The 63,745-nt window shown below is 37.6% G+C and overlaps 1 protein-coding gene across 3 annotated transcripts; it reads left to right on the top strand.

Annotated features, from left to right (window-relative positions):
* The first annotated feature begins 16,708 nt into the window (after window positions 1-16,708).
* LOC149068069 (lysosome-associated membrane glycoprotein 1-like) lies at window positions 16,709-51,481 on the top strand. 3 transcript variants are annotated; one of them, XM_089251660.1, is made up of 6 exons: window positions 16,709-16,815; window positions 16,934-17,012; window positions 24,950-25,272; window positions 35,283-35,457; window positions 39,037-39,201; window positions 48,839-51,481. In XM_089251660.1, exons 2-6 carry the CDS (start codon window positions 16,958-16,960, stop codon window positions 48,976-48,978), a joined length of 858 nt encoding a protein of 285 aa, XP_089107786.1. In that variant the 5' UTR covers window positions 16,709-16,815; window positions 16,934-16,957; the 3' UTR covers window positions 48,979-51,481. The 3 variants fall into 3 exon arrangements, with proteins under 3 accessions (XP_089107786.1, XP_089107785.1, XP_089107784.1); XM_089251659.1 differs by lacking the exon at window positions 48,839-51,481 and adding an exon at window positions 45,116-45,959; XM_089251658.1 differs by lacking the exon at window positions 48,839-51,481 and adding an exon at window positions 45,116-45,959 and having other exon boundaries at window positions 16,709-17,012.
* Window positions 51,482-63,745: the final 12,264 nt, after the last annotated feature.

The following is a 63,745-nucleotide window of genomic DNA, read 5'->3' as shown; positions in this document are numbered from 1 at the left end:
CTCCGACGATTTTTGGCCCTCCTCAATTTTTATCGTCGCTTCGTTCCAAAAGCAGCAGAGACGCAGGCACTCCTGCATAAATTTCTAGCGGGTTCCAAGCGAAACGATAAGAGGAAGATCGTTTGGACCAAAGAAGCCGATGAAGCATTCCTGAAGTCTAAGCGGGATCTGGCAGATGCAACAGCTTTGGCATTTCCAGTGGCAGCAGCATCTTTGGCTATTGTGGTAGATGCTTCCGATATTGCCATGGGCGCAACTTTGCAACAACGTGTGTCAGGATCTTGGCAGCCACTTGGGTTCTACTCCAAGAAGTTATCTCCTGCACAAAAGAATTACAGTGCCTATGATCGAGAGTTGTTGGCAGCTTACTCTGCTATCAAATATTTCAGGCACATGGTTGAAGGCCATTCATTCGTCCTGTACACGGATCAGAAGCCTCTCACATATGCCTTCAGACAGACTACTGACAAATGCTCACCTCGTCAGCTTCGACACTTGGATTTCATTGGCCAGTTTACCACAGACATCCGACACATCAAGGGTGCAGAAAATGTTGTGGCAGATGCATTGTCTCGGGTATCCATATCTTCCATAGACACACCATCTCCCACCGACTTCAAACGAATGGCAGAGGAACAACTCAAAGATGAGGGTATTCAGCAACTACTCACCAATCCTTTATCTACTTCCTTGAAAATCCACTCTCTTCCTGTTGATGAATCAAAGCTTCAGCTGTACTGTGACGTCTCTACAGGACGCATTCGACCACTGGTTCCATCCTCGATGCGTAGGGACATCTTCACTGCCTTGCATGGACTGTCACATCCTGGCGTGAAGGCCTCTGTGAAACTAGTTCAAGGGCGTTTCGTGTGGCCCGCACTGAAGGCTGACGTGACCACTTGGGCACGTACATGCATTAACTGTCAGAAGTCTAAAGTGAGTCGGCATACGAAGAGCCCACATGGGGAATTTTCACCACCTGATGCCAGGTTTGAACATGTCCACATTGATATTGTAGGCCCTTTGCCTCCATCAGAAGGCTACACATATTGCCTCACCTGTGTGGATCGCTTCTCTAAATGGCCTGAAGCCTTCCCTATGCCGGATAGCTCTGCTGACACCGTGGCCAAGGTTTTCTATTCTGGATGGGTTGCTCGGTTCGGTTCACCTAACAAAATCACCTCAGATCAAGGTGTCCAGTTTGAGTCCTTTTTGTTCAAGGCTCTAACCAAGTTCTTGGGAACCAATCGCCAGAGGACCACATCATACCATCCACAAGCAAATGGTCAAGTAGAACGCTTCCATCGAGACCTTAAGTCTGCTATCAAGGCTCACGCAACTAACCGCTGGGTAACAGTACTTCCTACGATTCTGTTTGGTTTTCGAGCCGCCTGGAAGGAGGACTTGCAAGCTACAACTGCGGAAATGGTGTATGGTGCACCTATACGGCTGCCAGGAGAGTTTTTCGTACCTAGTCGTCATCACCCAGATCCATCAAGCTTCGTTGATCAGTTGAAGACCACCATGGAAAATTTAAGCCCAAGACAGACTCTTCGCCACGGAAAACATTCTGTTTTTGTCAGCAAGGACCTGCCGTCTTGCTCATATGTTTTCCTCCGCACGGACAGAGTGAAGAAAGGCCTAGAACCTCCGTACGAGGGACCTTACCAAGTACTGTCAAGATCAGAAAAGGTGTTCCAAATACTAATAAAAGGTCGACCAGTATCTGTAAGCATAGACAGAGTCAAACCGGCTTACATCTGTGGTGATGACCTGCCCTTCAATGCCCACAAGCCTTCCAACGATCAACAAGAAGCAACAACTTCAAAGCATCAGCGGACAACTTCTAACGATCAGCAAGCAACAACAACTTCACAGCAAGCAACAACAACTTCACAGCAAGCAACAACAACTTCACAGCAAGCAACAACTTCACGGCAAGCAACAACAACTTCACAGCAAGCAACCACAAGTTCAAAGCATCAGCAAGCAACAATAACTTCAAAAGATCAACAGACTTCCAGTGACGAGGACCAACCTTTCATGACCACCCGCTCAGGTAGACGGGTCAGATTCAGGTTGCCTTGCAGGTAGTTCTCTCGCTATCGCTGGTGGGGGACTACCTGTGGGGAATCGGTTAAAGCCGTCCGGATATTATATATATTTTTCCTTGTGGTTGGAAGAGAAGTCAAAGCCGTCTTGAGATGACACTCGGTGTTTTGGTTGAGGTGTCACATGTTGTCGCGTATGTGTATGTCCGTTCCATGCGTATGTAGTGATTTTTGTGATTTGTTTTAGTTTAATAAATAAATTGAATAGATTTTATCATCGTTAATCACTACACAACCTTTAATTTCTTCTTAGCAGCCACGTTTAACATCGTTCTCACAGTATCCCAGCGAACAACTGGACTGAACGTTTCAGTGTAATCTACACCAGGTATCTGTCCAAATCCTTTAGCGACCAGACGTGCCTTATATCTTGTCACTGCACCATCTGCATTTTTCTTAGCTTTGAACACCCATCGACTTCCTATGGCTTTTCTATCACTTGGCAAATCCACCAGCTTCCATGTCTTGTTTTCAATTAGAGAATTCATCTCTTCTTGTAAAGCAGCTTGCCAATGACTTGAATCCTTTGATGACATTGCTTCTGTGTAAGTGACTAGTTCATCACATTCTGCCAGCATGACATAATCATCAGACTTGGATAGCTTCTTCAGCTTCGACCTGTCTCGTAAATTATACGTATCTGTGTCTGGCTGTGATTCAACTTGTTTGGAACCATCTGTCTCTTCGGTAACTTTTTCAGTAAACTCTGGATTGTTGATGAAAATCTGCTTGCTCGTGATTTCATTCTTGAACACAACGTCCCTCGAAAGCACTATTTCATCTTTACTGTAGCCATCTTTATCGCCCCAATACCCAACAAAATATCCTTTCTGAGCTTTCTTATCAAACTTTTTCTTTTCTGTTTTGGAACATGCATAAAACATTCAGCACCAAACACACGTAAATGATTGAATGGTGACTCTTTGTTATACCACAGTTCATAAGGAGATTTTTCCTCAGCATTACTCGGTCCAGTTCGGTTGATAACATAGGCTGCGGTATTAACAGCTTCTGCCCATAGCTTTTCTGGCAATTCCTTGGCGTGTAGCATAGTCCTGGCGGCTTCCACAAGAATCCGATTTTCCCTCTCAATTGCTCCATTTTGCTCTGGTGTGTATGGCATTGAGTTTCGGTGAATCAATCCAATTTCTTTTACAGTGGATTCAACTTCGGAATTATTGAACTCTGAACCACCATCAGTTAGTAGCTCTTTAACAATATGACCTCGAGTTCGTACTTCAGCAAGAAAATGCTTCACCTTTGAAGGAACTTCAGACTTTGCTTTCAAGAAGTATACCGATCTGTACCTCGAGAAGTCATCCTTGAATACAACATAATATCTGCTTCCACCCAACGATTTTTCAGGCATTGGCCCACAGACATCTGCATGGATCAGTTCACCAACTGTAGTTGGCCTCGTTGTTCTGGTACCGAAACTGAGTCTATGCATTTTACCATATGCACATGCATCACAAAAATTTCGACTGAACTGAATGTCCATACCTTTACTTTTGAGGAATTTCTGTACATGTTGATTGTTCTGGTGACCTAGTCGCTCATGCCACAGTTGAATATCAGAATTTTTCACAGCAAGACAAGCTTTAGAAATTATGACACGCATCAAAAGCTTGTACACACCACTGAGTTGACGAATTCCAACAGCAACAGTCTGCTTCCCATTTCGGAACTCTCTTGTGCTTTGTGTAGCAACTTCGATGAGACCATGATTCAGAGCAGATCCCGATGAGAACAGATTCTGGGCAGATTTAGGGACATACCATACCATACCATACCATACCATACCATACCATACCATACCATACCATACCATACCATACCAAGGACATACATACTGATAGCCGCTCCTCCCTTCAAGCACTTCTAGATCCAACAAATAGAAACACAATAGTACGTGTATTGAGGCGGCGTCTATTAAATAACCCAAACATTTTCCTAGGTTGGACCAAGGCCCATGTAGGTAATCTTGGAAACGAGAGAGCAGACTCTCTAGCCAAAGCTGCAATCAACTGTGACAATAAACTTGATAACCCTTTCCCACTAACGCTCGTGAAGCGACAACTTAAACAAGCACCCTCCAGAAATGGCAACAAATTTGGGACCAAGGAACAACAGCTAGGAAAGTGCACGAAATTGTCCCTCGAGTCACATACAACACACTAAACTGGAATAGGGAGGTGACTATCTTCATAACAGGACACGGCCCATTCCCTATATATCTACACGAACGGAAACGCCGCCGAACAGACAAATGTGCCTGCGGTATGGTGGGTACTCCTGTTCACTATGCAACAGAGTGCAAATTTACAAAACATCTACACATGTACAAATATTCCGAAAACAATGGTTCACTCAAATAATCAAAAACAAAAACACAGCAGCAAGGATTACAAGCCTTGTCAGATATATACACGCCAACGAAAAACAAGAAATCTGTCCACCAGATTTATAAAATAATGTTTTAAATATTACAAAAATAAGTGGGAGAAAAAACAGAAATGGATAAAAACAACAACAAAAATCATATCCACATGACTACCACTACTAATACATGATATAGCATGTACTAACGGGACCCGAACAAGAATTTTTATGACATTCCCGTTACAATGATGTAAATGTGATAACCACAAGTGTCCTTCATAAGCCATAAGGTTTCATATAATAACCATTACATATGTAGTTTATATTATATATATTCATTTTTTTTTTAATATAAATATAACCAGCCAGATCGAGTCAACCAAAACACCAAGACCGAAGCTGATCCTCAGCTAAGGCTCTCTCCAGACAATCCCCCATTTAAATCAAGCCCACATTGCTCACCAAAATAGGTTTAGGGCGAGACGACTCGACCTGGCAGTTATATATATGTATATAAATGTGTGTATTTCTCTTCCCTCCATTCAAGTTGCCCATGCATTTCATGTCCACAACACACGTGCGTACTCATATTGTCGGATTCATGTTGCTCACCGAATAAGGTGCTAAGCGAGATGCCACGGGTGCTCCCTAATTGTATATATTCCCCCACACAATACTTCTATTTTGTATAATTTTCATTAAATCCACCGGAGCGAGTGAACTCAATAAAACTGGCTTCTAGTCGCTAGTTATCAAACCCATTTGATCACCAATAAGGTGTTAAGCGAGATGACTCGCTCCGATGGATATATATATATATATTATTTCACAATAAGGTTCTCATTTCTTTTTTTATCCTGTGTATATAATATGGCAAGTGTAAGATAACAGATGAGATGGCATGGAGGGGGGGGGGCGCTCAATTGCTTTTAAAACATACCTCCATCCTAATATGTGTACATTCATCTTAGCTAAACCCCGAAACTTCTCCAACACCTAATCCCATCTCGTCTGTAATCACCACAAAATTTGTTAATCGCGACAGTACCCAATTGTCCGGGGAAAATGTGTTGTAAAAAAGTTTGTATGTTTTTTGTTTTTTTTTGACACTAAATAAAGTGTTCCAGACTCTGCCACGAAGCTGGGCTGGAAGAGATCTCGGCAACGGGATAAGTCCAGTGGCAAAGTTCTGGCGTTCATTCATTCATTCAGGGACATACCAAGCATTTTTCAATTGACCTGGTTTCCACTTCCCACATACCAGCATTTCCACATCAATCGTGCCGTATCCTTCAGCATACATGAAAATTCCATCACCGAGACGAAGCGGTTTTGGCTCATCAAAAGGAACATACGTAGAGAAGAAATCCGAACGAGTCGATATGTGATGAGAAGCCCCCGAATTAGTTATCCAACAGTCCTTGTTAACATCTGTGACAGACATGAATGCTTGTCCCTGAGAACTCTGGTCAGACGTTTCATAATCTTTACTTGAACGGCAGTTCTTTTTGATGTGACCGACTTTCCCGCAGGAGTAGAGTAGCACTTCACAATTTTCAACTTCGGCTTTTGAGTTTTCGAAGTTTCGAGCTTTTTCTTAGCCGTCGAACTAGCATTTTTTGCAATAAAAGCTACAGTGCCCGGTTCGGAACTGCTAGATCTCTGTTCTTCAAGTCTCTGTTCGTGAAGCCTGAGACGTTCAGTCAAAGTCGCTACGCTTCTTTCGTTATGCGGAACTGACTCCCAAGCGTTTTGGAACTCCAGGTACTCACTCGGAAGAGTATTGAGTATCCTATTCAGCAACATTGAAACAGGAAGACTTACATTTTCTTCTTTGAGCTCCTCTTGCAAATCTTGCCAAATTCGTCGCAGTTTTGATACATGGGAGGCGATACTGTCAGCTGGATCCTTGGTGTAGTTTACTGCGAATACAGTAAGTCTAAGCGTCTCTCATTTTTCTGTTCGTATACAATGTGCAATGCATTCCACATATCTCTGCCAGATTTGCATGTAAGAATATGCTGCTTTGACTCACCACGAACACTCGACCCGATTATATATCGTGAAATAGCATCAGCCTCCTCAAAAGCTTTGACATCAGCGGCAAACTTCGTGCGTTCAGGCTCGGTTGCGTTTTGATCCAGCGAAGCAAGATACGTGACTTGTCCCGAAGCGACCGGCATCACTTTTTGGATAGTCAGCTGTAGTTCCACATCGAATTTCCAGCTTGTCCAGTTCTGTATACCTTCCAACTTATCGATGAAATGAAGCTTCTCCATTTTCCCACTTGAATATTTCCCACAGATACTAAATTTCGTTTCCCAAGTCAAAATTCCGCAACCGTAGACACACGACCATTAAACAAACTCACTACGAAGTGGAGGGTCACTGGGCCCATAACCTATTCAAATTATTAAAGTACGAGTGAGCAGAGAAACGAATTGAAGTTTAATGGATACACAAAAAAAAAAGCCGTCCGAACTGAACGAACGCAAAACAACGAATGTAAATAAAACATGTGTTGCCACAAATAAACCATTAAAGTATATTACGGTTTACAGGTAATTTTCAAATATTCAATATAAATTCACTGCAATTTGAAGTGGGGCTTTATTTTCCGCGTTTGAAAACTTTTCTGCGATTATGAGTTGGCGACTTTGCTTACTATCAGCATCATTTTTGGCAATAATTGGCAATAGCCCATATTTTCCCATATTTCCGAGCCCAATTTCCCGTATTTTTCTCGAGCAAATATGGTAAGCCCAGCCACACCAAACAATTGCGCCTAATATTATTTTGAATTACGCAAGATTTTTTTTTTTTTCCAATTTACGTTTGTGGCGCTCCCGAAGAAATATTTTGGGGCCGGCTGCTCCGATTCATCAGTTAGTGTTTTGAAAATACTGTGTATTCGCAATTTTTTTTAAATATTAATCAATATAAAAGTTTTGCATTCCTTCCTTCCTTTGCAGTGTCGTTTAGTTCGGAAAAAATATATTTTTTGGGAACCCTCTTTCTCCGCCACCCTGGACTTATTTATGCATTAAATATCTTTTACACAAATATTTTGTGTCTATGATAATTTGATTGAGGCGCTGCTCATCTCCTCCCTGACGTATCAATTAAGCTGGCAGAGTTTGTCTTTGATCTGGGTGGAAGGGGGACCCTGAGCAAAGCAAAAATTGGAAACCCTGCGAATGATGTCAGAGGTGACATAAGAGGAAACCACAGAGCCTTATATCAAAAGTTCTGATAACTATAAACGAGCTCTTTCCCCATGTTATGATATTGGTCCGTTCTGTTCCTTGCAAAAATGATAACAGTACCCGAATAATAACATTATCCATGATTCTAATAAGAGGCGTCGACTAGTAATATCTCTAAGTTACGCGATAGTGGGACCGACGATAACCGCATAAGTTGAATCCACGTATGTCGCGGTACAATTTTGCATACAAAATCCTATTAATATTAGCTAATTGGGACCAAAGTTCAGGTAAAACACCTATCCATTGGTGAAACCTACAATAAAAATGCGGTTATTCCTGCACAACGTACTAAATGGAAAGTAAAGAAGTTGTTTTTTTATATGTTGATGGTTTCGTGAAATCGAAGTTGCCTCGTAGCCGCAAAACCAGGTTCTTGGGATAATTCATATGTCATGAAATCTGTGCAAACGAACGTCGTGAGTAGTCAGGGGCGGCTCGAGCTTACCTGCCGCCCGGGTGCGAAGCCTCATATGCCGCCCCTAATGGCGGCCCTGGCAGGAGGTTGACGGGACTCCAGTGTGAAGAAGACCTTGAGATAAACCAGATTTTCTTCCAGAAGAAAGCCGCACATCATATTGTTTACTGTGAAAAGTGTGTGTCACCATACGTCCCGCTTTTCAAATAGATTTTTCTGCAGTTTTTTTTATTTATTCCAGAGAATTATCTTACCATCCTTAATAATGTCAGATAACTTAACCCTTGAAACAGCACTTCTTTTTGTGAGCCATCATCACTTATCCTGTGAGCATGATATATATATATATATATATAACGAGATTATTTTTACTAAGAAATTTTTTCAAAGGTGTTCCTGGTACTCCAGGGGCCGGCCAAGTGAGAAGCCGAATTTTTCTTTTCTGCATTGGACTATTCTCGAACAAATTCTGAGTGAGGGCATGGCAACCCCTCCCTCCCATCCTAGAGCAAGGCCCCTAGGCTGGGATCTTTTGTGAGCCCCCTCAGTCAAACTTCTCACGGGATGTTCTATAGTTAATTTATAGCGTGAATAAGCAAAAACGTTATGAGAATTGTCCCGGGGCAAAGCCCCGCCCTTGTGGAGGCCATGGGTGAAGGAACCAAAATGCACATTAATCCCTTATGATAGAGTACAGGGGTGGTGCTTGGCCATGCGACTGACTGCGGCCGCATGGGGTGCCGTTCGAAAGGGGTGCTTAATCCGAGGTTAATGGATGAAAAACGTTCCATTGGAAGAAAAAAAATCAAAGAAAATGTTTTCTGTCCCCCGATGGATGGCTTGTGTCAAGCGAAAGATTCCAGCCCAAAGGGCCCTGACTTACGATGTAGGACTATAGGGTGGGGAGCATTAGGCAGGAGGCGAAAAAATGGGTCCCGCATGGGTAAAAATTTTGTCCGATAGCTGACATTCTTGTTTCTGGTATAACAGGCCCTGTCTATTTTCCTCAACGTTCCCGTTGTCGAGATATGACTCAAAAGCGTGATGCCATGTAAAGTTTTACTGTGTTAAATTTTGGATCTTAAATAAAGTATGAGGTGCCGCCGCTTACAACCTGCCGCCCGGGTGTGCCGCATCCTTTGCACCCTCGCTTAAGCCACCCCTGGTCGCAACTGCAGGGGAAGCAGGCGGGTCTGGTGCCCCGGGCGCAGGACAAAAGGGGGAGAAAATATAACCCTTTAACTTCTCCTTCAGCATTACGACGGGGCTCCTAAATGCGTTCTTGCCCCGGCTGCCCAAGTATCTAGTTGCGGCCCTGTGTGTAGTCCGCTTCAAATGTTTTCATTAAACCTTGGTTCTGGTGGCAAGTAAACAAAAAAACAACCTCAGTTGAAATAAGAATTTGAGATCCGGTGAATTATCATTGATTGAGCATCGCATTAAACGATTTTTTTTTCCAAGACTGGCAATAACGTAACAAGTATGAAATCTTGACCGGCATGCGAAAATGGCCCGAGTGGCACCGTGGTAAGATGCCCGTCTTCCACCGTGAACGTTTCCGTTAGACCCTCGTGTTCGATCCTGGTTTAAGAACATGAATAACACATATTCCTTCCCGATGAACCTGAGGCGACCACGGATAGATGGTTCCTTCATTCCCGATCTAGCTCTATCCAATAGCTGTATCGCGATAGAACCAGAGTTGGTATGCGGTAAAGCAGTCTGCAAAAACGGCAGATACAGCACCAATACTGTTCTGATCAACCAAATAATTCTTATTTATACGAAGGTTTTCAACAGCTGACTGATGCGAAGATGGATTTTAGGAAAGACAGAAAGATTCCATTGTGCGGGGAATCGAACCCACGTCCTTTATAATAAAGATATACAGGTCTTTATATATAGGGTCTTCATAATTAAAGTTCCACTTTGAAATGGCCATAAAAGGAAAACTACTGCACAAAATGTTATCAAACTTGTTCACAGGAGGTCGTGGGATTCACTTTTCCGCAAAAAAAGTTCAATTTCTGACCACCAGATGAGTGGTGCTTTTTAATTGCATTATATTTTTCCCACGGTCCAAATCAAATAACGTATATACCAAGTTTCAATAAAATACGACCACCACAACAGGCGCTACATAGGTCGTAGCAACGTAAGTATAACTAAGCTGAGTAGTGTCAGTATAATTCAACTGACACTACTCCGACCTGTGTAGCGCCCGTTGTAGTGGATGCATTTTATTGAAACTTGGTATATATATTACGGTAAAAGTCCGAAGACTGGTAAAACCTGTTTTACCAAGGCGAGTTGGTAAAAGCCCGAAATTCGCTTGTGAACGTTTTAATTTCTGACTTTGACACTGTCAAAGACCGTTTTTAATGAATCAATAAATCATAATCAACTAATTCGTTCCTGCCACTTACTAATTAACTGATAATAATAATTATCCGATAATAACAATTAATTAATAATTAATAAATTAATTAACTAACCAACATTGACTTGTCAGTTCCTGATGCTAACTGTGTAAGTAAATCATAAATTTATGAATTAATTGATTTAAAGTTCATACTGTTCTGAGTAAACTAAAATGCCCGTTTGTAATTAATAATTATTTTTAATTAATATTTGTAGTTCTTTTTTATTATTATTATTAACGTTCAACTAATTTATTATTATGGTCAGTTATTAATTACTTATTTAACTAAATTAGTCAATTAATAGTAATGTGGGGCACGACAAAACAAAAGTTTACTCTTAATTATTTATCACCGATTCGTCAAAGACCATCCGAATTTCTTGCCAATCGCTTGTAAGCGAATCGGCTAATTCGAGGATATACGGGACATCGCCAATTATCACCGAAAATGATGCCAAAGGTCAAAAAAGTTGGCAGTTATTGCTAAAATCACTCAAAAATCGCCAATGGTGGGAAATGAAGCAATATCGCAAATTTCTGTGGATTAAACAGAATTCCACGAAGTAAAACGATTAACACGACAAATATGTGAGATTACTATTCTTATTTATAGTTATGATTACTATAGTATAATTAGAGTTGAAAAATAATTTCAATCCTTAATTTCAATAAAGATTAGAAATTCAATAAAGAAATAGATTGAACCTCTGGATATCATATTGAGGAAATTACTCAGAAAAAAAAGTCGCCTAGTCTCCGCCGGGAAGCGGTGAAAATTTCAAGAGGGCTTTGTTCAAAATACAGAGAAAACCACACCATTTTTCCAAAAACGTTGGAACGGCAAATTAACGGAAAAATACCGGAATATCCCAGAACATACGGGACGTATGGTCATCTTTCCACCTCTCGTCTGCTTCTCTGGAAGGTATTTGTTTTGGACCTCTCCCTGTATAATCATAGAAAAAAACTGAACTTTTAGTTCCATCCAGTTCAGTTTATCTGCTTCGCTCGTAAGGAACCAATCTGAATGAAAACATAATAGAAATTCTTCGCCTGTCGTCTGCTCTTCCAAGGTACTTCGCTTTGCACGCCTCCTTATAAACGAGAAAATAACTGAACTTCTTGTTGGATTCAGTTCAGTTTATGGGCTTTGTTCGTAGGGAACCGAACAGAATGAAACTGTTCGCTTCACCTGTCGTCTGCTTGGTTTTTTTTTTTTTTGTTTGTTTGTTTTAGACGTCCCCTTATGCAGTCAAAAAACACTGAACATCCACTTTCATCTAGTTCATTTTATCGACATTGTTCGTAGGGAACTGTACTGAGTAAGTCGGTCAGAGCTCCCTGGATCACAAGGATAAAAAAAAATACGTCTATTATTTCCCGGGATTTCCCGAATGTTCACACAAATTTGCCCGACAAGACTTTTTTGTTGTAAAAATGACCCGTTTTTTCACGTGTTTTCAGCGAAACCAACTTGAATTTTTATTCTTTATTAAAGTCAAGAATTAGAATTATCTTACAAACTCATAAATTATATTGTGATTACAGTATTTCGATTGTGAATAAGAATATTCATCTCACATATTTTTCATGTTTTTTCAAACGTTTTAAATTGCTATTCGTTGCAAAATATGCGCAGCGGTGGCATAGACGGAGATAGACTTGGAAGTCTGGGGTTCTTATAAAATAAAATATTTGCGTTCCCAAAATAATTTGAAAACGAAATCTTGCATTGCTCTCTAAAAGTTAATTCAGAAGTCTAAAGCACAAGGGGTATAAAGCTCCTATATATACCGTTCCGACAATTACGTAAATGCAGTAAAACCTCTCGGACACCGGTGGGGGAAAAAGGGGGGGGGGTGACCGTTAATCCCAGGTTTGAAAAGCACATACTTTTATTATACACCCGTAAAAGAAAGGTGACCGTATCTGAGGGGGGTGTCCGTTAAGAATGATTTTACTGTAGTCCTAATTTGTAATTTATTATGTCATTTTGTCATTTTTCCCCTGTAAATAGTGTAAATAGTTCTAATCTTATACAAAAACGAGAATAACGCTTTTCCCTGTAAATCACGCCAAGTTACGATGACCTTGGCGAGTTTGGAGATTAGCGCTGATATTCACATGGAAACAGGGCCGGGCTTAGGAATTTCGCGGCCCGGTGCAAAAAAATTTTGTGGCCCCTCTAAAAAATTAGAAGTTGGGGAGCGACTGCATAAATTTTTTTGGACTTCCGAAAATAAAATAAAATTTCCCCTTTTAAATCTTTAAGGGGAAAAAAATTGTTCAGGAAGAACTCATTTTATTACGCTTATTTTTCCACTATTTCAGGAACGCGTTGATAGTTGAGATCGTAATCAAACATTGTAGTATATTGAGAGGAAATTGCGTTTCAATTTGACAAAATTTATAAATGACTTATAATAATTAGCGTGGTCCACCTGCTTACACTTCATCGTGGCTGGAATCATATTGAACAGACATGCATTTCTGACATTTTTAAAGTGTTTCATCATCTTTATCAAAGATATGTTACAATGCGATAACTTTGGTCATTTTTCGAATCTTATTTTTGTTTTTGCGCAACTAATGTAAATAATAGTAGTACAGGAATCGAGTACTGGGATTCACAAAAATAAAGTGTATTCCGTTTAACGTTCCCACTTGGAAAGTTCTCGCTGCGTACGACTTATTTTCGTAATTCTAACTTTTACTAACACTTGAAATTTCCCGTTTAAAGTGTTTAAAGTTCCCCGTTTTCCTACCTACGTTTTTTTAAGACGAGTTTTTGAAGAACGTTTAAGTGGGATTCATTATATATGAGCACTCCGATGTTATTACTTGTTTAAAACCAAGAGTTTTTTCCCACAAATAATATCCAAGATTGTAATCTCAATATTTGAATATTCAAACTTGAAATTCAAAAAGATGCCCTTGTATAAGTTGTCGAATATTAGCAACGCTACTGCAATCAGTTTAAACCTCAAATATAATTCATTTAATAGTTTGCAAACACATTTTCTTGTCAGAGAATGAACTATCGGGCTGCAAGCAACGTCACCTACATCCTAAATTTTTAGACCTTTGTGCTCTTAAATGTTTTATGCATGAACTCGCTGTTCATGAAACAAAATATGTCTAATGTCGGTACTGTACTAAATGAGTTATTAGATTGAGAAGAAAAAAAAAACAACAGAAATTCGTGTGTATCCGTCTTCCGGGATATATGAGAGAATTATTCTCAGATGGTGGCGTTAGGAAATTTCGAAGAAGCTTTCAAGCCTCCCAAGCAGGGCAGTAACTAGGCTGGGGCAACCGGGGCACTGCCCCAGGGGCCCCGAGCCAAATGGGGGACTCCAAAAAATTTACATTTATTTTGATTAATAGAAGCTTTTCAAGAAGGGCTCCAAAGAAAAGTTGCCCCGGAAAGGCACACTACGGCCTTGCTCCCTAGGAAAACATCATGACAGTTCCCAGGAAGGTATGCAATTACACTCCGAAGGACAGTCGAAGTTGCCTCATTCTGAGGCAGTCGTCATCTAGAGATATCCATGTCACAGGCTGCTATAGCTAATGGAAGCACCACCGGATGAAACTACGCATTGTGAGCACTATTAGTACCTTCAGACCAGATGGTAACTCCAATGAGAGGGGAGGTTGTCATTGGGAAAAAATTACTAGATTTCTTTTGTGGTGTCCCTTTCGTTTGATGTCCTAAGCATGTTTTTTTCCTTGGTTGATGCAGCCCTGTTATATCTTTAATAGCAGAAAAAAGAAAGGCCAGACTTTTTTCAGGGGTGAAGAATGTGACCACTTGCATACACTCTTTTCCTGTTTGAAATAACCTAATGCCATACCTAATAACACTAAAAATGATATTATAGGGCTTCTAACTGAAAGCCTCCATCCACAATCAATAATAGTTTGATAGGGGGAAAATTAAATTTTAATCAAAAATTTCCAAAACATCTGCTGAGAAAGAAAAGGGTTTCTTCAGGAAGAATTGACCCCCCTAAGTCCGGCCCTGCATGGACGTTACGAGAGAAACAAACCGGTGATATAACGTCTAAAATGCAGTGTTTCCCAATCGGGGTTGCGGGAGAGCATTTTTGGGGGGTACGAGATGGAAAAAAAAATTACATGTTGATTGATTATTCAAGGAAAATTAAACTGATGATAAAACATTTTCAATTCCTAAAAAAATATGAATCACGCGAATATTTTGACGCCCCATCTTTTGATTTCTGCTGACAAAAATGTGTCGTACGAATTTTGCTTTGTAAAAGTTTCTTTTTCGATTAGCGATCGTACTTGTTTTCCATTTCGGTTGAGAAAAAATGTCATTATTTACTTAAACTATTTCGTGGTTGTTTAAACTCATGTTATTAGCTTAAATTTGGTGCTGTTGTGAGTACACATGATAGAAAGACTCATTCATCATCAAGTCCTATATGTCTCGTATATTTCCTCGGATCCCAATTTGTCGTATTTTTCCTCCATGAAATATGGGAGAGAACCTCGTGACCATTTGACCCGTATTTCTCAGGACATTACCGTATTTTTCCATAATTTTATGCAACCTGACTTAATAAGAAAAGTCCACTTTCTCAACCACACATAGGGGTGGTTGAGAAAGTGAGAGGATGAAAACGAAATTATCTACTTATGTATTGTACAGATTTTTCCTCTTCAATTTCTTTCTTTCCTTTCTTTTTTTGTATTTCTTCCTTTTCCTAACATGTGCCAATAAGGAAACCATTGAAATTATCAACGATACTGCAAATATTGATCGTCTGGATTAGTTGCCGAAAGCTTGTACGTGAAGGAGTTAATTCATTGAGATTTGCAAGGGTGTTCCATTTACCATCATTGGTGGCAGGTCCACCGCTGACTCAACTCATCGACTCAACTGACATGGAGTCGGCCATCGCAGGACCGTCTTAAGAGCATTATGGGTGACATGGGCAAGGGAAAAGTGATTTTTCGGAGTGCCCTATCAGCGAATTTTCAAAATTTGTCAACCATATTAGGTGGACCAATGCCCGACACAGATTGGTGGTTTTTCAGGATTTTCTCCAATTATTAGCATCTTCGCTTATTTTTGGCATTTTTTTGGACTCGGTGATATCTCCTTTATATTCCCGTATTGCCACGGTAATGGTCAAGCAGTCATAGTGATGAACTCGCATCGCTAGGGCCCGTGTTCGAGTCTCACCGTCGCTACAGCGGTGGTCAGCTGAAGTTGGTTTTCTGTGAATCCCAACTTGCAGGTGCGAATGAGAGCCGATCTCCCCATTGAAAAGTCTCGCCACAGAGAGCAACAGGCCCACGATACAGCTATTCAATTATCCCACTACATTCATAGTTAGAAAAATTGACGGCAGATGACAGCTCTACAGATAACGAGCATTACACAGAAACAGGCTTAGAACAGACTTAGAAAACTGACTTTAACAGAGCATTACACACAGCACATACATGCACAGCTTCCAGCAAGACCGGCTCGGGTTTTCTTTGACCAGCTGCATTGAGGCAATGCGACGAGTCATGATCTGGTTTGGCGGAGGTATATTCCCGTATTTGTGATCTGATTTCCCGTACTTCTTCCAATGTAATATGGTCAGCTCCATCAAGAACTTTTCATTTCAAAAGAGCAAAAACAAAAAATTAAATGTATGCAAATTTATTGATTGCAGTTTATTTATTCATTTTTAAACGAAAATTTATTCAGTTTCAACAAATAACTTCAGTTACAATAAATCTGTGATTTTAATAACTCAGCCTTACCTTCTTAACAATCGTAAGTTCGGAGTCATCTGATTTCGTCTCCTTTCCTCGCAATTCCACGTAGAATATCGTACAGTTACAATGTTATAGTAAGTTTGGTCTTTCAGCTGATCTTGTTTATACCTGTCTCGTATGTAACGATGCAGTTGATTGGTTCCTTTGTCTTCTTTCCGAAAATGTCATCCAATCAGATATTTTCGATGATGAAATTCTCTTATCCGGCGGTATCGGAATGGTTATCTGCTTGTTTAGTCACAAGAAACTCGTGACCACGACGTCAGTCTTCTGTGGAGGAAACTGTAAACGTAGTACGTAATAACCCAGTCACTTTTAGCTTTTTCTTGTGTGAGACACCTTGTTTCCGCGACATCATCGAATTTTTAACGCTTCGAACAGTTTCTCCCATATTTAAACAATAATAGTTGAAAGGTAATTATTAAATCTTAATAATTGTTAGAGTGACAGTGTTGCGTCATTATTTAGTTGCGGATTCGCCTTCCCTAGTGTTAACTTCCTCGCCAACTAAGACGACTTTCTTTTTGAACAGAAAAACCAAGTCAATTATTTCACAATGAGGCTGCACGTCGGAATTTCAACAATTGCAATCTTTGCATTTCTATTCGCAGGTGAGTTAATTAATCGCTTTGTTGCTTTTTTTTTTTTTTTTTGTTAATTAACTTTGTTTTCCCTCGATGTGCAAGGAAGGGGGGGGGGGAGAGGAGTGCAATGGCCGTAGGGGTGGCTGTGGAGAAGAAAAACAAGTGCAAAATCACATGATGTCTCTCTCTCCATCATGAGAAAGCCATTTTTTTTATGTGGCATTTGTACTCACTCATTATGAACATTTCCAACAATGATTACCAATCATTATTTCGTGTTATTGATCGAAATACATTTACGTTGCCTAGTCATGGGTTCGGACCCCCCCCCCCCCTGGGGTGAATTGGATAATGGGAGCAATAACCCTTTGGGGGTTAGGGCTATTCGTAATTAGATCAGTAAAATTGACTACCGTTTTTTTTTTTTTAAATCAATAATTATAATCTCAAAGAGAACTTATCAAGGGGTTTTCAGTTTCAAGTTCCTCCTCCATCCGAAAGTAGGACAAAGCTCCCCTTCCACTAGGATAGGACTGAGAAGGGTATTGCCCTGGGGCGATTATTTTCCCCACACTATAAGTTCACTTAAAAGAGGCCTGTCAAAGATATCCGAAGGGCCTAGATGGGATGTCTGCATGGGCACACTAGCTAAATAGACTAATCAAGCCTCCTTGATTGAGCTGTGTGTGTGGGGGGGGGGGGAGAAACCTTGATATCTATTCAAAGTTAGATTCCAGGCCGTCTTAAAGAGCATTGTGGGCCCCCATGCCAAGTGATTTTTCTGATGCCTTACCTGGTAAATTCCCGGAAAATGTAACTACTTCTCGTTTTTCCGAGGCCTATGCCTTAAGACGACACTGACTAGTAACTTTTTATGAATATTAATCACAGAGGGCGTATAAAAAAAACGTTTTCCTGTTTCAAGTTTGGCCTCCATCCGAAAGTAGGACATTTACCCATCTCCCCTCCCCCTTCCCCCCAACACGAGCAGTGCATGGCTCTAGTCTTGGGGGTCCTGGTCAATTTTTTTAAATTTTTTTTTTGCCTTTCCATATTAAAATTCAATTTGGAGAGGTTAAGCTGGGGTGTTTTTTCCCAAATTTTAAATGTATGCTTTGGCAGATTAATTGTATCATAAAATAGACTAATAAAGTGTCCTTGATGGGGGGGGGGGGGGGGTCTTTGATATCTATTAAAAATTACCAGATTTCCCTTACATTGGCCATAAAAATTGAGGGACACCGGCCTTTTGAATGTTAGAGGGTTTGGTCCATTCCCAACATGCCAAGATAAGCAAGGTTTAATGAGGGTCAGTATTAGCCAATTCAATGGATGTTTAAAAAAAAAAGATATTTGGAAATTTTCCAGAATCTGTGATTTGAATTTGTCAGCATGCCGGGAAATGCGTGTATTCCTGCCATGCTGGTTGCCAGCTAATGCAGGGAATACGATAATTAGATTGAATTTATGAATATATTAATCATAGAGAGCTTATGGGGGGGGGGGAAAGTTTTAGTATCAAGTTTCTCCTCTTACATGCATAGCATTTGAAAATAGGGCATTTACAAGTAATTTGTCTTATAATTTTGGGTTCTAAATTTTTACTTCCCCACTATTTAGCACTTGCCCAAGACCTTTTTGGTCGAACACAGGGTACTTTCCGTGCTATGTTATGTGTAGAAAATTCATTGATAAGAATTCACTGCCACACAATTCACAGAAATAAAGATTAACTACTGGGAAAATTTACCACCATGTAATTTTAATGGAAATTTCTAGGAGCTATAGTCTATAATGTACAGTGAACGGACTATCTGCACCTAGGAGCATGGAATGACTGACTCCCATTTCCAACTGCACTAGGCTGTTGCACTGCTGAAAATATAGAGGAGCCCGCATGAAACTATGATCCAACATGATAGATTGAAATCAAACACGTTAATCATGATTCAGTTATGATGCAGGGCCGTCTAAATGAATGGGCCCAACCAGGAAGAAATAATTCAAAGTTTTTTGTCGTCTGGTCGAATAAATGTGGTTTAGTTTAAAAACAAAACCTCTGATGTTTGGTGCTCTGATAAATTTTATCATTGAAAATAACATTTAGTTGATTCAAAAAGTATATTGCTTCCAGCTTTAGCTGGAAGCAATGTACATTTTTTAAATACTTTGGAAAATGAATCATTTTCCCCATTTCTTTGGGGAGCATCTAGAAATCCTTGGTGGAACGTAGTTTGGGAACACCAGCTCTAAAGACCCCTTGATTTCTGTTTTGTCCAGGCCAGTTAAAGTCAGAGCTGGCTTTAAATTATCTGGTTCCATATTTAAATTGAGCTGTTTTTTTTTCTTCTTGAAAACACTTGTTAAATGATAAAAATAGACACAAAATAGTTTTTTAATTGGTAGAAAACTAGTTTATTTTATTTTTTTCGATTTCAATTGTTCAAAATGTATTCTTGAGCAAAGTGAATAAGTGTGGAAATATCTAGGGTCATAACCAAGTCTGGAAGGGGGGGGGGGGCAAACATAACTTTGCCACTCCCTCCACAGTAAAAGTATAATTTTAAAACATTTGTTACCCCCATCAATTTGGTGCCTGGGACAACTGCCTTCCCCCCAGGTGCTGGCCCTGAAATGTCCCTATCCTTCTGAATTGATGTTTTTCAGCTTTTTCTGTTACTGTCTGGCCATGCCATCTACCAAGGTTTGAAGATGTCATGTTTAGAGCTGACCTTGACACACAAAAAAAGAAAGAAAAAAAATTTTGATATGGTATTGCTTCACATGACCTATTTATTATTCATATGAATCTTGAGGCCTTGATTTCCTTGCAAGTCTTTGCTCTGCACTGTCTTGTTAGTCGCATGTGTTTGCTAGATAATGTGAATGGCCTTACATGTAGAGATTCAAATAAGTTTGCTCATTTGAAATTACCTTTATGGTATCTGGTTGGTTTAGATTTTTCAGTCAAGTTTAGGATGTCATTTAAAAGATTATAGGGTGATATAAAAGATATATGGGTGATTCTCACACGAAATTGGCCTAAATTATGTCCCCAGCAGTTTACGTTGAATATATTTGACACGGAACATTTTTTTTTCGTCACTGTATTCCAGTTTCTAAAAAGTTACCGTTCTATTTTTAATTAATTTTTTTTTATCAAGATTTTTTAGTTTGCTGGAATAAATTTACCATTTGTTAAGGAAATGTCCTTCCCCTGGCTGTCCCCAGTACATTTTTAAAATCAATTTTTTTCATCAACAATATGTATTTTAGGAACCAGTATATTTTTATATTTCATCATTTTAAATATTTTTCATGATTTTAAGTATTTTTTATAGCCATATGAAAATTTTCCTCTAGCTTTTTTTTTTCGTGACATTTGGGAAACAGGTTCAAGTCCTACAACAACAGTTGCAACAACCAAAGTCTATTCGTAAACCGAATTGTTCATAAACCTAAATAGTCCCCTCCCTCCATACACACACAGTAATCAATGTAAAATTTTTTCCAAGGAATGTTCGTATAATATTTTTAAGGTGAATTTTCACTTCTGTGTTTTCCTCTCCGGTGCATAATGTAAAACTCATTGAAATCATTAGATCAGCTGTCTTTATCGTCCCATTTGGAGGGCCATTTGATTAAGTTAAAGGTGTTAAAGTTATACTAATGCCTCTACTTTTGCATCTCGTGCCACGACACGTGAAATGCGGATGACAGCGTTGTCTCCAGCAGTCTGTATGATAGCATATTTTAAAAGAAAAGAATAAAATTGCATCCAACGTGGCTTAGCTAAGTTTCCTCTTGTGCTTGAAGAACTTGTGTTTCCAATCATTTCTGCATCCTAATCATTATATCTTTTAATGACTGTAACACAGGCTTGCAGCTCCAAGGTGAAGAAAAGGGTAGAAACAGAGTTCACAAATTTGTTTTTTAAATTTAGGGGGGAAAATTTCTCTTTGCATTTCAATATAACACAATTTAAAATGAAATCTGGGTCTAGATCATTGTCCTCAATCCCGAATTTTATTATTTGAAATCTAGAACTTGTTTTAATCGCAACTTCTAGTATGGTAATCTTTTCAACACTTTTCGGAGAGTGTTTAGTGAAGCCTGCAAAAACAGAGGGAAATTATGCTAGAATCAACTTGGAAAATAAATATTGGGAATACATTTTGCAGAATGTGTATACATAAATCAAAAAAAAAATCCTGATTTATTTTTATCTCTGCATCAACTGTGGTATATTGTTTTTTAAACTTAAAACAGGTGCACGAAGAGGAAATAAAATTCTTGTTACAGAAATAAAGAATTCAGTAATCAAATTACGGCTGTTGTGTAAAATCACAGGTGCATGCAGCTGTAATATCAGGCATACTTGTCTTCTCTTTGGTCGAAAGCGAAATGTTTCGATCATATAACGAACTCTATAAAAAGATTTTTCGAGTCTTGGAATAGGCAACTACATATTTTGAATGGCAATATTTTCTGTAGAAAGAGTTTAAGGTCTATCTTTTTTAAGCTTTGATTTATTTTTCGAGGATGTTGTGTTCTAATTTTGTCAATTTTCGGAATCTAGGGCTTATTGATGAAGAAATATCCACGAATGTATATAAGATGGTATGATAAATAATATATTTATATGTGTGAATGCTTGATAAACCTATACATGTTCTCGTTTGAAGTAGGTATTATGCCACATATTTTTTTCCCATTCAAGGAAAACTATCGAAATTGTCTTTTAGTGTCAAGGTTTGCGATATCAGAAGAATTTGATGACAAATTATGGTTTGTTTTCCTCTTTCCCCCCCCCCTTGTAAAATTTAGGAAAACTTGGTGTATTTCTGGGAGAAATCGGGAATAGCTACATCCTATATCAATAGTTTTTTCCCTCCTATAAGATTACAATGAGCAAAACATGAAACTATTTGCCGATGCATTTATCAATCTTCCTATAAACAGTTCTGAAATAGCTCGTGATAAGGTAATACGAGCCAAAGGTCGAGGATAAGAGTAGTCTTTATCTCCCTATGTTTTGTGATAAAGCTTCTTAGTGGATGGTCATGTGTGTGTGTGTGTGATATAGATAAGCTAGCTGAATATTTTGATCAATTGGTCAGGATAATTGTGAAGTTCTGTTTATCTCCCCCCCCCCCTTTTTTTCTGTTTCAGTTTTTTTAGTTGATTATATTTCATCCTATCGTAAGTTTGATTAGTGTCAATTAGTGCATAAGCTATGATAAAAGGGGGTATGTATCGGGTAAGGGTTTCAATCAGTTTCAAAGGTTGGCCTAATCAACTGTTCTTAAAAGCTTATGCATTAGGCCACTATGGGCAAAGAGTTATCAAATAATGTATGTGAAATGTTTTATTGTTTAAAATTTCTTCCTTTATCATACACAATGTACTCAGGGACATACGCAGGATCAACCTTTGGAGGGAGCACAAAATGCTCGTGCGAGGACATCAAAATTTCTTGGGAAGAAAATTTTTTAATTACCACCTTTCAAAAAGCATTCATCAAACAAGGGGATTTTCTTTCGATATTTCAATTTTTTTAAAGTTTTGGTAGACTTGAGGAGGGGGGCACGATTCCCTGAGTACCGCAATGTTATTGTTAGGGCTTGACCTATGTGGGGGAAAATTTTTGACGCCAGCCATATTTCTTAGGAGCCAAGCCAGATTTTTTTCTCTACCCCTTTTCTGAAAGTTTGAAGAAACTTGAAGGTAAGGCCTTTTTCTCTTCGCTGGCGGGGCAGGCATGACAAGCTTTTGGATAACTACTGTTACTTTACTGCACACCAGGGTTTAAGCTGGATAAAAAATTCCTTATTGCAAAAAAGCGAAAATGTGGGGGGGGGGGGAAGCTTTAGCAAAATGCTACAATGCTAATGTAATGATTGATGGTTGGATGTCTACTCGTTTCGTACTTCCTGTATGCATTTTTGCGAAAGTGGCTACTATTTTGAGAGGAGAGAGAAAATGTGACCGTAGAGCTTAAACCCTGCTGCACACAAAGTCTGGTCATATATCGCCGTACTGCGATTTCCAACCAGGTGGGAAATGAAGGAGTCATCTATTGGTGGTTGTCCCAGGGTTGGTAGGTAAAGAACCTGTTTCTGATGTTCCCTGGATTCAAACCCGGGGACATTGACAGCAACCTTCATGGTGGAAGACTAGCATCTTACCACTGCATCATTCGGGTGCTTAGCTTTGCATAAATATGGTGTGTGCTAAAACAGTGGTATAGCGTAAAGCTTTAAATTGTCTTCCCATAGTGATTGGAAAACGTTCCTTTGTGTGATTTGTTCCATTGGCTCTGCATCAGATATCACAAATGTTCATGGGTGAAGAATCTCAAGACCTGGCTACATTTTTTTACATGAATTATTTTTTAAAAACCTTTACTTAAAAACAGGGGTCTTCTCAACTTGATGCGTGCGGGCTGGATTTGGCCCTTGGAACCTTTTTTTCAGTGGCCCCTGCAGACCATTTTTAGAAAATAGCCAAAAGACAGAGGATGAAGGGAAAAAAAATAATTTGATTATACCCTCAAGACCACTGAGAGACAGCACAAATCCGAAACTTTTTTTTGGGGGAAAATTTGGCATTTAGAGAAAAGTATATCTACCTGTAGAAATTCTGAAAAATATCTTCGTAAAAAAAAAATTTGTATTTTTTGGGAGAAATAAATTCAGAATTATTTGAAATTATTATTTTGTAATTGATTAAAAAAAAATCATTGAAAGAAATAATTTCAAAATTAATGAAAGTAATATAGTCGATGCATGATATAACGGCCCCATTCGTTTCGTTGAAAATGGACATTGTATTGGGGGAGTTATAAAACATATATGATAGTCGTTCTATGAAAACATTTAGGACTTATTTTACCGGTCGTTGTATTGGAATGGTTTCTATAATGTGGGGGTAGTTATAACGAGCATCGACTGTATTTTTGGAATAACTATTACTTAATTTCGGATAATTGTAAATTTAAGTAATTACAAAATAATCGAAGTAATTAATCAAATTTTTCCAGCCAAAAAATTAAGTATTAATAAAAGGTGTATAATTTCAGAATAAATGACGTCTTTAATTATTTTTTATCCTTGTTGGCTCGTTCTTTTAAGATGAATCACTGTAAATATGGATTCCATCTTTTAAAATTCTAAATACCTCTGGTTGGCATAGTTGCTAAGTTTCTCTCTGACTCCCGAAAAATTCTTTTATCGACCAGAATTGTAAAAAAAATCTTTACTTTTGAGGGGGGGGGGGGAGCTTTTCCCATTAAAGAATTGACTGGTAAAAATAGACTGTTGCTTTCACTTCTTATCCCCAAAATGATGTCACAAGCGTAGTGTAAATTGTAGCCATTGCGTCGAATTACAAAATATTTAATTTTTAGGGGAGGGAAGGCAAAATTTGCCTAACAGCCGGCATCAATTCAGCCTTTCGGCAAAATTGGTAAGATGACGTGTATTTGCTTAGACCACATGTCCCGTTTTTGCACCTGATGGTAATTTTTTTTTCTGTTGGCGAGATTTTATTTGACAGTATTAATGGTGTATAATTTAACCTAGTCATCGGTGACTTGGTGTTAATTGGCATTGATTTACATGATGCCACGTTTTTGAATAAGGGGAAAAAATCCCGGGAATTTTGCCTTTATTAATGAAAAATTCCTACATTGTTTTTTCAAAAATCCCTTTTATATTTATTTTCATGGGGAATTTGGCTCTTCGAAAAATCTCCCTAAATATCATCAAAGTTTGGGTTGGTGGCCCACAGGATTCGTGGGAATATCCTATTTGGCCCAGCAATGTCTGAAAGGTTGAAAGGGTCCTTACTTTTCAAATTTGAAGTTGATGAATTAATATATAGGCTTAATCCAATGTCAAGTGTTGTTATTTGAACTCTTACTGAAACAAAATCTTAATGGTTTTATTCTCAAAATTTTACAGGGTTAATCACAGCAGATGATGCAGGTAATAAGACTGAGCCTACAATACCACCATCTAGTTCAACAACTGAAAAATCTACACTTGTGCCAAAAACAACTCCATCACCAATAACAGAGTCATCAACAAAAACTTCTGGAACAGCTCCAGCATCGACCACGCCTCCAGCTCCTTCGACCACGCCTCCAGCTCCTTCGACCACGCCTCCAGCTCCTTCGACCACGTCTCCAGCTCCTTCGACCACCACTGATAAGCCTAGTAATGTCGGAATGTGGAATGTCTCTTGCATCATTGCGAATATGGAAGTGGAATTTGTTTATCGTAATGTGAGTTCGCTGTTTTTATATCCTTTGAATATAATTAGGGAGGTGAAAACATTCTGTAAAAAATTATATTTTGTATTTGGCTATATGTGTTAAGATGAAAAGCTCAGAGCTGGTCAAATCCCAGGTCGCCATGGCGACTAAAAACATTTGTATTGACACCTAAAATTTTCTTTGTGTAGTTACTGAATTGCAGGCTGAGAGCAGCACAAAATGTTTGGAATTTATAGCATATCTGCCAGCTGCTGTGGTGGTAGAGTGGTCATAATGGCGGACTCGCATCGCAAGGACCCGGGTTCGAACCCCACGGTCACTAGAGTGGGGGTCGGCTGAAGTTGGTTTTTCTATAGTGTTCCCCAACTTTGATGCACGAATGCGAGCTGATCTCCCCTTTAAAAAGTCTCGCCACAGAGAGGAACAGGTCCACAATGGTACAATTATTCAATCATTAAACTTGACTCATAGTTACAAAAATTAATGGCCGCACCACACATAACAAGCATTGCACAGAAACAAACTTCACATTAGGTTCACAATATGTGTATGGACGTTCTGGCATGTACCAATCCATTAGAAATTCCGTAGAGGAATGTGTATGTGGTGTGTGTTCGGTTAAGTAGGAGTAACATATCTGCAAACATGAAAGGGGTTACTATGCCTTTTGAAAAAGTAAAAAGCATTATTTTGTATTTTTTTCTCTGGGTAAGAATGTTTTGACTCCTAAAAAATTGTTCTGCCGCCTTGATTTTTTTTTTTTTGATTCGTCCAGCCTTGTATTACAATATATGTACTAGTGCAGAGCTCGACCAATTGTGAAAAAAATTCGAGGCTCCTACCAAATATTTTTGGAGCCAAGCGTATTTCTTTTCATACTAGTAATCACACACAGAAAGCTTTAGGCACCAATACCTTTTTTTTGTGCTGCCTTGCCCACCTGGGCAAGCCTTGTACTAGTGCAGTGTTTTTTAACATTTTTCTTTGCCTTGGTCTCCCTTCGGGACTATATTATTTTCTTGTGTCCCCTTATCAAGGAGCAAGACTCTTCCTACTTGATTTACGAGGGGTTTTCTGCCACATCAATAATTTTAACAAATTGTATTTAATTCTCGATTTTTGAAATATTGAGTTCACTTGATTTATTTTTCTTTATAAACAAACAAATTTCGTGAATAAGGTTGGTCTTTGGACCTTCATTTAGTGAGATGATGTGGTTCTATGCTGGGTTATTTCATCAACAGCCTCTATACTTAGAAGTGACAGCTTACGTATTTAATGTTACTTTCATTAATCATAGTATCTGATCTCATCTAGGCTTCCTATAGGCTTACACATCAGGGCCATGCCCCAATGGACCCATTACGATGGCCATGGCTCTAAATAGGCATAGAGATTATATTTACAGCAATTGGGAATATTGGGAGAGCTTAGAATTATTTCGAGGTGGGCCTTAAACCTAATATACAGTCGAATACCGTTATAGTAAAAATCTCGTTTTAACGAGTCCTTTTCTAATCCTCCAGATAAGTTTACATAGGGAAAAATGCAAAAAAAGGAATTCCTTTATATAACGGAGTTTTGTTATAATGATTTCTCTGAGTTCATTATAACAGGATTCGACTGTATTTTTATTATGAAAATGGTTTCGAATGTGGGGGGGGGGTGAAGGGTTGGGCCTATATGCCGTATACAAGTTTAGGCCCATTTATACAGGGTCATTTCATCAGCATCAGGGTCTCAGAACTGGCTGGGAGTACCTGCATACAAATTTACATACTTATTCTCAAAAGATAGTATAGTTGACACATTTTTATGAACCTGTATGGACTTGATAATTAGTTCGTAAAATCTGAAGTTTGTAAATGGGAGAGACGATAAAGATGTGCATCATCGTAACATTTCAGTAAATTTTAGATGCTGTGGAATTGATGTAAGATAACATTTCAGCGCGAATCTTGCATCTAAAATATTTATAATCTTGCTGTGAAATATTTTCGGGATACTGGAATGCTGCAGAAACGATCTTTTGCTGATCTTTAATTAGAGTACTCAATATATTATTTGGCAGTTTGTCTTTGTAAGAGTTGCACATAGATCTTTCAAAATCTTTTTTTTAATCTATCAAGCATAATCTTTTCTGTTCTATTGAAATTGCGAAGAGGAAAGTAGCTCTCTTCACGGTCCCCCCCCCCCCCCATATTTTCTCTTTAGACAAGTAGAACGTCCAAATTTAAGTTTATTTTCTTTACAATGAACTCGGGGTGGCTGGAAGAATAACGAGAAAAATAGAAAAACGAGTTCCTAAAATATAGTGTTAACCTTTACAGCTGTGATTCTGAAATATCTGTAAGGAAGCACATCTGATTGGTTTTCATGGTCATGCTGCTGCCCATAAGCCTTTGATCACAAAGTCGAACCGCGTTGCTCGGTTAATGTGGTGCAAAGCACATCGAAATTGGACCGTAGATCAGTGGCGGGTTCTTTGGAGCGACGAATCAAGGTTCACCCTCTACCGTTCGGATGGCAGGGTCTGGGTCTGGCATCTGCCTGGAGAACGTCTCCTGCCAGAATGCATTGTGCCAACAGTCAAGTTCGGCGGAGGTGGAATTATGGTCTGGGGGTGTTTCTCCTGGTATGGACTGGGACCCTTGGTCCCCATTCATGGTAAACTCAACGCGATGCCTACTGCACTATTTTGGATGACAATGTGCTTCCTACGTTGTGGCAGTTTTACGGGGTGGACCCCTGTTACTTACAGGACGACAATGCCAGCTGTCATACTGCGAGGTTAACCAAGGTTTGGTATGGTGCCAATGGGATTCATCGAATGGACTGGCCTGCCCAGAGCCCAGACCTGAACCCTATCGAGAACCTCTGGGACGAGTTGGATCGCCGAATTAAGGGGTGCCCTACCCGTCCAAAATCGGTGAAGGAACTGACATGTCTTCTCCAAGCCGAGTGGAAGAAAATACAACTAGCCGTCACACAAGGACTTGTGGAAAGTATGCCCCGGAGGGTTCACGCTGTAATTGCCTCTCGTGGAGGCTCTACCAACTATTGATTTTGAATAAAGTTAGTTTTTCTTTTCTATCACAGGTGTCCAAATACTTATTGGTAGATAGTGTATATTTTTTTAATTCTTTTTGATCCACATTAAAGATATACATCCACACATGTCGAAAAGTATGAATGAATAATGATAGCATTTCAGTAATTTTTAAATCATTTTAACACAATCATCACATTACCTATTTTCTTGCAATTCTCTGCATTTTAAAGGTAGAATTACTTTGTCTAACTTTTTTTAGTTATTACTGATGTCATTTCTTAGTATTTTGAGTACAATCAAATCTCGTATTCAGAACCAAAAAGTTAAAATAATGATAAAGTTAAAATATGATAATAATTAAGTATTTTTAACAAAATACCACAGTGAAAATATTTCTTTCCCAAGCACTTTGATTCAATGTTTGCATGCATAAATCAAGCTTTTCATTCACAAAAAAATATTTTTTCTCCCTATAGCACAACACCTCAAAGATCTATATATATAAAATTGATTTTCTATCTGTGTGTGTATGTTCTCTATACAAATCTACAATTTTAGATCGATCGTCGTCAAATTTTGCGTATATATCAAATGGGACCTGACTTAAACGATAGGCTACTTTAAAATTTCGCCAGAGCAGGGCAAATGCCCCAAATGGGCAAAAAACCGTAGGGCAACAATGGTTTTTGGGCCTCAACAATCACTTTCGGAACATTTACTTTGGTTACCATGGTTCCCTAGCAATGCGTTTCAGACGTGTATATGCCTTTACAATGGTTTGTCATTTATTCAAAACTGTCAGTAAATGTATAATATTTATGCCTTTATAATGGTTTGCCGCATTTTCAATACTCCCAGTAATGAGGTTTTTTGAATGATGACGTAATCATCATCAGCATTGCTTTGATGGTCAGGAAAAGGGTGATCCTCATAGAAATCAGTGTTAAAATTGCCAATTTTAATGTAGAAATGTGGAAATTTGGTGGGGTTTTCTGTCACATCAATAATTTTAAAAATTGTATAGAATTCTCGATTTTTGAAATATTGAGTTCGCTTAGAGATATACGAAGCCCAGGAGATTAAATATGACGTAATTAGCCTCGGACCTGCTTTCGAGCTGGATATTCAGGCAATAACTGATTTCAAACGTTTATTTATATCTTCTCAAGCATGAAAATTAATGTCTCCGTATTGTCTTTTAATATTCAACTGTATAAATTCACATAGTTTAGGTTGTTTTAAAATTAATTATGGGCCCGTAAAAAGTAAGTCGAAAAAATTCCACAGCTTTAATCAAGAATTTTTTGAATGGGGGGGGGGGGGAATCGAAATACTGAGTGACCCTTAAAAAAGGGGAAAAAAATATATATATTCATTTCTACGTTTCTTTAAATCTAGATTTGTTTATTTCATGAGTTGCCATATTGGTGAACTTAGACACAGTTTGCATGTCCCTCACAGAAAGAGGGAGATATCGCATGATCCAAAAAGCCTCATTGAAGAAAACCTGGGCAACGCCAGGTATTATATAGCTACAGGGTTCCCAGCAACCTGGAAAGTCAGGGAGAATCAGGGAAAGTCAGGGAATCGGAAAACGGTCAGGGAAAGTCAGGGAAAATATGAAATATTTGTCAAAAGTCAGGGAAAATTCTAAATACTTGGGAAAAGTCAGGGAAAATTTGAAGGGGAAAAAATCAGAGGATAAATAATTCAAATGATTTACCTTCACTTTTTTCCATGGAAGATTATTTTTCGGATCCCCAGGGAGAGGAAAAAAAATCCTTATCAGCATTTTCCTCCAGATCCCCTACTGAGAGAAATGTCTTATCAGTTGAAGGGTGGGATTTTACAATGTTGGCCAAGAAAGAATCTGCCCTCTGAGTAAATAGATGAAGGGATGTAAAGTGGAGAGACCCTCCTTTCCATTGTTGAAAGCAAAGCCAATATACCAGCTCTTAACTTCTTTTCTATTTCTTCTGAAAAAACATTTTATTTTCTTGTTTTTTTTTCCTGCCTGTGGGTAGAGAACCTTTAGGCCCGTTTCACACTGAGCGGACCTGGGTCCAGATCCCAGATCCGCATGCCCTTTCACATGAGCACTAAAGTTCTAAAAAATCTTTAGCTTGAAATTTTTGCATAAAAACTTTTTTTCCCCCAATTTTTGTAATTGTTTTTCTCCTTCACCCCTGATTCAGTGCTCATAGGCAGCCTAGAGCTATTCTTTGGTGGTTTAATCTAGAGCCCCATAGAATAATCTTAATAGTTTAATCTTAACATAAAGATGCCTTTTCAGTTTGATCGTCACAATTAGTCAAAGGGAGAATATATCTCAAAATATTTTCAAAAGGTTGTGAAAAAAAATCTAAGATCTGTCTTTTTAGAAAATATGAAAAACAAATTCCAAAAACACATCCAATGATGTTCCAAAAAAAAAAAAAAAAATCAGGAGATATCAAAGACTTTGCAAGTAGAAAAAGGGGGAGGGGTGGAGACTTTCAAAATGTCTGTGCTTAGAAATATTCACATCACAATTCTGTGTTAAGCCTGGATTACACTATAAAAAATTTATAATTCTTTTACAAATGTTACCAATAAACTGATTGGTTGCATTTTCTCGAATGTAACCGATAAATTTATTGGTTGCTTTGTTTCAAGTTTTATAAAATAACTTTTAGAGTGAAATCCCATCCTTAGATTAGTCACATTTTTTTTTAAGTTTATAGACTCAATATCATGTAACGTATATATGTAGGTATTGGGGGTGGGAGACACACACCAAAACTATTCAAGTGCTTAGGGCTTTCAAACGTGTTAATCCAGCCCTGAGTGAATGCCGTCCATGGATAATGTTGTTTAATAAAAGTATTTAGTTTTAAAAATAAAAAAAATATTTAAAACAATTTTAAATATTTATATTTTAAAAATTTAAAAATAAAAAAAATTTGTGATTAAATTTAAAAGTTATTAAAGTATTCAGTCAATTATATTTGTAATGAATTACAGAACGGCTTATAATTTTGGTCCCGTCAGTGTTTGTTGTTGGCAGGTTTTATTATATAAAATTGTAAAGTATGGACAAAAGGCAGTTAAAGTTGCTATATCTCCTTTATCTCAGAAGGAAATGGAGGGATAGACATAGACAAGTACATCCTATTGATGCACAGGGACCTTCATATGGTGTTTTTATATTTATGTCAAATAATTAAAAAATTCCATGGGAAATCATCTTGAAAAAGTAGCCAAAGATGTGGACTAATTCGACCTGCATCCACGTTGTGTGAATAGCTCCAAATAACCTAATGTACGATACTTGTATGTGCGGATGTGGAGCCCGCACGTAGGTTTTGACACATGCGGATGCCATCCGGACCCACACGAACACTTCAAAGGTGCGGGCGCATTCCACATCGTCTGAAATGCTCTGTATATACCAATTGTTAAAACTTCTTCCGGACCTGCTTCCACATCCACTCCATGTGAAAGGGCCCTTAACCTTTATATGTTGAAGAATGATTTGAATTCAGTTATCTCTGTGAAATTTCCAAGGAAACTAGTGTTGTGTACAAGATCATATACACTGTTTGATTTTGTAAGGAGTGGTGGTGGCGGCAAAATATTAGCATCTGTCTGTAATGTGCTTTTCAATGGTGTATTAACGTGAAATGATATACAGTCGCACCTTCCCGTATTTGTGGTTTTTTTCCCTTCATTGGATTTTTTCCTCAGCAATCGTCATTTACATGTTTTGTTTACAAAATTTGAGTTGTGCCTGTTTAGGATGGCTCATTTGTCTAGTGCTACTGATAATGCTCCGAAAATATTAAAAAAAAAAAAAAATTATATATATTGACTATGCTTGGTGAAAGTCAGTCAGTTGCTGCTGTGGCTCACCACCAGATGATTTTCATGATATAGATCCCTCTATATTACGTTCTTCACATTAGAAAAATTGGTAGAGGAAGTCTTGTCAACATACTCCAACATGATGATATGAAGAAGAAACTGCAAACAGAAATTACAATGTTCTTTCAGGAAACATCACCAACAATCAATCGCTGCACCCTCGTTTACATTTCCTTATAATTTTGCGTTACCCTGCTCTTCTCATGATGTTCAATAAACAAGATAAACAAAAAATCTATGGTTTCAGTTATTTGCAATTTCCCATATTTTCCCCACCCCCAGAATGTAACCCCCACAAATACGGGGAGGGGGTCGACTATAATTTAGAGCATAGTTTCCTAATCTTTTTTGGCCCATCACCACCCTTCAGAATTTTTTTTCACCCATCGCCCCCAATGCAATTAACCCATAGGATCCTATTTTATACCTGTAGCTTCTACTGCCCCCTGGAACATTCCATCGCCCCCAAGGGGGCGTTAACGCCCACATTGGGAATCACTGATTTAGTGATATTAGATGGTTTAGAATTATATATGCGTGTGACAGTGTACGTGCATTTGGTCAGGGAAATTTTTGAATTTGGTCAGGGAGAGTCAGGGAAATGATCAAGAGGATTTTGCTGGGAACCCTGAGCTAGTAAACTATGAAATTGCAAAATATATTTTGGATTTGGATTATCGACCAGGTGTTTTGCGTTAAAATGGAATTTCAAACAAAAAATATGAGGAACCACTGATTATTGAAAATTAATAAATATGAGGAACCACTGATTATTGAAAATTAATAAATATATACTCATAGTGTTGCCAACACTTCAAAAATACATTTTTTATTGTTTAAATTAGTTTACTCTTGTGTATAATTTTTTCTACAAATCAAAAATTTCCAGGAATAAAGAAAAATCCACCAGCAATAAGTCTTTGCTTTTGAAATTTATCTGAGCGATGATCTGAGTGAAACTTCCTCGTGCCTTGACTGGATGATGTGGCATTAGCTTGTACTGCATAGCAAAGCTTGTTCGTGCTGGGCTTTTCCAAAATACTTTCCATTTTAGGGTTCATGCTCTTTAAGACTGTGTTGTAAAATTCTCAGAGTTCTGCCTTGTTCTTCATTGGGGTATTTCCATGGTTTATCTTCTTTTTTTTTTTTGCAATCACGAATTCCTTTCGAGGGAACATGAATGCATGATTTTTAATTTTCTAAAAAGTCCACTGATGAAATGTTTCTATATTCAGAAATTTGTTACTTCTAAGTTCAAGAGAATATTTAAATTTTGTGTTTGTAGACATTTTATCAGTTTGGGCTTTCTAAAATCAAGTCCAATCCGCTACATTAGCACTATGTGAGTCATTAAAAGATTTATTATAAGAAAAGGGGTGGCAAAATGAATCGTAAAACTCGTTCACCCGCAACGTGTAAAACATCTGAAAAGAAGTTTCACGGTTGAACAAAGATGGACTTTTTTCGTAAGTCACTTTTTATGATTAAAAAAAAGCAAAGTTTCAAGTACCATTTTCTAAAACAATTTACATTACTATTACTAAAATGGTATAATTGGTACTAATGGTAATTTACATTTACCATTATCTAAAACAAGTACCGAGTTCTACACAGAGCTGAAAAAACAATAAAAAAAAAAAAAAACCTAAAAATGAATGGCAAGAACAATTTTGTTTCACTCAAGCACAACTGAGTAAGTAATAAGTAAAGCTAAGAAAGTTAAGTTTTTCATCACATTTCTGTGAAAATCTTATTTGAGTGATCACCCTATTTTGACCTTCCCCTGCTTCCCAATGTAAACAAATACTGTGAAATAACATCTCAAGATACACCAGACATTTCTCTGCACACTGCCCCCCCCCCCCCCCGATACGAGAACTTCATTTTTAATTATTTTTTTCCCACTTAATTTCGTGATTTGGACCCACTGTGTGCTGGCTGGATATGATTTCTACCATTCACTGGCCAGAAAAATCTTGATGCATGGGCTAACCTGTGGTGTGTGTGTGTGTGTGGTGCTTGAGAAGCCTTAGATGATGTCCCTTAACAATAATTACCATCTGATTGTGTATAATTTTAGGAAATTGTGTGCCCTTACGATGTTGCAAAGATGGCTCTGTTCTCGTGGACAAGGAACCTGGTTTGCTTTGCAGGTCTGAATTGATACAACTCTGCTATGGGAAAGGGAGGGTTGGTAGTAAAACTAGTTGGATTTTTTTCTCAAAAACTATTCCTCTCAATTTGTGATTTTTGTTAATAAAAGACATGTTTAGTATATATATATAAATGACTATAATATATAAATAAGACATGTACATATATATAAAATAAATTTTTATAGATCCTTTTCTGACATTTGGTGTGCTGTATCGCATCAGTGGCTTCATTGATCATTAGGGACAGTTCAACTCTTTTAGACTCCCCACTCAAATAGATTCCAAGTATTGCCTGTTCTTTTTCTCCTCACCCTTCTATGTGACTTAAGCCGGTATTACACTATAAAAGTTTGATAAAAAATCCTTTTATAAAATTTGAAAAATATAACCAATAAGGTTATTGGCTACATTCTGGAAAATGCAACCGGTGACCTTATTGGCTGTATTTTTCAAGTTTTATAAAAGGACTTTTATATCAAACTTTTATAGTGTAATACCGGCCTTAGATTTGTTTTTCAGGTTTCCACCTCTGACAAGACTTTTTCTTCCTCACCCTTCACAAATCCAAAACATACCCATACTCCATATCTATCCGTCTTTGGCAGTTTTAGACAAAAGAGTTGAAAATTATAAGGTGCCATGGTGGGAGGTAATTCTGTACCAGTATCTCCCAATTTACTGTCACAAAGTTTATGTGGATAAGAGGGACCACACACACACACATGGGGGATTTGTGACGTTGATGTTATTACGGGTTAGGAAAAGGTTGATCAACACTGATTTATGCTTTGTTCGTGAAAATTGTAAACATCTAATTTTGTAGTTTAATTTTTTTAGACTACTTTGCTTATTTCTAATATTTGTTCCAAATATTCATTGATGTGCTTTTTTCTTCCATCCAAATGAAGAACTCCTTGAATCACATTCTATCGCCTCATGCAAAGACTGATGGCAGCGATTGTGGAATCAAAGATGAAACCCAGTTGCTCGTTTTGAAAGATGACGTGTACGAATTACACTTGGTGTTTTTCAACGATTCAAACACCATCTATGTTCGCAATATATCTGCTGTGTATCCCAATAGTAAGTAGCCAGTAATTTGTGATTACATCAGAGTATAAAATAGGCTGAACACAATATTCTTAAGCTTGAAAATTATGACGCATTTGAAAAATTATTTGTTATACAACTTCTATTCGTTGTTGATGCTGTACAAGTTAATGCCTTTTTCGTAGGTGCCAATGCTTCCGATTTACCCGGAATCCTTCCGATTTTTCAGCCTTATTAAAATCTTTCGGTCGGAAATATAATTCTTCAGATTTTTTGTATCTTCATCAGAAAATCCTGGAAAGACCTCAAATTGAGCTTTGTTTGAATGGAAAATTCCTAAAGAAAGTACTCTTTCAGTCCTTGCAATTTCAGGCTGACCCCGTTTTCTCAGGCAAAATATGGGTAAATCAGGATTTCAAGCGCAAAAAATTGGTAATTGTCGTCAAATATGATGCCAAAAGCAAGCAAAGTAGCTAATTATTGCCAAAAAATCAGGACAGCGAAAAATGCGTCCTGGAAAAACAGGATTTATATATAGTCACCATTGCAATTTCAAAGAAAGTCCCCAGGTTTTCCCTTTTATTTGTTTGACATGTTTTTTTTGATGAATGTGTCATCACGTGATAAACTATAGATTTTTCAAGTCCGTGAATTGACGCCTATGCTTTTTTTTCTTTGATTGCCTCAAAGTATTGCACAAGCATCTATCAGACTAAAATAGGGTAGTTCTCGAATAAATGACAAGTGGTTTAATCCTTTAATTGGCAAGCATTCAAATGTCCAAAGAAAATGTTTTTTGAGGAGTTAAATTAAAATTAAGTGAATGAGAGGCACTTAGAGTGCTGGCAACATTATTTTATATACAGCATGAATTTTCCTCGCAGCACTCATATTTTTTCCTACTTTCGCAGCAATCGTCCTTTTTTACCCCTATTCTCTCCTACTATTCCTATTTTATCCCTCCCTCCCTTCTATTTGCAGCCAATATCTCGCTACGAAAATTCCAAGAACAAACAACCACAAAATGTCACTGTTTTTCCTCCCTTTTCTGATGTGTTTTATTCACATAACTCGCTACGAAAATTTTTTTTTCAGTTTCACTGGAGTAGGGGACAAAGACAAGAGTCTATCGTGCAATCCTGTTCAGCCCAAAGGAACACAGTGTTCCTAGGAAAGAAAATGTCTATCCTATGTAGTTTAGTGGTAGAACACGTGTCTGGAAAGTACAAGATAGGTGGTTCTATTCCCCACTGAGGAATGCAACTTTTCTTTTCAATTATCTTCGCTTGGTATCCAGTGTCATCTGTACTTTGTGCAATTAGCGGAGAGGTTCATCATTTTGTTTGACTATTGTTTAGTAAAACTTACTCATTGTTATCTAGTGGCTTACTGCAATATTTTTCTTTTTGTCTTTTTAAAAGGAACCCATCCAATAACATTCTTTTCTCCTTTTGAGGATTTCACAGAAATGGAAAGTTGCACTGTCACCGGACAGATTCATTGCTCGCACTGCTGCAGCTTTATTTGTGATTCTTTCGTACAAAATTTTGCACAGTTTCCCATATTTTAACGCATTTCTCTGTAATTTCATTTGAAATAAAGGATTCCTTCTCATTTCTCTCCACTTTCTCAGACAAGATCTTGTCCATAAGTTCTTGCTAGTGCACGCAATGGTTCAGTTTGTCTGTTGACCGCTGTGGGGTCATAGTGAAAGGTTCTCGTCCCACCAACAGCACAATAGTGGTTGGCTGAAGCTGTTTTTCTGTGGTTCTCAACTTCTGGGTATGAATGCGTGCGGATCTCCTCATTGAAAAGTCTTGCTATAGAGAGCAACAGACCTACAGTGGTACAAGTATTTCAACCATTACACTTCACTTATAGTTTGAAAAATAGATGGCAACATTAAATTTCCCGCACAACACTAGATATACTCAAACTGTTAGTTACACATGCACATTTCCGACCAGGGTTTAAGTTAGGTAAGAAATTCCTTTAGCAAAAAAAATGAAAATGGGGGGAAAAGCTTTAGCAAAATGCAGACATGCCAACATTGGCTTTAAGCTTGTCAGTAGTGATTAATGTTCAGCTTTGCCATGGGGAGGAAGAGGGGTACCCCTCTAGGACGACATAATCATAGTGCAATAAAAAATAAAGTCAATTTGTTAAATTTACAATTAAAATTGCAGTTGAAAGTTTATTAAATATAGCACCTCATTGGCGCTAGGAACTAGAAAGCTCAGGTCACGTACCCCCCCCCTCCCCGAAGCAATGTTTGAAGGTCTCCTAGTCCCTTAATAAACTCTTCGGGGATATTCAATACAATCCCAACCTGCATACGCCCTTGTGGGTCATATGCGGATGTCTTGCAACCCCCATATATCTTCTTGTTTTGTTCTAAGCATGATTCTACTTGGTTCTGCTATAATCCTAGACCCCCCCATCCCCCTTTTTCTTTATCAGAGCTCTTACTGCACTTACGATGAAACATTCTTTCCAACACAAGTTCCACGAGCTGGACCATGCACTATGCAAATGAAGCAGAGTCCGGACCCGCTGCAAAAAACATGTCCACTTCGCCATTCTGAACCTCTCAAAAACCTGTTTTTAGCCAACAGCTTGATGCGGTTTTGACAGAAAACAATATTTTTGAGCATTTGGGCATCGAACAGGTTTAGATGCAGCTTTACAGATTGCCTTCCATGCACAGACAAAACAAAAGATTGCGGAAGTATCTAAATATACTTGTAACATACTTTCCTACATCGGTTTTAACCAAATCTTCGGCTAGCAAGTTTAAAATGTGGGCAGTGTACCAATATGTAAGTCCCGAAAAACCAAGCTTTTCATCCAGTCTTTCTTGAAGAAACCATATTTGCAGTAACACAAAACTTGATATTTTACATTTGAAGTTTTCTTCTGTTGACTTCACTGAACTAAAAACCACATTTGCTAAATAATTTCCAGCATGTGATAAGCCGGATGTGTCAATAGTATCAACATGGATGGTTTCACCACACCGTTTGATAACACAGAATTTATTTGTTATGTGTATCTATCCATCGCCATGCAATTTTTGATTTTAAGTCAACTTTACATCCTCTAACTTCATCATTGTAAATCTTGGGTAACCATTTATCAGCTAACTTGGTACGACTATGGTATCTCTAATATTGGATATATATATATATATATATATATATATATATATATATATATATATATATATATATATATATATATATATATATATATATATACTATATAAATAAATATAAATATATGAAAATATAATATTTAAAATTTAAATCGCTTTAGAGCTGCATAAATATTTTTATTCAATTACAACAGATAATTTTTCATATCTGGAAAAAAAACTGATTTAAATCAGTGATTTTTTTTTTTTTTTTTTAAATCAGTTGATTTAAATCACTACAACCCTGCTTGTAATGCAAATCATTGTTCGTTTATAAAGTCAAAATTTGTTTTAAAATTTTTTTAGCTTGTCTTTCAAAACACCCGTAAACCGAAATTGCACTATATTTAATTCCAACATTCAATTGCTCCATAGAAATAAACATTTGTTAAAATGCTTCATATTCATCTATTTGCCAGTTACCACGCCAGAAAAGGAAGCTACATCTGGAAAGTTTTTTGCTGTTTCTACGAAAAAATCGTTCAAGTGTGATTCCCAGGAAGAAGTGAAATTCAAAGATCTTACTCTCAAGTTCACGAAAGTACAGATACAAGGATTTGTTCCTGAAGGAAAATTTGATGAAGGTATGTTTGTTTATTTTTGTTTCATTTAAAAAGAAATATCTCTACTTCCGTTGCATAAATGACACAGGCCTGTAGTATAGAAAAATTTGCCTGGAAGCTTAACTGTTCCTGCTGTATATTTGACATCGATTTCAGGAATTTTCTTTTTTCGTGCGAGGATTTTTTTTATTTTTTGCAAAAATAAATTTTGATAGAACAAGAAAAAAAAAAAATTGGTTTAAGAATGTAGCCATTTATGTTTAAACCATTCCCTCCGAATCCATAATCAACTGCCTAATTTTTTATACATTGTTTGTATCATCATATGCCTTTTCTGTGCAAGTGGAAGATTATTCATTTCTGTTCATGTTCGTATCAGGCTCTTGTGAAATGTCTTCTACAAGTTGCTGGTCAAAAGTATTCATCATAACATAGGAAAAAGTACTAATCTGTTACTACCAGCTCATTACGAAAAAATTAGCCAAGCCTTATGTGGGGTTGTTTTCATAGTTCGAGGTTACGGCTTAGATCAAAAAGTCTTAATAAATAGGAATGCCAGGCTACCATCAAAAGCTCTATAAATTGTGCCAATTTGTAAACTGGTAGGTTATTGTCCCAATAATCAGCATGGAAAAAAAATCTTGCAGTTTCTGAATATTGTAGAGGATTATTTTACATATCCCATTATTTATCATGGGTACTGTCATATTCAAGGGATATAAACCCTTAAAAATGAAGTGGCATTTGAAAGTATCGCCATTGGATGGTTAAACCACCAACTGACAGAACATAAAACCCTCAATACATTTATCTAGAGTGGAAATGCGGAAATCATAGTCATGTGTAATTTTTATTGATTTCCTTGTATATTTTTCATACCTTATCTCTACAAACCAGATTTTTTATCTTCATGTCGTCTCTGAACAATCACTTTGCATCTAATCTCTTTATATCTCCCCCCCCCCCCAAACTCTTTAACACTCAGATATTTCTTCTCAAAGTGAATTCATCCGAATTTTGATTGCTTTCTTTCTAGTTGCCCTCCTGTGAGACTTAGATCCTCTTTCCGATTCCCAACTGTGACGAGAGCTTTCATCTTCCCTACCATTCGCAGAAGCCTTTAAAACATACCCATACTTCCTATTTGGTTGTTTTTGGGCATTAAAGGGTTAAGAATGAAAAGTTTAATAAAAATTAATTTCCCATTAGACCTTCAATAACTCATTAGTTAACTACAGGTACTAGTGAATGAAACTGAATAAATTATGAATTTTTTTTTATCTAGATCAGTGTTTCTTGACCTTTTTGCTTTCAATTTACTCAATTTACATTTTCTGGGACCATGCATTCATCTAGAAGTAACAGCTTATGTATTTATTTGCTTGCTCTCAAAAATCATAGAAGAGATATCTAGATCTCATCTGTTTCCCTGTGAACATTAGCCCTCTGAGCCGTGCTGAGATGCCCCCATGTGTTAAGATAGCCCTGACTCTATGAGCAGTTTTGCTGGATTGTGAAAGTAACCGTGCATCATCATATTTCATTCGGAAGCTTGATTTGTCCTCATCTGAATTTCTTTTCACAGATCTCCCCTTAACCATCTGTTATAGCTTCCCTTTCACTTGATTTTCACTCATGTTCCCCCTTAGAATATCTCTGGATCACAGCCTCAGGTTTGAAAAACACTGGTCTAGTTAATAAGAGCAATAACATTCAAGATTTTTTAAATAATTTTTCCTACACCTGGTTCTTAAAGAAAAAATCCTTCCGAATTATAACTTCTCTGGCCAATTTCCCCCATCACAGGCCTGTGTAATTAGGAAAGGGTATGAACCTTGTTCTAGTATGATTTTCTGTAGTTTTACTGTGTGCTGGTGAGTCAGATTAAAAGAGTCTAGGTTGCTCAAAGTCATGTTGCAGGATTGTACTTGAAGAATTTAAAGTACTCTTTTTTTACGAATATAACACATTTTAGTTATTAACCCTTAAATATTCAATTTTTTTAAAGAATCTTTTTTCGTAGTTACACATATAGAAAGCCATAAAAAACATTAAAAAAATCTCTCAAATTCTACTGCTTTAACTACCCCTCTTGAAGGCCCTGTATTAGTCTCAAAAATCATAAAATGAATGTATTGAAGTAATATTGCATTCCAAATACACTGGTGGCCACCGTAAATGCAACACCCTGAAGGAAGCATGCAAACAATATGAAATTTACAACATGCATTAGCGGAGGTGACATATGCAAATGATTAGAATTTCAGCGCAGACGCACATCACGCGCGCCTGTGGCGTAACTTCAAAGCGCTATTTAAGGCTTGGAGATTTGGACGATTTGAAGTACGGCAATTGTGTTTTTCTTGTGGTTTTTTTCAAAAAAACGATCAATTATGCCTCGTAGAAAACAGCTATCATCTTTTGATCAAGTTTCCGAGTTCGACAGGGGAAGGATAGTGGCCTACCGAGATTGTGGATTATCTTTCAGGAAAATTGGTAGTCGTGTTGGACGAAACCAAACAACTTTAATGCGGATATGTGATCGTTGGATGCAGGAGGGTACGACGGACCGACGTGTTCGATCGCATCCGCCTCAGTGCACCAATTCACGTGATGACAGGCGTATTGTGCGTATGGCAGTGACGGATCGCTCAGCCACATCACAAACCATAGCATAGCACAGCACATTCAGTCAGTACCGCATCATCCAGTGTCTGCGCGTACCATTCGACGCCGTTTACAGCAGAGTGGTCTGTCCGCAAGACGTCCATTGCTTCGTCTACCCTTGACGCAGAACCACAGACGTCTCCGCCGCCAATGGTGCGATGAAAGACGGATGTGGACGGCACAATGGAATGAAATTGTCTTTGCTGACGAGTCACGCTTCTGTCTGCAACACCACGATGGTCTGATTCGAGTCTGGAGACACCGTGGAGAGAGGATGCTGAACAGCTGCGTTATGCACCGCCACACTGGTCCTGCACCGGGTATTATGGTATGGGGCGGTATTGGATATCACTCTCGCACTCCTCTAGTACGCATTGCTGGTACTTTAAAAAGCCAGCGCTACATCTCCGAGGTGTTGGAGCCAGTTGTCCTTCCTTACCTTCAGGGCTTGCCCACAGCCATATTTCAACAGGATAATGCGCGACCACACGTGGCACGCATTGTCCAAAGGTTCTTCGTCAATCGCCAGATTGAATTGCTTCCCTGGCCAGCTCTCTCTCCAAATCTTTCGCCGATAGAAAACATGTGGTCCATGGTTGCTCAACGATTGACCCAGATTACATCCCCAGCTGCCACACCAGATCAACTTTGGCTACGCGTGGAAGCTGCTTGGTCTGCTGTATCCCTAGAACACATCCAAAGTCTCTTTGAATCAAGCCGAGGCGTGTGGCAGCGGTGATCTCCAACAATGGCGGCTACTCTGGCTACTGATTTTGGCAGGAACCACACTTCACAGAAGTCTATAAATTTAATCATTTGATGCTTGGTCAACATGTTATCTACAAAATAAATATTGTTGCGATATCTCTTGTCTTTCTTGGTGTTGCAATTTGGGTTGCCAGCAGTGTATATAACTACAGTAGAACCTCAATTATCCATGAGCAGATTAACTATGCTACAAAAATTTCAATTTCATGTTCAGCTCTTAAGATTTTGTGAAGGTTGCAATGAAAACACACTCCCATTTCATAGAACTGTATTTCTGACATCTACCAGCGAATTCAAATTATAAAATGGAAAGGAAATAAGTTTAGGGGTTGTTCAAGTATTACGTAAGCAAATGTTTGCCATTTTTGACCCCCCCCCCTCCCCCGCCCTGTCAGCGAAATTTCGTCATCAGCTCTGCCCGTCTGAATCCTAACTCATATTTTCATAAAGGGTGGTCGATGACGTAAGCATTATCCAAACCCCCCCCCCCCCCCTTGTCATCAAAAGTCAGCAAATCTGAAACATTCCCCCCCCCCCCCATCGATGATGACGTAATACTTGAATGACCCCTTATGTTCAAAAGGCAGTTCTGAATTTCTATCCTCAAGCTAACTGCACATTATTGAACATTTAATTTGCACTTATTCAAAGCAAATACATTTTAGGGTTGAGATATCTAATGCAGTATATATATTTAACCATAACTAAAAACCTTTTTTTTTTTTCTTTGCACATAAATTTTTTTTTGTCATTTTTATTTGGTAATTTGCATGTTTGCATGAAAAAATTAATCCATATAATAGTGTGTAATTATTCTTATATATGATTATGTTCATGTTTCTAGAACAATATGGGATGTATAAATTGAGTTGCTATTTATGAAAACTAATACCCATCTTGCATTTAGTCTGCCCTGGTTTTTTTTTTTTCACACATCAGGTGTATTATGTTTACTGGGAATTTTTTGTTTTGTTATGAATGGAAGAGAAATTGGTTGATTTACTAATAAATAAAAAAATATTCCAATTCTTTTCACTTGATATTTTAGATGCAAATCGACAAGGTATTGATTGATGTCTCAACTTTTTGGAATGCCCTTTTCTTTCTTTTTCTTGTATGGCTCTATGAGATTATGTTTTGATGATCCAATGAATTTGGATTGTCTTTTTATCATTAGACTTTTTGTTCTACACGTGTGTACCAATTCTTGACTATTTTGGTTAAGCAATATTTTTTGCTCTTGATATACTGGGGCGAGATATTTCATCCCTTAGTAGGTGAAAGAAATACCTAAGCTTTCTCTCCCTTCAATTGAGGCTCTTCATTGGAAACCCTAAACAGGAATTGATTTTTTCCCTTGGCCTTTTCTTTTTTTCCTAGTCTCCCTTGGGTTTGAGGAGTAAAAAAACAAATTAGTTACATATTGTGGCTGGGAGAATGGAGGAAAAAATGGGGAAACCTGCTCCACTAATCTTTTTCTCCTTTATTCATTACATGTTAATATCTGTTTTGGAGATTTATTTCTGTTACTTCAACTGTACATTGTCCAAATTTGTTGCCAGAAGCCTGTGCGTAAAGGGTCCAAACTAGTGGTTCTCAAACTTCTCGCATCCGTAGCTCCCTTGTCCAATTTATGATTCATCCATAGCTACTTAGAATAGTTTAGTTGATATTTCCACAGCTGTGAAAGAACCATTTCAAAGTATAAATAGGCAAACAAACGAATAGATTGCCACGATGCCCCTTACGAACGTTTGCCACATTCCCTAGGAGCTGTGACATGCTCTTTGAGTAACACTAGGTTAAATTAATATTGACATTATATGGATGACCTTGTTTTTGGATGTACAATAAAGGCTAGCGATATTTTCCGATTACTTCGAGATTTCAGTTGACTTTTCAGTATATTCTTTTTTCAATTACAATTATGAAGAGTTTTAAATGTGTGTATCTTAAATGTCTGCATGAGATTGTATGATGAGGATCTTATTCTCAGAAGTATTGACCTGGTTAGATAGTGTTTTGAAGGTAAAGAATTTGCCAATATGTGGGCTATGTTCTGGCGGTTTCACACTTATATTTTTGTAATCACACAAGATTAAAATTTCGATAAAACATCATTTAGATATATATAGGAGTGTGAAATATGGAGAAATCATTGAGGCACCTGAATGTACTGTAACTGAAATATGGGCTGGAAGTCAATTATTTAAATACAGCCAAAAATTTTAATAGATTATAAAGTGGTGTTTCTGGCTCCCAGGGTTATGTCTTGAATTATGGCTGAATCTCCCACAGTTATTGTCCATTCAATTTTGATTACTTAGTTTGGTTCAAATTCATTAATAGGGTTCAACTAACCCAGGAATTGCTGAATGTATGCATGCTGAACATTACGTCAGTTTAGATATGTAGGATGTGTTTTAATTTCGGCAGAGAAAGTTGTATGAAGTTTTTAACTCCTTTTCTTTTCTCTTTCTCAATTCTCTTTTTCATCTAGCCGAAAAATGTGATGCAGATATTACGCTGAACGACTTTGTCCCAATCGCTGTTGCTTGCGTGCTGGCAGCTATGGTGATCATCATTCTAATAAGCTATCTTGTGTTCCGTCGCCAGAGTCGTCAAAGGGGTTACCAATCAGTTTAGGTCGTTAAAATCTTAAATATAGTTTTATCTTTTATTGTTTTTTTTTGTTTTTGGATTCCCCCCCCCCCTTTTGTCCCAGATTCTATGGATCTGCAAGTCGAGACATGACAGTTGAAAAGTTTGCGTGTTTATATATGATATATATATATAAACTGCTCGAAACATTAAATTTTTTTTGTATATGAACAATTTCACAAACGATACTTATGTGTGAGAGAGTGTATGTGTGTTTGCACGCTGTAAATGTGCTCATGCCAGACCATCAAGAGAAAATTTGTAGATATAATTAAAAGGAAAAAAGTTATTTTTTACATTTTCAGTAGGTTCTAATGTTAATACTCGTTTAGGCTTCTATCTGCAGTTTGGCAGGCTCTGTCTCATTTGCTGTAATTGTAATTATAAAATATATTGGTCTTATTCTAAAATATACATATGGTTTATATGTAAAGAATACTATATCAATTCGAAGAATAAACTAGGTTAAGAGAATTTCGTTTTCGCTCATAAATTGGCGCACATATTGTCGATTTGTCTTTTTCTCTCTAAGAACTGTACAGGTGTACTTGTAAATACGTTTCTTTTTCTTAGCTGCCACATCCATTTTGTTTTTGAATAGCTGCATCTGTTTTTAATTACTTTAGTGTTGTTGTAACCCTGTACTTTCACGCAAATAAAGGCTTATTTATACATAAGTGAAATTCTTTTGTTCTGGTCTTTTTTCAATTGTTACCTCTTCTGTTTGAGATGCGGTTTCATGTACTTGTATATAAAATGAAATGAGTGTTTGGTTTCATGAATAGCAACTCGTTACTCTGAATCTGTGGGGCTTTTGTAAGTTCTAATGAACTTATATATATGAGTATAGTAACAAATTTTTCATCGATAAGCATAACTGAAAGATTATACCTGTCTTTGTGGTAATTGTTTTGTATAATTATCAGTTTGAATTAAAGGTATTGCTATGATGATGTAGTTCCAGGCCGAGTACCTGTGGTGCAGTGGAATTTAAACTTCCAGACCTTGTATCCGTTCACATCGTGATAGGGACATCTTCATTTGTGATACACAATAACTGAACGTTGTCTCCAAACAAGCGATTGCAAAAAAAAAAAAAAAACCCATTGGTGAAGAGATCCCCCTGCAGATGTGGATGCATTGTCTGAAAGTTACAATTGCACTGGATTGTGGCTCTTTAGGTGAGAACATTACACACGACAGCATACATTCTCGTGTTGATTGGCCTTTATCTATTGCCGAAGCTCACACTTTACTGAACATATTAGCTGGCTGTGATCTCCTCGAAAGAATTACATGATGAAATTATATCGAAACAAAACTGCTTCCACGTAATTTTTAACATACAGGTAATTTTTAAAACCTGGAGTTGAAATAGGGTTCTAGGCAAGAACTTCTAGCACAACCAGTTCCGAAACTTTGTATCTCCTTTAATTAGTTACGCATGCTGAAAAACTTGTCGCTTGAATCACATACAGCTTTTAGTTAACATATGAATAATAATGATAATGGCTTGTATAATTTTTATTTTCGTGCAATTATTGTGTAGAAGCCGTAGCAGTTTCATCAAAATAGGCTACTCGCAATGTCTTCTTTTGGCTGATATTTTATTCCTGTGACACTAGATTGTGTTCTTTTTATAAGAATAGGGCTTTAGCAATTTACTTTGGTGAGAGGTATAGGGGTTGAAAATTTCATCCTATGGGTGTTTTCAGAAAAGAAATACGGTCTTTATATCTTGGAGCAGTATATATGCAGGGCTTCCACTCGTCCTACTTTTTGGTAAAATGTCTTACTTTCGTTCTACTTTTTTACCAAATCCTATCAACAAAATTTGTGTAATTTTTAATTGAGCAGGGAATCATTGATATATTGCCAAATAATACAAATGTAGTAGATTGCAATTAATGATTCTTCCAAAGCAGAAATTGTATCGTTTTTAAGATTATTTGCGGGGAGGGGAGGGGGGGTTCTTAGCTTAGTTTTAGGGTTCAACAAGTAGAGTAGTCATTAAAAACTTCTGTCTAGATGGGAAAAAATTTTGTATATATACTTCACATGGTCTCTTCTCTTGGACAGTAACTAACATTCATAATTCAAAATTATGGTGCAAATAGTTTGCATTACAAAGCAGTTGGATATATAGGCCTATTCTAGGTTTGGTGATTCTGATGCTACCCAATAGCATTCAGTTGTCTTCTGTATTTTTAAGACATGAACAATATTTGGAATGGTCAGCAAAGAGTTAGAAATGGAAGTGCTTCATTTGTCAAAAATGATTACACTGGCATTGAACAGTAAAATGTAAACAAATCCCTTTAATAAAGATGGACAACGCAGTAAAACTATCTGGTTCGCCCATGGGCGGAGATATGGGGGGGACAGTGTCAAAGGTGCAGTCGACTGATCTAATGTATATATGAATTGACATCATCGTGCTCCCCAGACGTCTAAGTCTATCTCTGCCTATGGTCTCACCTTGCCTTATTTACACATTTTGCACTGTGCTTTTGAAAGTGGTCTCGAAGGAGCATCATTCTTAAAAAAACGTATGTCTTCAAAATTTGCTGTGCATTGTCGAAGAGAGTTGACAAACTCTGCACTTTGGAAGACTCCAAAAAATAATGTAATATACATAGGCATATGCAGAATTTTCTGAAGAAGGGGGGGGGGTTAAGTTTTTTCCTGCAAAATAACACTATAATCCCCCTTGCGTACGCCAATCGTAATTTATATGAGGAGAGACAGAAAAGAATTATCTGTGGTGTTGCTAGTATACTGTTTTGGCTGAAAATTGGTTTTGTAACCAAGTCATTTTGCTTTGGCTTGAGTCAATCCGTACAGGATATTGAAATAGTGAGGGATTTTTTTCATTATGCTACGACTATGTTGTCTAAGGGGGGTTACCCTCCCCGTCCTACTTTTTAGTCCTGCATTTTCCTAATTTTTTTGAGTGGTAGCTCTGGTATATGGAAAAAATTGAAAATTAATAAAATCTTTGAGTTTAATTATCCTTAACATTTGGTGAAAATACTCAAAAAGCACCTTTGTAGATATGATGACAATCATTATGCATGAAAAAAGTCGTAGCAAAAACATTTTTAAAAAATGAAGTGGAATCTTATATAACAATACTTAAAGGACTAGAAAAACAGTTATAAATAGACTATATTAATACTATGAAAAGTGTGCATATATGAACCTTCATTCGCTCTCAACCTACACCTGTCTATAAACTTTCATTGAGCTTGCAATCTACGCCTTTCCTGTATATAAACCCTTATTCTGCTCTCAACCCACACTCATCTCTATTAGCCTTCATTCTGCTTACAATTTACTCCTGCCTTCATGAACCTTCATTCTACTTACAACCCACACCTGTCTGCAGGAACTTTCATTTTGCTCTCAACCCACAACTGTCTGTATAAACTTTCATTCAGCACACAATCTATGCCCGTCTGTATAAACCCTCATTCTGCTCGCAACCCACACCTGCGAATTTCCATTACTTTCCACATCCTTCCTTTATGGGCTTTTCTCATTCTGTGTTCATGTATTCCAGAATATGTATGCGACGGCGACATCAAGAAAGACGATCCGATCCCTATCATCGTTGCTGTCGTGCTCGTAGTATTGGTTATAGCTGTGCTTGTAGCCTACTTCATCGTCAGACGCCGTCAGCGAGGCTATGACAACTTCTAAAAAAAAAAAATTGAGGATTTTTATTTTCTCTCCTCTTATGGTGTAATCGATTTATGCTGAAATAAGTATCGTATTTTTCTCCCATATATATATTTTTTTTTTCAATCGCTCACCCTTGCTGTTATATATATTTTTTTCATTTCACCATTATAAATGGTATTGTTATCTCGTGGACACATAATTGCTGTTGTAAATTGAATCAAATGATTGAAATTGGGAGGGGGGAAACGAAAATCTGATCAGGACATTTTTAAGAATTTTTCAAATTTTAGTAATATGGGGGGTGGAGCAAAAACCCCTAATATCATAAATTCAGTTGCATTTATATGGTATTTCTTGTCAATGAATAGACTAATCTTACCCTTCCCCAAATCTTGGAAATCAATGTGTTTGCAATCGAAACCTCGTGGACAAAAATTTGTTGAAACTTCATGTGTAGCTAAAACGATTCATTCATAGGCTTTCTCACCTAAATTTTGAATTCATTCTAATGGACTGTGAATTGAAAATCAGTGAATATATAATTAGAATTAAAGGTTATCTGCATAAAATATTTTATAAGTAGATTCATGGGATTTTCCTCCTAATTTAAAGAAATTCAGATAAAGCAGTATATTATAATACGTTTTTGATAACGTAGATAAAATAATAGAAAAAATTTTCAGTAGTTTATTCATGTGACAATCGAAAAAAAATACCCAGAAATTTATTCAGTGACGTCAAAACGGGCTGTAATTGAACACCTATAGTATAGAGTCAGAATTAATTTAGACAAAAAAAAATTCCTACATACGTAAAAAGCTTGAACCAAGCAGCTGACATGGCTGAAAATATTCTGTCAGTTTATGTCAAGTTTTTACCATGTGGATGACATTGCATTAGGACCAAACGACAAAATACTTGGTATTTTTGCCAAAAGGAGCTTCTACTGTGTGTGTGTGTGTGTGTGTGTGTGTGCTAAGGTGGTTTCTATTTTGCTTTGACCTGCAAAATTTTTGTCCTTATGCAATTTTTGTTTTACCAACAGAAGTTTTGTTACCACTTGGCGTAAATTTTCTTTTTTGCCATTGCTCTTAGTTTTATTCTTTTTCCATTTATGCCAATGCACAGTGGTTTTTTTTTCTTCTGTTTTTGACAATGCGCAGCTTTTTCTTTTTTTCTTTCTTTTTTCCTTTTGCAATGCATAGTTTTAGCCATGCACACTTTTTTTTTTTTTTGCCAATATTGTTTTGGCCAGGCGCTGTTTTCTTTCTTTTGTGATGCAAAATAGCCGTGCACAGTTTTCCTTTCGCGATATAGCCACGCGCAGTTTCCCCCCCCCCTCCTTTTTTTTTTACCACAATGCGCAGTTTTTTTTCTTTTGCGATGGCAGCTTTCTTTTGCAAAGCATAACCACGCGCAGTTTTCCTTCTTTTGCAGTTCGTGGTTTTAATCATACACAGTTTTTTTTTTTTTTTGCCAATACGCAATTTTTAGCCATGCAAAAGTTTCTTTTTGCCTAGGCGCAGGTTTTTTGCAATGCGAAGTTTTGGCCACGCACGGTGTTTGCCGTGATCAAAAAATGCAGTTTGACTCCTTTTAATGCAGCTTGTCACATTATCAGCTAAATGATGGGCTTTCCGAAATTTTAACTGAAAGCGAAGTGGTTAAGTATGGGAATGAATCATATACACGGAGATCAAATATATATTAACTTTTGTCTGTCACAACGTTTTTTTTTTGTATATACTTTATTTTCTTGTATTATTTATATTCTTTATTTTAATTTCGATAATTCCGATGAACGGTCGGCTGTGATATTGACGATTATCATAATTATAATTTGTACTAATAAAAATGTTGGGAAAAAAACGTCGATACACACACACATTTAAAACGCTTAAGAGCTGTTTTATTACATTCCCGCGCATTTGTTGCGCGCACATCTACTGATTTTTCTCCCTCTTTTATTTATTTCAATAGTGTGTAGCTACATTATATGCAGGGCGAACGAACCGAAAGTCACCAGACTTTATTCAAAAATTCATAAAATTTGAACATTGACGTGATGAATTCGGATTTTATTTCGCTGATAGGTGGCGCTTTTCTATTTCAATATCGTTACTTTTGAAAACGGCTGTCTATCCACAAAAATTCGAAGCCGTTACAGAAATGGTTTTTTTTTTGTGGGGGGTGGGGGGCCTTGAATGAATGTCATCTGTGTAAGGGAAGGTGTCAGAGGGGAAATTTTGATCTGATTTTTATTTTGTTGAATAAAAATCCGAATTCATTGATTTAATTTTAGTGAATATTGCATTTCTCGTGCGATATTTTAATTTTCATGGTCTTGTGACTTTTGGTTCACCCTGTACGTATTTAAAGTGATGTTACATTCGCGGGTAAGTGCCATGTTTATACGGACTATTTCACACGACGACGACCATATCGCTGTTATATTATATACTATCTGACTTTGTAAATTTATGCCTAATTGATGATAATAAATTCTACTGTATAATTAGAATTTTTGTCACTTTTTTTTTTACTTGGGTATATATACGCCTAAATCAGTTTGAAAAATTGGGCGTCACGGAAATAATTCGGACAAAGTGAAAATAACTGCTAGATCAGTGTCACAACTTTTTATTTTACGCTGCGGATGATGAATATTTCGGTATAACGTCATCAGATGGGCAATAATGTCGTAAACATGCTCTAAAATTGCCTTGTTACGCGTCGGAATACATTAGTATAGCTTGGAGCTCTCCGGTATGAAAGGCATTTGAGAAGATTATGATGCAAAGAATTGTGATTGAAAATTTTGATTGATTCTCAAAAAAAGGTGTGGTTAATGAATGGTTTTAAAAACATCGAAAAAGCATTTGGGAGGTCAGGGGCGACTTGTGAGGGTTCCACAAAAGTCTAAAGCGATGATTCCCAACGTGGGGGAAATTCGATTTTTAAGGGGAAAGGGCTTTTTGAGAATGAGTTTTTCCATCAAGGCTTGAATCTTCCGTTTAAATGTAGAAATATTTACGCCATATACAAACTAGGAGGAGAGCATAACTGCGTGTTTCTAGCTCTCTCTCTCTATATACTCTCTCTGCCAGTCTGCTCTTGGCGACCTCCACAAATCTTTGAATCTTTCTCGATGTAAAAAATGGTGGGAGGTCGAATGGGGAGGAGGGTTCTTAACGTATTGTGCAACATGGACAATTTGTGCCGGTAAGATGCAGTCCACTGACCCCAATCCCCGTGCCTTTTTACTATAATATTCTGTACATAACAATTGAGTTTCCTCATTCAAGCTCACAGAACTAGGACTCCGGGTCAAGAACCACTGCTTTTTTGGGTAAGTAAATGACCTTTTTCGCTCCCTCAACATGAATAGGAGTTTATACGAAGTACAGATGAACTGGATACCAAGCGAAGATAATTGGAGAGAAAAGACATTCTCTCTCTCTCCTCTGTGTGAGGGATCGAACCACCAACCTCTCACTTTCCGGGCGCGTGTTCTACCATTAAACTACAGACATGTTCTTTCCTAAGAACACTGTGTTCCTTTGGCTGAACGGGACTGCTTCACATTGAACAGAAAACGTTTTTCTACCCTCGATGAGCCCGCTAGAGATTTTTCGTAGGCGGAGATGGACATGAAGGTCTGGGGGGGGGGTAACGATTTTGTCAATATATACGTACACCATGGCCCCCACAAAGGGGAGGTGCTTGCAGGGCTCTAGCCCTGGGGCCCGGGGCAGTTATCAATCAGTTTTTGCTTCTCGCGCTATAAATTAACTACAGAAAGGGCCCGCTCCAATGTATTGGGTCACCCACTCACGTTTTTGATATTGTAGGGGGGTAATAATGCCTCCTCCTAAGCTGGGATCTTTTGTGGGGGCCGCCGGTCAAACATTTCACGGATCCTTCAATAATTAATTTTTAGCTTGAAAAAAAGCAAAAAATGATGGGAATTGTCCTTGGCCCCAGGGCTAGAGCCCTGTCAGCCCCTCCCAAGTGGGGGCCATGAGCGTCTTAGGCCGGAATTACACTATAAAAGTTTGATGAAAGATCCTTTCCAAAACTTGGAAAAAAAAAAACCCAATAAGCGGTATAATAGTTACGTTCGAATGTAACCGATGCGCCTTTTAAGGGTTTCATTTTTCAAGTTTTATGGAAGGAGTTTTATAAAACTTATAAAGTGGGAGGCCGGCCTAATATCGGCCTTAAGTCGGGAGGTTTTTAAACCAATCAGCGCTTCCACGCTGCACGCGGTGCACCTGCTCCTAGGAAAACCCGGCTTTAGGGCTGAGTCAGCAGTCTTTCCTCAGCTTTGAAAACTTTCAAGCGACGTTAAGGCCGGTTTACACGCACCGTTTTGTCGTCCGTTTTGGGTAAAAGAGGGAGTGTCTGCGATAAGATGGTGTCGTGTAGACGGAAAAAATCGAAGGTCAAGTGGTTCAAGGTCGCGTCAAAAAATCTGGTGGCCGAGCAATAGTTTTCCGTGAAATCCTACGATAAAAGGGTGCGCGTAAACGCGTTTCCGTTTTGTCGTCAGTTTTTTTCCCTCCTCGCACCCTTTTTTATGGAATGAATTTTCGTGTACAGTCGATCCCGGTTATAACGTTCTTATTTATAACGTTTTCCCGCTTGATGCAACTAATTTTGGGGGTCTAGGTAATTCTAATTGAGATTTCCCGTTAAAAGCGTTTTCCCGCTTACAACGTTTCCTCATGGCGGTTTTTTGAAAAACGTTATAAGCGGGATCCACTGTATTTTATTTTAATTTCCTGAATTTATTTTTCCCAGTCAGACTTATTTATAACGATCGCGGTTTTAATGACAATTTTTCTATAACAACAATTCTTGGCGGAATGACTAATTCCCATACAGAAGAATTTTCATGAACGTTGCTTACAACGTCGAAGAAATTCAACGCCCTCGGTTACAACGATTCATTTTTTTTGTCACTCTTTCTTTTGTTTTTATGGCATGTCTTTTTAAGAAAATTCTCCACTTTTCCCAATTTTCGATAATTCTACCTACAATCGGTTATATTTTTAGCAAAAATTGGTGATGCCTCGTATTTATGATCCCAATTCACCGTACTGTTCTAGATCAATTATGGTCAATGAACACTTTATTTACATTATATTTGATTTCATCTGATTACATTTTTGATCCAAAAAATAAGTACGTCAGCCTCGCTTGTAATGACTAGAGCCCGGAAGTTTAGGCACTAAAGATGGTCGAAATAGGCAGGGAAAAAGGCACTAAAAATGAATAAAATAGGCACAAAAAAAGACATAATTTTAATGGGAAAAAAAACTACAAATAACTAAAAACTAAGGTATTGAGGGCCCAAAAAATAGCTGAAAAATCGATTGTACTTAATCCGTCTATTATTTTAATTACAATGTATAATAACTGCATTATTATTTAAGTTAAATGGATTTCAAGTCAAAAATAAAATGTTACTAGACCGTCAGGATTAGGCCAATTCCAGGGCCATGATTACCAGACGCGGGATCGGTAGGGATAATGATCTGTGGAGCTATCTCGAGTTGCGAATGATTCTCGTTTATTTGTCGTATCATTTTGAATAATCATTATCATTTCTATAGTTGAAACATGGCTATCGTGTTCTATTTTTGTAAAAAGAAAAAAATATTTTTATATTACTACGTATACAAGACTACTTCAAGCGTGGGGCCCTGCATGACCGCATCTGTCACACACCCATGAGGGGGAACTCTAGTCAATTTAATCGATTTTAAATGTGCATGTTTAATAAATAACCATGGTTGTTTGCAGTGCATTTACGGTGCAAAAAATAAAGCCAAACAACATGGGCCCCAGAGCCCTGTTTGCTCCTATTCCGCCTTCCATAAGCCATGTTGCCAATTCAAGACCTTTTCGGACAATCATCGGTCCACTATACACATACAACGCAGTCGAATGCCTGAGCGAGACATATTATATGAAGCCTGTGAGGAGAAACAAGTTTCTAACTTTCCTCCGCTTTTCTAACACGGACTGCGTTCATCTGAAACAAAATCATTCACGGCTAATATCATCCGGTCAAAGCAAAATTAATACGTGCCAACACCAATCTCTCAGATCACTTAGTTGCGTCTAAATGGGACTGGGGAAGGCGGCTTTCTGACGATAAGTAATACTGACATTTGTGAAATTTTAAAAAGAGCGATTTTTTTTTAAGTTTTCAATGCCCGTAATATTCAAGTTTTACAGATTATGCCTCTGAAATTCACTAATAAACTTAAAACTGGTAAAATAGGCATTTATGGCACGATAATTTCAAAAAAGGCATTTTTACCGGAAAAGTTTAAAAATGAGTAAAAAAATAGCATTTATGGCATTTTGCCTGAACTTCCGGACTCTACCTACTAAGGACGAATGGTTTGTACCAAAAAAATTTCGCACAATCTTCGATATCATTTTAACCGTGTTTGGCTGCATAAATAAAGTACTTTTTTTAATTATAACTTTGTGATCTGCAATTGCTGAACTGGTCAAAAACATTTTTTGATCAGTATTGGCACCTAAAACTTTTTTTTTTATGTAGATACGGAATTTCGGGCTGAGGGTAGTACGAAATGTTTTGCACGCCATGATCCATTTTGCTTATCGAGAAACTTCTGAAAGTGGTATTTTAACTCAAGTAGAGAGTTACGGCAGTCTCTCGATAATTCGAGGAGGATCGGATCGAGACCGAGGCCACCTCGGATTAAGTAAACAATTACGAAGAAAACGGTCAAACTTTTTGCACATCTCTCGGCGACCCCCGAAAGTTGAAATGGTCTGCGCCCATTCAAAGGAGTCTATAAAATCCACGTATCAGAAGACATAATTCAGGGCACTTTTTGCCTTTTACCGACCTCAGTTGTACGTATTTTTCTTGCCCTGCGCATAGGCGGAGATAGACTTGGAAGTCTGGGGGGAAGGGGCATGATGATAATGTCAATTCATATATACGCATATACATTATATCTGTCGACTTCAATTTTGACGCTGGGGGGGGGGGGGCAGGCGTATCTCCACCCATGGCAGTGCGCCAACATTTTTTTGTTGGGTAACTTTCGTTTTTTGTGAATAGTTCGTTTCTTTTTTTTTTGTATTTTGATTTTATATTATGTTCCCTCCACTTCATCGATTCTTTAATATAGTAAATTATGTCTCTGACCTGCGATTTCTTTTATTTTTCTTCCTGCTCTTCTGCAACTGATATAATTGGTAAAGAGTGTATAGCAAGAGCGCGTCTTCCATTGTGGACATCCATCAACAGTCACAAGCTGGATCGCAAGATAAAACGGTTGAAAAATCGTTGCGTGTAGACACCCCCAAAAAATGACACGATTTTCAGACCGGTTTGGTCCCCACCAGAACGTACGATAAAACGGTGCGTGTAAACCGGCCTTTAGGCAACAAATGTGTCAAGCCACGTCGACTTCAAACGCGGCCCGACGCTAATGGGCCAATTCCAGGCTTTGGCAGTGATAGACATAATTATGTATTAGGATGGATATGAGCAAGGTTTCTAGAATATATAGTTGTTTTATAAGACCCTTTTTATAAGCAACCTAAACATAACTTATCATTTTCGTGGTGTCCCTTTCAGATATTGTAACGCGATAATATAGAAATAAATATTAATATTTTGAACGCCAACAGAGGCCCAGAATGAATTTAAAATCCCGCTATCTCCTCCTAGAACAGTTTCCCAACCTTTGTCCTATCGCCCCCTTGAGGCTGTTTTTATCATGTGATATTTGAGGTGACATACAAACCACCATAATCAGAAAAATGTTTCGAACTGAAGTTGTGGACTTCGATGTAATTTATGGGCTACCGGAAATTTTTAAAAAATGTTAAAACTGCTGTGTGCACTATTTCAATCGGCGTGTAAAAAGGCTCGTTTAATTTTTTCTTTCTTCTTCATTCTGGCTGGTTAAAATATGGCAATTCAGCAAATGTGCCGTGTTGTCATTGAAAAAGGGTTGATGATTTTAAGCTAAGAGCATTCTTATCGTCATTTTAACGCCTTTTGTTGGCTTTTTGGGGTGGAAAGTTCAAGGCGCCTATCAACAAACTATTGGAAACTTTTATCACTTCGGTGCGATTCATCTACGTGTGGTTTGCTTAGGACTGTCTTTTATCTACTATTGTATAAGAGAGGGGAGAGAAATTGGCATTCCACAATGTCTGTCCCATCGCCCCCTCTTCAGTCTTGTGTCGTCGATTGCGGGATATCGTCGAGCGCGTGATCAAATATATCTATTTACTATCGATCGATTGAAAGTTTCGTTTTGACGACGCAACCAACTCGTTGAAAATAATGGTTGTGAAAGCAGAAGCGTTAATAATGTTGGAATTTCGAAGTCTGCATGTGACGACGCATCATCCATCGTAATTGTCGCGTGATCGTTTTTTCCGATCACATTGAAATTCCATTCGCAATCACGCTGTCTGTCTGATTTTATCGGAAATCTACGTGATGCACGTGCGGTGATTTTTTTCCCTTTCATACCGTACATGGTCCTGGCTCGAACCAGCAAAATTTGCCAGTTTTAGCCATTGCTCTTACGGGGAGCAGGGACCATGTCGAGGAACTTTATTGTATATATTGCACATATTTACATGCATATTACAAAGCAACAACAAAGCTCAATCCCCAAACACACTTCATCGAAAGACAGTAACATTCCTTAAGCGTTTTATATGTAGCACTGTATATGAACTTTTAAAATTTATTTTTTTGTACCTTGAAACATGTAGAATAAGCAACCTAAACATAACTTATCATTTTCGTGATGTCTCTTTCAGATATTGTAACGCGATAATATAGAAATAAATATTAATATTTTGAACGCCAACAGAGGCCCAGAATGAATTTAAAATCCCGCTATCTCCTCCTAGAACAGTTTCCCAACCTTTGTCCCATCGCCCCCTCTTCAGAAATTTTTTTCTCCCATCGCAATCTAACTTGTAGGATCCTACGTTCTACCCGCAGCTTCTACTGCCCCCCTGGAACTTTCCATCGGCCCCAAGGGGGCGTTAACGCCCACGTTGGGAATCACTACCCTACAGCAGTTTCCCAAACGTTATGGTTCTATCGCCCCCCTTCAGAAACTTTTCTGTCTCATCGCCCTCCCCCTAACTCAAGTGAACCCATAGGATCCTATGTTAAATTCGTAACTTCTATCACACCCCCCCCCCATTCCATCGCCCACTTTGGGAAACACGTCATTCAAACAACACGTGATCAGGTACAGCACAGACAAAGAAAGAGAGAGGGGGGAAAAACTAGTTTCGAAAAATAGAGAAGCTGGAGGGGAAAAGAAGTTTTCCAACTATCATTTTATTTTAAATTTTTGTGGCTTTAATATAATTGCACTCCGTGCATTTTCTTTTTTTTGCATGAATTGCATTTTGTGTGAGATCAACACCTTGGGGCCCTTGTTTTAAAGAATCGTTTCGCCGTGTTCATAAAAAGAAACCGAATGAGAATTCAATGAATCAACACAAGATGTGGGGAAGAGAAAAAAAAAGTTTTAATAATCTAATCAATTTTTCATCGCTAACAATACACACATGACATATAAATAAGTGGCAGTTTTTTTGGTTTTCCCACACACATTACACAATACTGATTTTGGAAAAATAAGTTTTTTGTTTTCATTTCTCATCGGCAAATATACTTTTTTATTACATGATCTTAATAATGATAGTTTCTTTGCCCACTTCTCAAAACGATAATTACGAATTTTTGAAGCTCTATCAACATAATATAAAGACAAAAACAAATCAGAATAAACACCGAATTAGAACAAGCACAGACTCCGCATCATTGGAAAGTGTACTTTTTCGTGCGTATTAAACACGCCATCAATACAGAATTACAAACTCAAGGAAACGAGACAAAATTGAGCCAATTACACATTTTCAGAGGAAAAAAAAAATCAATGACAAACATAAATTAGGTGACAATTTCCCACAATGCATTATTAGCACAGACACATTATTAATGATTACACCTATGACAAAGTTTGCATTTTTTAAATAAACATAAATACATCAAAACAAAATTAAGTTGATCATAATTTTTCGATGAACATAACCTACCCACATTAATTATGACTTCAACTACTCACATCAAATCAATTAGCACTAGAGATTAAGCAGTGCAAAAATGCATTGAAACTAAAGCGGAAGCTCGTCAGTACATCATTCAGACATTATAAGTGGATGGCAACGACATAAATTTGATTCCGATACCAAAAAGACATTTTTTTCATGCGGTAAAGCGAAGCAGGCACAAGCAAGCAAAGATACTATATTCGTATGTATAATGGCCTCAGACAACAATCTAACTAATAGTATAGCATATAAGTATAACTTCTCGCACAAAATACTTCAACTATCAACGTAAGTATAGATTCGTGATCAAAATTTACGACTCTTGTTAAGTAATATAGAATCATTTCAAATGTATAACAAGTTACACAACAAACAACATTATTCATCATTTTCATCATCACAGTAACTATTCTACGTGAGACACGTTAACAGGCACCCGTGCAATAATGGCAAGTACAAAACAATTGTTGCCAGTTTTTTTTCCACAATTAACAAAAAAAATTTGGTATCGATATATCTTCTGTGTTATCAAGATTTACAATGATTGCATTCAAACTAAACTGAGGGTGGCGTGAGAATTGGGAAAAATGCATGAAACTGGCAACACTGGTTTCGGAATGAAAAGCGACAAATACATACCAGAAGAAATGTATCGTTCTAGAGTAGTGTTCCTCAATCACTGGTCTGCAAAATATTTCATACGGCAGCTATATAATTTTAGATTTCATGAATATTACGTCTTTTACATTGGCTTTTGTGTTCGCTGTCAACAGGGGCTGTGAATGACATTAATTTACTTTTTGTCGATCAACAAATCATTTCTCTTATCTATTTCTCCCATTCATTTTTTTTGCTGGTCTCTCTCTCTGCAAATCATTTCTCCCGAATATTTATTATTGGCTGGTTTGCAAAAAATTTCTATGATGTTTTTTGCTGGTCTGCAAATCATTTCTCCCATATGTTTACTTTTTGCTGGCCTGCAAATAAATTTTTACACGGATTTATTTTTTGCCAGTCTGCAAATTATTTCTTCTATTTGTTCATTTTTTGCCTGTCTGTAAATTATTTTTCTCATTTTTTAAACAGTCCCCGATTTATCAATATTTTGCCGGTCCTAAAGTTATTCCTCTCATTTATTCTGACCAGTCCGCAATTTCTTTTCCCTATTTATTTATTTTTTTGCCAATCCCAAATTATTTCTCACATTTAATTATTTTTTGCCATTATGCAAATTACTTCTATTTATTTTTTTTACTGGTCTGCAAATTATTCCTATTATTTATTTATATTTTGCCAGCCAGCAAATTATTCTTCACATTTCCGTCTCTGAACGCAAAAATGTTCAACTACTGTCACTGGTCCGCAGTTGTAAAAATGTCGAAGAACACTGTTCTCTAGAGAGCGAGGATAAACGAAAATCACATCCAACCAAATGTCACATTACACGTTACGGACAGCACTGCTCAATTATTTTTTTCATGTGTGCAGAAAACAATAGTTCCGCTTCCTTCCAACAGAGAAATATACGTAACTTGACGCACACACACGCATATAAATAGAAGACTTCATTGACGATACATAAAATATTTGAGCTCTTTTGCAAAACGTGCAAACAAACATTGGCACAAACAAATACAAATGGTGTTTGTCGACTAAGGAAATTAAATCATATACAATCCACATTAAGGAAATAGAAAACCACAAATTAACGCCTAACAAAAAAAAACTGGACTGTGTAAATTAATGATATCTGTACAATTACAAAATCACCGATCACATGCGATTGAGTGCATTGGATATCGAAAACTAGCATGCAAACGCTTAAGAGTGCGACATCTTTTCTTACTTCACAGAGTGTCTTTTAAAACTCATTTATGGTTCAAATGATCAGATCACTGATGTTCGGAATGACTATGGGACATGTTTTGTCTGCATTAGTGTTTTTAGCTACCCTATAAATCAGATAGCAAGGCAATACATAAACAATGTGATGGCCACAAATAACCGTCAGCTGTCTCAAACCCTATCAAAAAAATGTTTCTCCACAGAAAACAGCACACCCCTAAACCCAAGGAAAAATCCATTTTCTTTTGTCACTTTTCCCACTTCTGATCAAAAATATAGATGGCAGCACACTTCCCAAACACAAAATATCATTACAGAGTGCAGGGTTACCAGATTCCGAACCTTAGAAATGAAAACGCATGCATGTGCACCCTCGGCAATTTTGTTTATAACAGATGGCACCACTACACTAACAAAGCACGACAATTGTTTTCCAACCAAAACAACTGCTTTCAATATGTATGCTCTCCCCCTATATACTGCAGGTGAGCCCCCCCCCCCTTCCCCAAGATTAGATTTTCATGGAGCCTCTCTATAGTGAATTTATCAGTCTGAAAAAAAATTGATAAGAATCATCCAGAGTTCCTCCTGGGTTGGAGCTTCGCCAGTCCCACCCTTGTATGGTGGTAAGATGCTTATCTACCACTGTGAAGGTTGCTGTCAGGTGCCAGGTTCCATCCTAGGGAAGAAAATATATACAAAGATATTTTCCCTAATGAGCTTGAGGCGATCACCGATAGATGGCACCCTCATTTTCAACCCAACTCGTTAAGGCAGTAAATTGCCTATAGTAATATGGCCGGAGTTGGTGTGTAGTGAAGTAGTCCCACCCTTGTGAGTGGGATGGGGGCATGTTTCTGAAAGGAAAAAGAAAGCGGTAACCTCAGGACCATCTTGACACACATGGGCCCACCCAGGAACAGAGAAGGCTGTCTTAACGGGGAATGTTATCTCGAATAATTTGAAGCAAGATTGTAAAACTGGTTGTAGCAACGAACCAATTGGACAGCTGCCTTAGGTGCTGACCTCAGACAAAACCTCGATTACAGAGGGCCATTTCGACAATCAGTTTGCCAAACTCAAAATAAAAATCTTTAAGTATCAATTCTACTGAACCCATTACTGGATATGTCTTTGAGACATGCACCATTTCTGTGTATAAGTAAGTATATTTGCACCATAGAAAGTAAACCCTGTTTTAAGTACATAGATTTCGAACCAAACCATACGAAGATGTAGATCAGGGGATGTGCACAACCTCCAGCCTGCCGGGGGAAGGGGCGGGGGGTAATCCACCTGGCCAGAGAAACCTGTTCCAGCAGAAAAGAATCAATACATACCACAAAATTATACCTAAGCTGACCATAAAAATATAGAAAATCGATATCCATATGGAGATATTGCCCATAACATTGTCAAAGGTAAGTGAAGATGCCAATTATAGCCAAATAACTTGCTAAAGGCAAAATTACAGTTACCAATTGACTTGGACAAAATTGACAAAGGCAAATAAAGTTGCTAATTATAGCCAAACAAATTGTCAAATGTTTGTAAAGTTGCTAACTATCATTGAAATAGTTGAAAAATTGACAGTGACGGGAAATAGAGGCCTACTGTAAGGCAAAATGAATTAAAATGTAATTCACTAAAAAAAAAGTTAATGTGGGACGGATACACATTCATATATATGACTATAATTAATTCTGACAGAGCCATAATTGTCATAATATAATTTATAATTCACAAAAATAATTTTAATTCTTCATTTCAGTAAAGAATAGAAATTAAAGCAAAGCCTCTTTGAAAAATATGTGGAAATTTTATGAAGTTGAGACTGTGCCTAAATTGCGGGAACGTTCCCTAAAATATGGGTCACATGGTTATTTTATCCCTATGTATACAAGTTTCAGGTCCACGAGAGGCAGAAATATTGTATATCCAGCCAGTGAACTGAAAAAGTTGTGCACCCCTGATGTAGATAGCAACCCCACACCCCAACAACAAAAAAACTTTCAATACCTGATCGAAGCTCAACAAAGAATGTAGGTTTTTTTTAAACACATCCACACGACTGAAGACCAACCGGAACAGGACCTCTAAGTTGCTGCTGAAACCAGCATGTGCACTTAATTTGATCATTAACTTTAAAACAAAGAAATCTATTCTTGTCATTAATGTATAACATGTCATGTATGATACCGAGCATGCATCAATAGTATCACTAGCCAATAATAGTGAGTCGATGCCTAATAAAGCGTCTAAATGAAAAAAGATTAGTCATCGTGAATTAACACAGCACACAATTTCATTTTAATGACTAACTCTCTGTCTTTCTATAGGTAATGCAGGGTGAAAACGCACCCATTTCAGCACAAAAATCTCTTCATCTCACACACCAACTACGATATATAAGTACCATGCACTGGGAGGTATGAATATAGACAGTTAACGTTCGCGAGCAATTTATTCCAAGCTCAAATTAATTCAGCTATCAGTATTTGGTTGCAATTTGTGATAGCTGAGTTTGACTAACATTGAATGACTACATAAAGAGGAAGATATATAACTTATGACTAACAAAGTACTGTGGAGAGCCTCACATAACGAACATGCCACCTGTTACTGCACACTTTTTTTTGGGGTTCCCCCATGGAAAATAGCTGAAGTTAATATATTTTTCACTACCCCATAAAAGGACAAAAATATTCAGCCCCTGTTGGTGTCCCTTATTAGGGGTGTCTACCATCATGAAAAATTCACGAAACAAAAAAGGTCAGATTTTTCCATT

The sequence above is a fragment of the Pholcus phalangioides genome, unplaced genomic scaffold (genome assembly GCF_987345545.1).
Source record: "Pholcus phalangioides strain wild (caught in Gottingen) unplaced genomic scaffold, Ppha-v1.0 ptg000027l_1, whole genome shotgun sequence".
Lineage (NCBI taxonomy): Eukaryota > Metazoa > Arthropoda > Arachnida > Araneae > Pholcidae > Pholcus > Pholcus phalangioides.
This window is presented reverse-complemented; position numbering and strand designations above follow the sequence as displayed.

Coding starts and splice junctions, on each gene's coding strand:
- LOC149068069 (XM_089251659.1), top strand. CDS start 16,958: ATGAGGCTGCACGTCGGAATTTCAACAATTGCAATCTTTGCATTTCTA. Junction 17,013..24,949: donor CTTTGCATTTCTATTCGCAG/GTGAGTTAATTA, acceptor AAAATTTTACAG/GGTTAATCACAGCAGATGAT. Junction 39,202..45,115: donor TGAAGGAAAATTTGATGAAG/GTATGTTTGTTT, acceptor TTTTTCATCTAG/CCGAAAAATGTGATGCAGAT.